This window comes from Sorex araneus, chromosome X, assembly GCF_027595985.1.
Source record: "Sorex araneus isolate mSorAra2 chromosome X, mSorAra2.pri, whole genome shotgun sequence".
Taxonomy (NCBI): domain Eukaryota; kingdom Metazoa; phylum Chordata; class Mammalia; order Eulipotyphla; family Soricidae; genus Sorex; species Sorex araneus.
The window spans coordinates 373,209,940-373,278,075 of record NC_073313.1 but is presented as its reverse complement, the minus strand read 5'-3'; the positions used below and the strand labels follow the sequence as shown (position 1 = coordinate 373,278,075).

Here is a 68,136-nt window from a genome sequence, read left to right as displayed (position 1 = left end):
AGTCAGATCAGGGAAGGGACTCGCGGCCCGCTGGGGGGCCGGACCCGGGGGACTCGGCCTGGGGCAGGGACAGGAGCGGGGCAGGTTGGAAAGAGGGTTGGGGCGAGTCAGCGGAGGGCACAGAGGGCTGACACCACGGGGCTGCCTCTGGCCCAGTGCAGACACTCGGCCCACAGTGCTCACACTCACATACACACAACACATGTACTCAGCACTCTCACACTTAACACTCAGTCACACTTCCACACACTCGTTCACTCTCAAACACACCCACTCATTCACTCATGCACACATTCACACATGCATTCATTCACACACACTCATACACACCCACACCCACTCTCACATACCCACTCACACATTCACTCATGCACACATTCACACATGCATTCATTCACACACACTCATACACACCCACACGCACTCTCACATACCCACTCACACATTCACTCATGCACACATTCACACATGCATTCATTCACACACACTCATACACACCCACACGCACTCTCACATACCCACTCACACATTCACTCATGTACACACTCACACATTCACTTGCACACACTCATGCATTCACACATTCACACACACATTCATTCACACACTCGTACACACCCACACCCACTCTCACATACCCACTCACACACTCATACACACGCTCACACATTCACTCACACACACTCATGCATTCACACATTCACACACACATTCATTCACACACTCGTACATACCCACACCCACTCTCACATACCCACTCACACATTCACTCATACACACGCTCACACATTCACTCGCACACACTCATGCATTCACACATTCATTCACACACTCACACATTCATTCACACACTCATACACACCCACACCCACTCTCACATACCCACTCACACATTCACTCATACACACGCTCACACAGTCACACACCCACTCACACACATTCACTCATGCACAAATTCACACATTCACTCACACACATACACTCATACACACTCATACCCACTTTCACACACACACTCTCACACACACACTCACGTCCCACCACCCTCTCGCCCGTGGAGGTGATGCCGGTGGCCCCCACGAGTGGCTTATCTGAGGTGGGGAGGAAAGACAGTCACTTTCTCCTGATCCGCTTTGCCACCCCAGACCCCGCTGGGAAGCCCAGGTCTGGTGAAGTCTGCGGTGAGCCCCTGAGGCACGGGTCTGAGCTCCCCCGCCCCCCCCAGCCCCACCGGGTGGCCGTCAGGCCACACCCGCTGTCCGCTTGGTCTCAGCACAGGTTTGATCCTCGTCGCCTGATTTCTCAGGGAGCCAGGACACAGGTTGCGAGAGGAACTGCTCTTCCAGGAGAGGCCAGCCCCAGGCCTGCCCCAGGGCCACCGGGATCTTGTCTCGCCTCACAGAAAAGATTTCAGGAGTAGACGAGCAGTGAGGCAGGTTTTATTTGGAGGTTTTTGAAGGTGAGGAGAGAGAGAGAGAGAGGGAGGGAGGGAGAGAAAGAGAGGAAGGAAGGGAGGGAGGGAGGGAGAGAGGGAGGGAGGGAGAGAGGGAAAGAGAAGGGGAGGGAGAGGGAGAGAGGGAGAAAGAGAGGAAGGAAGGGAGGGAGGGAGGGAGAGAGGGAGGGAGGGAGAGAGGGAAAGAGAAGGGGAGGGAGAGGGAGAGAGGGAGAAAGAGAGGAAGGAATGGAGGGAGGGAGGGAGAGAGGGAGGGACGGAGGGAGGGAGGGAGAGAGGGAGGGAGGGGGAGACTAACATGCTCAAGAGAGAGCATGGGCTTCTTCAGGGGCGAAGAGAGCCGAGTGGCTCCTGGACTGGCTTTTATATGGCATCTTCTCAGGTTGTCTTGGTCTGGAATGTTCTGGAGGCTTCTTCTTTTTTGCTTCTTGGGTCACACCCAGCGATGTTCAGGGGACACTCCTGGCTCTGCACCCAGGAATCACTCCTGGCGGTGCTCAGGGGACCCTATGGGATGCCGGGAACCGAACCCGGGTTGGCCGCGTGCAAGGCAAACGCCCTCCCCGCTGTGCTATCACTCCAGCCCCCTCTGGAGTCTTCTTTGGGCCGGAGGGCCAAGGTTAATGGGATTAAGGGGGGCTCCAGTCTCAGGTGCTGAAGGCCCTACGGGGTCCTGCTCTCGAGTGCCCGCAAGCTGGTCGGCCTTAGGACTTCCTTCCAGAAACATCGTCCGAGATGCCTCACAGCCGAGGGGCCGCGGGCGCTGACCCTCACCCAGAGCTAAACGGAATCCCCTCCCCACCAGGGACCAGACCGGGTGGAGGACTCGGGAGCAGCCCCGCCCCCAGGGTCACTGCCCTTGGCCAGATTAGGGCCTTGGGATCTCTGGACGCAGCAGCGCATAAGCGGCTCTTCGATCCTGGGAGCCTTCCTGGCGGTGGTGGCCGCTGCTCCCCCCACGCTCCCCCAGGTGAGGAGACGCCCTGGCGGCCGAGACAACGGGCCTGCGCGGACCCCAGTGCGTTCAGAGGCTGCAGGGCTGGAGGCACGGCGGAGGCGGCCCAGCCCACACTCCCAGGTGTGGCCCCGTGGCCTTCTAGAAGACTCGGCCACACCCTGGGGCTGCCCAGCTTGGAGGCCGAGCCCTCAGGCTCTGGCCGCTGCTCTCAGCACAAGACAGCCCTGAGGGACAGGGCCGGGGCGGCCACACCAGGGCGGGGGAGGCCACACCGGGCAGTGCTCAGGGCTGACTCCCAGCTCTGTGCTCAGGGCTGACTCCCGGCTCTGTGCTCAGGGCTGACTCCCGGCTCTGTGCTCAGGGCTGACTCCCGGCTCTGTGCTCAGGGCTGACTCCCAGCTCCGTGCTCAGGGCTGACTCCAGGCTCTGTGCTCAGGGCTGACTCTTGGAGGTATAGGGGGACCATCTGTGGTACTGGGGACGGAGAGGCAGCTGTGTGAAGTTGAGTCCCTCAGCCTCTCTTGCATTTTCTCTCTAGCCCCATCCACATTTCAGAGATGGGTGACTGGGGCCCCGGGGGCAACAAGACCAAGATGGTGGCCCAGGCCCCTGGGGTGGGTGACCGCTGGCGCAGGCCCGCTGTCTCTCTGGCCCCTGGTACCTGCCGTGTCTCTCTCTCTCTCTCTCTCTCTCTCTCTCTCTCTCTCTCTCTCTGTGGGCACTGGCACCAGGTGGCGCCACTGAGCAGCCCCTTTCCTTCGGGGCAGGTCGGGTCTGCTTGTGGGCCTGGGTGCTCTGTGGGCGCTGGTGACGCCAAGTCCCCCCTGGGCGGGGCCTCTCTCATGGGGTGCAGTGCCCACTGACAGCGTCCCCCAGGATGGCAGGCCCCGGGCGGGGAGCACAGGCGGGACAGCGCCCACCCCCGGCCCCTCGCCAGGCTTTGCCTAGGACCCCCCAGACCAGCAGGCCGGGGTCTTGCGGGGGGACTGTCCTGGAAAGAGGCCAGTGAGGAGTGGGCCCCAGCACCCTTGCCTGGAGTGCTCCGGGCTCAGTCCCGCTACTCCCGGGATGCGAGGGGCTCCACTGCCCAGGGGCTGGGGCCTGGAGGGCCACGTAGCCCGCAGCTGCCCCGCCCTGGGCCTAGTCCTCACTGCCCCCGGGTCACAGCAGTGACTCCTCCCCCCCTCCCCCCCACCGCCCGCCTCCGTCCCATAAAGCCGCTGGTCCCCAGGGTGGGCCCTGGGCCTGCGGAGCACGTTGTGGACCTGCCCAGTGGCCACCCGGGCTGTTCCCCAGACTCCCTGGCATTCAGCACAGAGCCGGTGTGGCGAGCTCCCGTGTGCTGCTGCTCCCTTCTCACGCGGGAGGGTCTGGCCGGCACTGCCAGGTCCGCACACATGGCTGCCCCCCGGAGCCCCCTCGGCCACGGACCTCCAGAGCCCAGTGAAAGACCCAGGGACCGGAGCAGTGCCAGCAAACCCAGCCTCAAGGGACCACGGGCTGTTCCTTCCCGCCCCCTGCCCTGGGGTCCCGCTGTCACACCCAGAACTGCCTCGGGGCCATTTGGGCGTCCACGGCCTTGACCCAGAGACGCTCAGGACCGGCGGCTGGCTGCAGAGATGCCTCCAGGCCCAGCTGAGCCGCGAAGCAGCCGCGCAGCACCTCACGCAGTTCCTGACAGGCACCACGAGATAAAAGACGCAGCATCTGCCTTGGGCAGGCCGGGGTGGAGGGGGGAAGGGTCTCGGGGTCTCGGCGTGGGGCCGGTGTGGCACCAACCATTGCGGGTGTGACCAGTCATCGTGAGCAACTTCACGGAGAGTAACATTTCTATAAAACCAGCATTGGTCGCTGTCAAGCAGCCCCAGGACTTTGCGTTTCCTTGCGGGCGTCTGGGTGGGCTCTCGGCTCCGACAGCCCCCAGGGTGCTGCACCCGGACCCTGGCCCGCAGGGCGGTGTGGGCAGCCTGAGGACCCACGCCCTGTGGCCGGGCTGCTGCCCCCCGCAGGGGTGGGCGGGCCTGAGCCCCCCGGAGGCGGAGAAGGGGTCGAGCCTGGGCTGCAGGCGGGGACGGAGAGCACTCCCTCGGGAGCACAGGCTTCCCTGGAGGGTCTGTGAGGCCTGGAGCGGGCAGCGGAGCCTAGAGCCGCCCTCCTGTCTCTCCACACTTCCTCCCTGCGCCAGAGGCCGGCACGCCGCCCCCCTGCAGCCCTCTCTGCGCCCAGGGGCCTCTCCATTGGCACCTCCTGCCCCAGGTTCTGAGGGTGCAGGGGTGCGGCCCTCCCCGGGGTGCCCTGGACACACAGCAAGGCCTCCCTGTCCCTCCCGCCCTGTCCTGCTGGGCCCCCGACCTCGCGTGCGGTCCTGCCGCGGGGACCGGGTGTCCGGGGCTGGGTTTCCAGACCAGCTCTGATGGGGACAGGCAGGACCTGGCGGGGCCACGGGGACTCCCGCCCCTCCCGGCCACTCGCAACAGCTGACCGCGGGCAGGAGTGGACGGGCGAGCCTGGGAGTTCATTCCGGCCGCACAGCCTCCGCCGGCAGCAGGCCCGCGTCCACCTCCCGTCCACGGCGGCTGGGCTGAAAGCTCAGGGTCCACACTCAGGAGCCTGCGACCCCCGCCCCAGGGCCGCACCAACCCGACCCCACACAACCCGGCCCAGACCCGAGATTCCTGAGGCCAGGTGGGGGGGTCCGCACCCCCCAGGCCCTCCCCATCCCCCAGCACTTCTGTCCATTCCCACACTCGGGCCCCGCCGGGTGCCACTGCCACCTGGAGGCCACCTCCTAAATTGCAGGCAAACCCTCCCCAGGCCCCGCCCCGCCGCGCTCCCCCTCCCCTCCCCCCAATCAGCACAGGTGTTCACACGGCCTGCACACAGGCCCAGGAGGCACTGCGGGGGCACAGCACACACACACACACACACACACACACACACACACAGGCATGCGTGCACACGTTCTTACCCAGGCACTCACCAGCCCACACACACACACACACACTCAAGCTCACACTCACACGCTCACACTCACACGCTCACACTCTGGCCCTCAGGACCCGCCTGTCCCCGAACCATCTGCACGTCCACTCTGAGCTGGGGCCACCAGACCATGGCCAGACCTGTACCCCGCGGGGGTGGGCGCAGTCCGCAGCGACCGGGGCCCCTCCCATCCAGGCCCCTCCTGGGGCCCACAGGCCTCCCCCCCCCCCCCCCCCCCCCCGCGGTCCAGAGAGGAGGATGGTCCGGGATTGCCCAGGACTCCCACCTGGGCACTCAGCCCCGGTGCCCGGAGGGGGAGCAGGGAGAGAGACAGGGAGAGAGAGACAGGGAGAGAGAGACAGGGAGAGAGAGACAGGGAGAGAGAGACAGGGGGAGAGGGAGAGAGAGACAGGGGGAGAACAGGGGGAGAGGGAGAGAGACACAGGTAGAGAGATACAGGGGGAGAGGGAGAGACATACAGGGAGAGAGATACAGGGAGAGACATACAGGGAGAGAGACAGGGGGAGAGGGAGAGAGAGACAGGGAGAGAGATACAGGGGGAGAGGGAGAGACATACAGGGAGAGAGATACAGGGAGAGACATACAGGGAGAGAGACAGGGGGAGAGGGAGAGAGAGACAGGGAGAGAGATACAGGGGGAGAGGGAGAGACATACAGGGAGAGAGATACAGGGAGAGACATACAGGGAGAGAGACAGGGGGAGAGGGAGAGAGAGACAGGGAGAGAGATACAGGGGGAGAGGGAGAGACATACAGGGAGAGAGATAAGGGGAGGAGAGAGATACAGGGAGAGGGATACAGGGATAAGGGGATACGGGGGAGAGATAAGGGGAGACTGGGAGGGGGATGAAGGGAGAGAGGGAGAGGCAAGGGGAGAGGAGAAAGGGGGAGATGGAGGGAGGGTAAGAGGGAGGGAGGGAAGGAGGGGCAGGAGGAGGCGGCGGCAGGGGAGGGCGGGAAGAGAGCTTGGCTGTCAGTGAGTCTGGAGCACTGAGGGGGGAGTCCAGGCAGGTGCGAGCAGGCCGAGGGCGCTGACCCGGGCCCAGGGGGGCTCCCCGAGGCGGGCAGGGACCCACTCCCGTGACGGGGGCCCCGCGCCCGGGACTGGCCCTGGGGTGGGGTGGGGCCGTGCGGGGCCGGGGGTCGCCCCGGCAGCGCTGCAGCACGTGGCCGGCCTGCGGCGCGGCGGCCCGACACGGGAGCCAAAAGGCGGGCGCGGGGCGCGGGCGGGCGCGGGCGGGCGTCGGGGGCTAAATAGTCGGGACACAAAAGAGGCGCGGGCGCCCAAAAGGTCGTGCTCCAGGTGAGGCTCGAACTCACAACCTCGGCATTGCTCTGCACGTACTGCCGTATAAGTACCGCGCGCTAACCGATTGCGCCACTGGAGCTCCGCTCAGCCGCTCTCGCGAGGCTCTATCAGGCTCACGCGGTCGGCGCGGGCCCGCCAAGGCGCATGCGCGCCGGGGCCGGCGGGGAGCATGCGCACTGGGCCCGGCGAGGAGAGCATGCGCACCGAGACCGGGCGTGGCGGGCCGGCGGGAGGCGCGGTTCGGGAGGGCAGTGCGTGGGCAGTGCCGGGCCAGGGCTGGGTCGGGACCTGAGAAGGAGGGGGGCGGCTCTTGTGCAGCGCTGCCGGAACCACAGCCCGATCCTGCAGTCCGAGGACGAGCGTCCAGCGCCGCAGGGGCGACCGGGGCGGGGCGAAGAGAGGCCGCCGGGGCCGGAGCTGGAGATTCGGGCGGGGCCGGGCCTGCGTCAGCGGGCGGGGCGCCCGGGACGCCCAGGCCCCGCCCCCGGGCCTCCGCCCCGCCCTCTGACGGCAGCACCGCCCGCTGACCCCTGCCCCGGCCCCGGCTCTCCGCCCGCCCACTCACACAGGCCTTTCTCCGGCTTTCTGCCCCGCCCACTGATGCCAGGCCCCGCCCCCTACTCGCCTCCCCACACACTCAACAGGCCCCGCCCTTCTCACTGACACAAACGCCCGTCCCCCGCTGTCCGCCCCGCCCCCTTTCACAGGCCCCGCCCCGACTTCCCACCCCGCCCACTTGCTCAGGCCCCGCCCTGATTTCCCGTCCCGCCCACTTACACAGGCTCCGTCCCCGACTTCCCTCCCCGCACTCTCGACAGGCCCCGCCCAGGCGCCCCGCCCACTCGCAAGGCTCCGCCCCCGCAGGGGCGCGCCGGGCGCTGGGCTGCTGCCCTGGCCCCGGCGTTGGCCCGTGCTGGCCGCCCGCACTCGGGGCCAGGGCACGGCTCCTCTGTGGCTGGTTCCTTCACGGTAGAGCTTCTGCCCATTTTTGCACAGCGAGAACACGGGCATTTTTCAGAGAAAAAGCTGGAAACGGCCTTTGGCTTAGGGAACTCCCTGAAGCACGCAGAGTCCACTTTGGCCGAGGGACGTGGACAGAGGGCGTCAGCCGGACACCCGTGGGGCGCCGCCGTCCCCAGTGGCCGAGAGAAGCCACCCCTGCGCTGCGGGCCCGGGGAGAGGGTCCGGCCGGCCGGCCCGGCCCTTCCCGGGCAGCTCCCGGGCTGCCCGCAGCACTTTCTGTTCCACGCGCGCTTCCTCTTGGGTGTGGTCGGGCTCTTGGGCTCGCTCCGGGGCCCCGGCAGTGCTCAGGGCGTGCCCCTGACCCTGGGGGCCCTCCGTGGTGTGGGGGATCGAGCCCTGGGTGGCCACACGCGAGGCCAGCGCCCAGTCCACCCTGGCTCTGCCCCTGAAGTAGGTTTCTCGGCCCTTCGCCGTCCGTCTGGCCTGGGAGGTGTGGCGGTGAGGTCGTGTTGGGGCGTGTGCCCTGATGCCCGGCGACATGAGTCTCCTCCCTGCCACCGCCAGGGGCACATTGCCCCCCTCCCGTCCACGGGGTCCCCAGGGAGAGTCTGGGGTGACGGTAGCTGCCCCAGCGAGAGGAGCCAGAGACAGAGGGATGGACACATGCCGGCCGTCTTGGCTGCGGGCTGTGGGGTGGGAGGGGCGCGGAGGAGACAGTCTGGGACTTCTCCAACGAGAGCCCCAAACCCAGTCACCCACGTGACAGAGATAGCGTGGCCCCACCAGCACCAGGACGCTGGAACCGAGACCCCACAGGCCTGGAGCAAAGGTACAGGGATGGGGGGGCGGTGGCCACAACCCGGCGGAGGTGGGAGACATGACAGGGACATGTCGGCACCTCGGTGACCTGTGCCTTGGCTTGTCTGATGGGGCGGGTGGGTGGGGGTGGGACAGTGCCCCAGGGTGGAACCCAGTGCCCCTGGGGCAGGGGCAGAAGAGCCAGAGTGGAGAAGAACAGAGAACAGAGGTGGGGTGACAGGGGGCCCCAGCCCAGCAGGGCAATACGTGGCCAGAGCTGGGAACCCCTAGAAAGAGGCCACGCCCTCACACAGGCGTGTGAGCCCCAAAGGCACATCCAGGTGGGACAGCAGCAGGGCAGGGGAGAGGCGGGCAGCGGTGAGTGTGACAGACAGCAGGGCAGAGCAGGGCAGGGGAGAGGCGGGCAGTGGTGAGTGTGACAGGTAGCAGGGCAGAGCAGGGCAGGGCAGGGGAGAGGCGGGCAGCGGTGAGTGTGACAGCAGCAGGGCAGAGGAGAGGCGGGCAGCGGTGAGTGTGACAGACAGCAGGGCAGAGCAGGGCAGGGGAGAGGCGGGCAGCAGTGAGTGTGATGGACAGCAGAGCAGAGCAGGGCAGGGGAGAGGCGGGCAGCGGTGAGTGTGACGGACAGCAGCAGGGCAGGGGAGAGGCGGGCAGCGGTGAGTGTGACAGACAGCAGCAGGGCAGGGGAGAGGCGGGCAGCAGCAGGGCAGGGGAGAGGCGGGCAGCGGTGAGTGTGACAGACAGCAGGGCAGAGCAGGGCAGGGGAGAGGCGGGCAGCAGTGAGTGTGACGGACAGCAGAGCAGAGCAGGGCAGGGGAGAGGCGGGCAGCGGTGAGTGTGACGGACAGCAGCAGGGCAGGGGAGAGGCGGGCAGCGGTGAGTGTGACGGACAGCAGCAGGGCAGGGGAGAGGCGGGCAGCAGCAGGGCAGGGGAGAGGCGGGCAGCGGTGAGTGTGACAGACAGCAGGGCAGGGGAGAGGCGGGCAGCGGTGAGTGTGACAGACAGCAGCAGGGCAGGGGAGAGGTGGGCAGTGGTGAGTGTGACGGACAGCAGCAGGGCAGGGGAGAGGCGGGCAGCGGTGAGTGTGACGGACAGCAGCAGGGCAGGGCGCAGTAGAGCAGACGCAGTGGCAGCCGTCGTCCCAGTGGGAGACCTTTTCTGGGCGCTCAGGTGCCACTGCCGCCTTCCAGGAGCTCAGAGGGACCCCGGGGGTCTCCAGGCCAGGGTCCCCTCACGTAGCCCTCCTGCAGCCCCTCCCGAGCACCAGCCCTGGGTCTCACCCCTGTTTGCCAGGAGCACCCCAGTGCAGACACGGGGTCGCTTTAGTGCGGCCCAGGTACCAGGCACACAGACTCTGGGGCCGAGCCTGGGGCCCTTCCACTCAGCCTCCAGGGACTCCGAGAATGGAGGGGGAGGGTGGCTCATGAGGAGTTGGGGAGGGGCTGGCCCTGCATGACCTCTGCCCCCACTCCATGTGCTCCTGAGGGCCTCCACGTGTGACCCCCGAGCACTGAGTTGGGAGTAGCCTGAGCACTGCTGGGTGTGGCCCAAAATCTAAACAGAAAATAAATCCCCAAACTTGAAAGAGATCTTGAGGCCAGAGCCCAGATTCCCAAACCGGCCGCCCGGCCGTGATTGGCCCTCCATTCCCACGAGCCATTTCTTCTGCCGTTCTTGCAAAACCTCTGAGGTTCAGGAAGTCAGAGAGAAGACAGAGAATGGGCAGGGGTGGGAGTGGACCACGGCCAGCAGCCGCCCAGACCCCACCCAGCTGCCGTGGCCGACCATGGGGCTGTTTGCTCCCCTCACAGCCCGGGCCTCTGAGGGCCCAGATGGAACCGAGAGAAAATGAGGTTCCTCGAATTCTGGTGCTGCAGAAAATTCTAGAAGAAGTGGCCAGCAGTGCGTCTGAGGTGTGGCGAGCGAGGGCAGGACGCGGGCTGGCTGTGCCCCAGTGGGATTCTCGGGCCCTCCGCTGGTGCTCCGGACCGGCCCCCTCCACGCTGTGGCACTGGCCGGCTGGTTCCCGTGTCCACGCTGGGACCTTCAGGGACAACCGGCTTCCATCCTGCCCCCTGCGGCGGGCGCCAGCTGAAGGTGGGTGTGTGGGGCCTGGGGGACAGGGTCTGGGGCTGCGGGGCCTAGGACAGGGGCCTGGGGGACAGGGTCTGGGGCTGTGGGGCCGAGGCCGGGGGCCAGGAAAGCCCAGGTCAAAGTCCCCGGGGCCACCTCGCCCCCAGCTCCCGCCCCAGTGTGGGGCAGCTCCGCCCGCCCGTGGCCCCAGGATGCTGATTAACCAGGCCTGGAGCAGACACTGTCTCCCTTCCAGGGCGAGCACCGGAGCCATGCAGCACCCCGTGCCGGTGAAGAGCTGGGTGGAGGCGAACCGCCACTTCTTCCTGCCTCCTGTCTGCAACAAGCTGCTGTGAGCCCAGCCCCGCACCCCGCACCCCGCACCCCTGCACCCCCTCCCCTGCACCCCCACCCCTGCACCCCCACCCCTGCGCCTCCTGCACGCAGCCCCCATCCCCGAGGGCTGCCTGCAGCAGGCGGCTGTGGTCATCCCGGGACTCCCCTGCCTGTGTTCCTCTTTCTGAGGCAGTCGTGACCGGCACTTCTGGGGGCGGGGGGCGCCGAGGCCACAGCAGATGGGGCCCCTTGGCCTGAGACTCAGCTCCGACCCCCGACTCTGGGAGGCTGCGGCAGGGGGCTCCGTGCCCCCGGGTTTCAGAGGAATCCGGGCAGGGCACTCCCCAGCCCTGACGCTGCTGGCGAAAGGCAGTGCAGAGGGGCCGTGCTCGCCCCAGCTACAGCCCCCCTGCCCCTGTGGGCCCTGCTCCCCCCACCGTGCTGGGCTGGGCTGCTGCTCCCCGGCCCCCGGCCCCCGCTGGGCTCACGCGCCCCTAAGCCCCCGCACCAGCCAGGTGTGCCTTCCTGCAGTCCTGGGGACCTTCACTCTGCTCCAGCACTCACTGGGGCCCGGCTTGTATGTCCCTCACCCCTGCAGCCGCCCAGGCCAGGGCCAGGCTTTAGGAAGTGACCCCCTGCCCCTGGGCCCTCACTAGGCCCCGCGGTGACCGGTGATGGGCCCGCGGCCAGCACTGCAGGGGGCCCTGCCACGCTGGACATTCTGTCCTCCTTCCGGTCCGGCAGGCAGCCCTTTGGCCATTCGATGAGGACATGGGCAGCTGCTCGGGAGCACCCGCCTGACCCTCCTGCCTGCTGCCCAGCCCCCGTGCCAGCCCCTGGGTTCCCCTTGCCACCTAGGAGCCGGGGAAATGCAAGCTGACCTGTAACGCCCCAGCTGAGAGGCGAGGGGCTGGGGGCCTGGCCGACTTGGGTCTCTGGGTTGTATCCAGTAGGGCCGAGGGGGACTCTGGCCCTGGCCCACCGCCGCTCACCACCCCAGGACCACTCCTGCCCCTCCCCGTGTGTCCCCTGGAAGCCCAGCTTGGGGCAGAGGCCACCTGACCTTTCGCCGCCCGCTCCCCAGGGACGGGCCCCGTGTCCCCCAGGACCTGGAGCCTGAGAGGGGGGGGCAGGCGAGGAACCCGTCCGCAGGTCCCTCACCCCGCCCCTGTCCCATCTGGCCAGCACCGAGCGTCTCGTCTCCCTGCAGGCACCAGGAGCAGCTCAAGGTCATGTTCGTGGGGGGCCCCAACACCAGGAAGGATTTCCACATCGAGGAGGGGGAGGAGGTGAGTGTGGGAACCCAGGAGAGATACACCGGGCACCTGGAGGAGGGGGGAGTGCAGGCACTGCCCTCCTGGAGCCCCCCACCCAGGGGGTCCGGGACAAGCCGAGGCTGGCACCTCTGACTGGGCTTGGGGGTAGAGGAAGGTGGTGCCCTGAATGAACTCTGAACCTTAAACTTTGAGCTCTGCCCCTGTTGAAGAAAATTAAAGGGGAAAGCCAGGCACCCTGCACCCCTGCACGCCTTCCTGCCCTGCCCTCCCCTCACCCCTGTGTGCCTTTCTGCCTTCCCCTCCCCACACCGCATTCTCCTGAGACCCACCGAGGCCCAGAGCTAGCGCAGACTTAAGGCTCCCTGGGCCAGCACCATATTTTGCCTGGCCCCTGGCCTCCCAGAAGGTTCCGCTCCGGGCCCCTGAGTCTCTGCACCCGCCTCAGGGGCCCGGCTGCCCTCTGCAGCCTGCATCAGCTCTTGGGGAGCCCTGGTGAGGTCCTCACTCCCTCCCTGGGCAGGGCTGTATTCAGGGGTTGGTGTCTGGGACACTCAGCCCGGGGGTCAGTAAGAGGGGCACTGCGCGGCCGTGGGGTTCCGCTCCCCTGGGCATCTGGAAGCCGTCCTGACCCAGATGTGCCCCCTCAGGAGGGATCTGCTGGGGTCAGGCTGCGGGTCAGGGCTGGGCTGGTGGCTCACTGCCCTGCACGGGAAGTCCTCTGGGCAGAGAGGCCCAGGACAAGCCCATGTCCAGCGCCCCCGGTGCCTGAGAGATGAGAGCCCTGCATGGAAGAGGCCCCTTCTCCCCTGACGTAGGGCCTCCCTCCCACGTGGGGGTGAGAGTTGCAGAGTCGCCCCAAGGGCCTGGTGGGGTTCCCCTTGCCTCCTGCCATCGCTTAGGGCCTCAGCAGTGGAGCAGACGCGACCCAGGCCCCTGTGTGCTCTGCAGCCGCCGCCCCATGGCCAGTGAGGGCCTCCCGCCACCTCCCATGGCCTTGGCAGAGACGGCAGTGGGGGTCAGTGTGGGTGAGCGTGGGTGAGACTTCCGGGGTCACAGCAGTCGGCACCCTGCACTCCGGGGCAGCGCCCTCCTTCCCAGCCCCCCAAGCTCCCATTCAGCCCCCCGACTCCTGGCCCTGAAGGCCCACCAGGAACGAAGTGTAGTGGCTGAGGGGGCCTCGGACCCTTTGGGGCTTCCAGGGCTCCTGCTGATCCCTCACTGAATTCTAACCCGAGGATTAGGTGGCTGCTGGTAAGGGCCACTTCCAAAGTGTGTCTAAGAAACTTAGTCTGAATTCCTAAAGAATTTAACACTTGGAACAAAAGAATGCTTTAAAGAGTGAAGCCCTCCATCTCCTAATATTTTATTTTTATTTACTCATTTTTTTTTTTTTTTGCTTTTTGGGCCACACCTGGCGATACACAGAGGTTACTCCTGGCTCTGCACTCAGGAACCACTCCTGGTGGTGCTCAGGGGACCCTATGGGATGCTGGGAATCGAACCCGGGTCGGCCGCATGCAAGGCAAACGCCCTACCCGCTGTGCTATCACTCCAGCCACTCCTAATATTTTAAAGAGTGAAGCATTCCATGACTATTAGCGCAGGCTAATCGGGGAGCACCAATGGAGGAGTGCAGGGAGGTAGGAGGAACTAGGATCGAAAGATCTAGAGCAGAAAATAGGCAAAAATCTCTTGTTAGCCTTTCTTCTGTTTATTGCTTGTTCAAATGATAATGTTTTAGGTAATTTGGATTCAATAAAATATGCTCTCATAATTTATTTCTCATCATTTCTAATTAACTTCTACTTACTGGTTTTTACAATAGTATAATAGTTTCACCTGACCCTTGCTCAGCCAGCAGAGTGCCGGGACCCTCCCCTGTCTCCCTAGCCCCTCATCAGCTCTGTGTTTCCACTGGGCAAATTCCTTGTTTTGTTTCTTTACACTCAATGTCTGAGTGAAACACTGTGACAAGCTTCAGGTGGCATGACTTCCCCAGTTCCATCCAAGTCGCAGCAAACTGCAAGATTTTATCTTTTTCTCATAGCTGAGTAGTATTCCATAGCACAGGTACCCCACACACATTTATCCACTCATCAGTGTTGGGCTCTGGGCTGCAGCGAACACAGGGGTGTCTAGTCCTTGTGGATGCGTGTTTTTGTGCCCTTTGACGTGCGATGTGCGGGTGTCTTCTCCCAATTAGTGGAGCATCTGTTTCTTTTGCAATGCAGAACCTTTTGGTTTGATACAATCTCTCTTGTTCATTTTTGCTTTTGTTCACTTTGCCGATGACGGTGTCTCCTGAAGACTGCTCTGAGGGCGAGAGCTCGGAGCCCTGCCCGTGTGTCTCTCCGTGTACCTCATAGACGCAGGTTTCTTACCCGGGTCTTCAACCCATTCCGAGTCGGCCTCCGTGCGGTGTGAAAAGGCTCTGGCTTCACGTGGTCGCCTGTGGCCGCTTGGTTTCCCCACCGCGTTGTACATCAGCCACAGCCCCAGGTTCCCAGCTCTCATTGGCCCAACAACAGTCTGGCTCTGGGCTCTCACTGGCCTCGTTGGAGGGTCCGTTCCCAGTCCCCCACTGGCCCGAGAGTCTGTCTCCAGGCTCTCATTGGCCCGAGGTTCTATGACTGGCCTCCCATTGGCCCGAAGGTCTGTTCCCAGGCTCCCATTGGTTTGAGGGTCTGTCTCTGGGCTTCCGTTTTGGGCTGAGGATCTGTTCCCAGCCTCCCATTGGCCCAAGGGTCTGTCTCTGGGCTCCCATTGGTCTGAGGATCTGTTCTTAGGTTCCCATTGGCCCGGGGATCTGTTCCCAGGCTCCCATTGGTCTGAAGTTCTGTGCCCAGGCTCCCATTGGTTCGAGGGTCTGTTTTCAGGCTCCCTTTGGTCTGAGGGTCTGTTCCAAGGCTCCCATTGGCTCGAGGGTCTGTTTCTGGGCTCTCATTGGTCCAAGAGTCTGTTTTCTCGCTACTGCTGCTCCCCTGGCCCCTCCTTGGAGCTCTGACCACCGGACCCTAAGGCCCACCTATGAACCAGACGCGATCCAGAGCGCTGCTGTCCCTGGACAGAGGCGGGGGCGTGGCCAGGGAGGAGCTGGCCGGCACGGCCCCAGGTTCCTTCTAAAGGGTCGCAGGGCTAGGCCCCGCCTGCAGGTGCCCCTGGCCTGCTCTGACCAGAGCCCTGACTTCACGGGACCGGCCTTATTAGTATCAGTCTTCCGCGGCCCGGGCCTGTCCCCAACTCCTCTGTAGCTCAGCGAGAAGGTGGGGATCACGCAGTGGGCACCCTCAGCGGCCCTGCCTGACCCCAGGCCCTTCCACCACCCTCCCTGGCGCAGACTCCCGTGGGGCTCAGTGCGGCCGGCCCAGCAGCACGCCGTGGGGGCCCCTCAGCACTCCCTGGTGGCCCGTGGTGTCCCCTCGCTGCTGTCTGTGGGGGCTCAGGAGGCCGGCCGGGCGGGGTGCTGGCAGGGGAGGGCGCTGCGCCCAGCTGTCCCTGTCCTGCAGGTGTTCTACCAGCTGCAGGGCCACATGGTTCTCAAGGTGCTGGAGCGGGGCCAACACCGGGACGTGGTCATCCGCCAGGGGGAGGTGAGGCTGGTGGGGGCGGGGAAGGGGCGTGGCGGGGTCAGGCGTCCTCCTTGCCACTGTGCCTGGGCAGAGGTGGGGCTGGGCTGAGCCCCGCGGCACCGTGTCCCCTGCCCCCGCAGATATTCCTGCTGCCCGCGGGGGTCCCCCACTCTCCGCAGAGGGCTGAGCCCCAAGGCACCGTGTCCCCTGCCCCCGCAGATATTCCTGCTGCCCGCGGGGGTCCCCCACTCTCCGCAGAGGTTTGCGGACACGGTGGGGCTGGTGATCGAGCGGCGGAGGCTGGAAACGGAGCTGGACGGGCTAAGGTGAGGGCCTGGGCCAGTAGGGTCCCAGGGAAGGGCCGGGTGCTGGGTGGGGGCACTGTGGGGGGCCTTGCCACGTCAGGGTGGGAGGTCCTTCCAAACCTCTTTTTTCTGCTCTGACTTGGGGAGTGCAGACGGAGGCATCCTGCCCCCTGCAAATGCAGCCAAAAGCACCCCCGGCTGGCTTCCCTCCGCCACTTGTGGGTGGGGCCTGGCAGCTGGGCACCCCAGTGGGGGGCCCCACCTTTCACCTCCTCACTGAGGCCAAGAAGGCCTGGCTGGGGCCCTCAGGTGGGGGGGTGGGGGGGAGCGGGAGAGGGGAGAGGCAGGTGAGGGCTGGGAGGTGTGGGGAGAGGCAGGTGGGGGCTGGGAGGTGCGGGAGGGGGGCAGGTGGGGGCTGGGGAGCCAGGGGCAGGGGGGAGCTCAGTGGTCTGGGGAGCAGGTGGGCAGCTGGGAGGTTCCAGGGGCGGGGGGGTGCTGGGAGGTGGGGGGGGGCGCAGGTGAGGGCTGGGAGGTGCGGGGGGGGGCAGGTGAGGGCTGGGAGGTGCGGGAGGGGGGCAGGTGGGGGCTGGGAGGTGCGGGGAGGGGCAGGTGGGGGCTGGGAGGTGCGGGGGAGCAGGTGGGGGCTCGGAGGTGTGGGAGGGGGGCAGGTGGGGGCTGGGAGGTTCGGGGAGGGGCAGGTGGGGGCTGGGAGGTGCGGGGGGGCAGGTGGGGGCTGGGGAGCCAGGGGCAGGGGGGAGCTCAGTGGTCTGGGGAGCAGGTGGGCAGCTGGGAGGCTCCAGGGGCAGGGAGGGGGCTGGGAGGTGCGTGGGGCCGTGTGGGAAGGTCCCAGCAGAAGCGTAACCTGGTCTGGCAGCCAGAGGACAAGTGCTGCCTCTGCTCGGCTGCTCGGGGTCAGGGCCCGGCTCTGTCCGAGGCGTGTCCACAGCCCCTGGATTCTTTCCCAGACAAGCAGCACTAGAAGGGGCGACTCAGCAGTCAGGAAGGGGAGAGCCTGGGGGTGTGGCGGACATTGCTGGAGCACGAGAAAGGCAGGGGGGGGGCAGAGGGGGCGGGCGCCAGCCCCCAGCGTCAGGCCAGCCTGGAGGACTCACCGCGTGCCTCTGTCCCAGGTACTACGTGGGTGACAGCACGGACGTCCTGTTTGAGAAGTGGTTCTACTGTGAGGACCTCGGCACCCAGCTGGTGCCCATCATCCAGGAGTGAGCAGAGCCCGGGGCTGTCCTGCCTCCCGGGCCCCAGAGGGGATGCGTGTGCGTGTGCGTGGTGTGCATGTGTTTGTGTGCATCTTGTGCATGTGTGTTGTATGCATGTGGGTTGAGGTTATGTGTGTGTTATGTTCATGTGTGTGCTGTGTTCTGTGTTCTTGTGTGTGCTTGTATGTTGTGTCCATGTATGTGCTGTGTGTTATGTGTGGCTGTGGTGTGTTGTGTGTATGTTGTGTGCACGAGTGCAGTGTACATGTGTGTTGTGTGCATACATGTTGCATGTTGTGTGCATGCATGCTGTGTGTTACATGTGTGCACACGTGTGCACTGTGTGCGCGTGCTCGCCTCTGTGCTCAGGTGCCCTGTCCTGTCCTGCAGGTTCTTCAGTTCGGAGCAGTACCGCACAGGGAAGCCCATCCCGGGTGAGGCCTCCCTCCCCCTTCCCAGGGCCGGGGGGCTGCTCCAGGGACTGCCCAGCACTGACCGTTCCCCCCTGCACCAGAGCGGCTTGGGCAGTGGGTGGCCAACAGGGCCCTGACACGGCCTGCGTGGTACAGCCCAGCTGCGCCCAGAGCCGCCCTTTGCCCTGAGTACACGCGCTGTCATGAAGCCCATGTCCCTGGAGGTCTGGCTGGACGAGCACCGCGGGCCGCTGCAGGCGGGCACGCCCCTCAGCCTGTTCGGGGACACCTATGAGACACAGGTGAGGCAGCCTGGGCAACAGCCACAGAAAAGGGAGCGGTGGCCACATGCGTGTGCAGGCACGGTCAGCATGTGTATGTTCACACATATGGGGAGAGCCGATCACACACGCGTATGCAGGCATGGTCAGCATGTGTATATTCACACATATGGGGAGAGCTGATCACACATGCGTGTGCAGGCATGGTCAGCATGTGTATATTCACACATATGGGGAGAGCTGATCACACACGCATGTGCAGGCATGGTCAGCATGTGCATGCTCACACATTCGGGGAGAGCTGATCACACATGCGTGTGCAGGCACGGTCAGCATGTGCATGCTCACACATTCGGGGAGAGCTGATCACGCGTGTGCAGGGGACAGCCCTCGACCGCCTCCTGCGGGTGTCTGGGACAAACACCGGCTGCCCCTGCAGGTGCTGGTCCTGGGACAAGGCCGTGGCGAGTGGCCCGGACGGGACGTGGACGTGTGGCTGTGGCAGCTGGCAAGTGGGGGTGGCCGGGGGTGGGCTGAGTGGGGGGCAGCAGGGACGGCGTCCTCAGGGCTCCGTGCTCCTCGCAGGAGGGCTCCTCCGTGGTGACCGTGGGGGGACAGCGCCTCGGGCTGGCCACGGACGACAGCCTCCTGGTGCCGGCCGGGACCACGTGAGTTCCCGGTGTCTGGGGGCGCCCCTTCGGGCTGGCACGGCGCGTGACCCCCTCTCGGCCCGCAGGTACTCCTGGGAGAGGGCGCGCGGCTCCCTGGCGCTCGCAGTGACGCAGGACCCAGCCAACAAGAAGCCCCTGGGGTGACCCGCCTGCCTGCCTGCCACGGGGCCCTTCTCTAAAGCCCCAGACGGCAGGCCATGACCCTGCCCCATCCCCTGCACCCTAAAGTGGCCACAATAAAGCTCCGGGTCCAGGGACAGGCGATGTGGCCCCTGCAAGTGTGAACACGGGTGAGTATGACTGCAGGTGTGTGCGTATGTGTGTGCGCATGTGTGTGCGTATGTGTGTGCATGTGTGTGCGTGTGCATACATGTGTGTGCGCATGTGTGTGCATGTGTGTGTGTGTGCATGTGTGCGTGCGTGAGTGCGTGTGTGTGCGTGTGTGCCTGCCGGCTGCTGAACAGTCACACCTCACCAGCAGGGATGTTTATTCTTGAACAGTTCTGAGTGCGGGAGATGTGAGGACGCACAGCCACCTTGGACGGGTGGTCCTGGGCGGGGGTGCGGGGGCTTGGCTGGCCCCAGCGCTGTCTGGGGACCCGTTGCTCATTCCCAGGGCCGTGGCTAGGTGGGTCAGGGGCTTGCTGGGGTGGGGGCGTCTGCCAGCGTGGTGCCCAGCAGTGCCCTCCGGAAGGTGGCTGCGGCGAGGCTGGCCTTCCGGAACCCCGGGCACCCGCGTGCCCGTACCGCAGGGGCTTCCACCCCAGGGAGAGCCCAGCACGAGGGAGGCGCGAGGACAAGCGTGTGTGAGCGCAGGGCGGAGGGTGGAAGTTTCCAGACCCGCCAAGCCTGGCAAAAGCCCGCAGCCGCGAGGCAAACGGAGGCGGTGCAGGTCCGGGGGTGCCAGAAGCCCCCGCCTCTGCCTCTGGCCCCCGCGCCCTGGGGCCCCTTTCTCCCCCGAGGGTGGCTGAGGCAGAGCCTGCGTCCCACTGAACAGGCCCCGCAGCCTCGCCACACAGCCGGACACAGGCCCGTCACCTCGAGGGACAGGCGAGAGGCGGGGGGGCTTTTCGGATGGGAGAGGGTGGGGGCAGTGCCAGCGCCCGCCCTGGGCCACGGCAGCACCACAGACGCAGTCAGGAGTCCCTGGAAGTGGCCCCAAGGGCCTCTGAGTCCCCAAAGAAGCCCCGAGTCACGTGGCTGGGCGAGAGCGGCCTCCCCTGCCCCTCAGACTCCCAGATCTGCCCCCAACAGCCAGACACACACACACACACACACCACACACACACACACACACACACACACACACACGCTTACTCTAACAGAACCAGGGGGAGAGATTCACGGAGACGCGGGGGTTGGGGGTGATTCTGGGGGAGTGGGCGGGGCGGGCGGGTCCCACAGACCCCACAGCACCTCCTCAGCTGGAGAGATGCTGGGGTCAGCCCCAGGCCCGGGGCCGGGCGTGGCCTCCAGCACTGAGGTTCCCCAGGGCCCTCCTGGAGGTGCCACCGGGCCGTCTCCACGTGCTCCTGAGAAGGCCTGGGCCAGGGCGTCTGCCACTGGGGGTGTGGGCATGGGGGTGGGCACAGGGGTCCTGGGCATGGGGTTTGGGCACAGGAGGGTCTGGGAACTGACCTCTGGGGGCTCCGAGTGGGGGTCCCCAACCACTCTGCTGTGTCACACTGTAGAGCTGCCCCAGGGACCAAGCCCCCCACCCCGTCTTGGAATCCCCCCGAGGCGGGACCCCGGGTGCCAGGAGATGCCGGGCCAGCAGCCTGTCTCTAGGTGGGGTCTGTTTTGAGGGGTGACTGTACCCCGACCCCACGAGCTGCCAGGGCCCAGTGGCGCCCACACCGCTGACCGGTGCCCGACTCTGCGCCCCCATGGCCTGACAGGAACCAGACTCATGTCACCCTCACGCAAGCCCCAGAGTGTCTCTGAGGGACTTTCAGGGGCAGCTGGTCACGGAGAAGGTGGCCGTGGAGGTCACGGGGCGTGGTCACGGGGAATGGACACGGGGAATGGACACGGAGAATGGACGGGGATGTGTTGCGAAGCACCAACATGGGCTGTGGTCGTGCAGTGCAGACACGTGGGAACAGATCAGGCCACGGTCACGGGAAACACGGGGAACGTGTCTGAAGCGCTCCCTGCGTCCCTGCCGAGCTCCCAGCCCGCGCCACGGCGTCCCGCCTCCCCGCTGCAACCGTCCGGACGTCCTCCCTGCCTCCCTCAGTGGAGCAGTCACTGGAGAAACTGAGGCCAGGAGGCTGGTGAGCCTGGAGAGCTTTATTCATCAGAGTGCCAGAGGTCAGCATCCGGGGGCGAGGTGGACGCTGCTGCCCACGGCGCCAGGCGCTGCATGTTTCCCAGTCCCCAGGAAGCAGCTCAGTCCACTGCTGACTCGTCACATGGCCGAGCCCCAGAGAAGCCCTTCGGGTGGGAGGGAGAGGCTCAGTCCCCAGCCCAGGCCCGGCCCGAGGTGCTTCCAAAACCCCAGCTCTCGAGCAGGTTAAAGAACGTGTCGGGAGAGAGGAGTGGGGGCCAATGCCACGCTCAGAGATCACGGAGCTGCGAGGAGCCCCAGGAGCACCGCTGACTCACCGGGCAGACCCAGCGTCTCCACAGGAGGACAGTGGGCATGAGCGTGTGTGCATCGGCCAGTGTGCAGTGCACTGAGTGCACCGGCCAGTGTGCAGTGAGAGCCTTAGCCAGTGTGCAGTGCATTGACTGCATCGGCCAGTGTGCAGTGAGCGCCTCAGCCAGTGTGCAGTGCGTTGAGTGCATCAGGGTGCAGTGCAGTAAGCGTACACAAGCCAGAGTGCAGTGCAGTGAGTGCATCAGCCAGTGTGCAGTGAGCGCCTCAGCCAGTATGCAGTGCAGTGAGAGCCTCAGCCAGTGTGCAGTGCGTTGAGTGCATCAGGGTGCAGTGCAGTAAGCGTACACAAGCCAGAGTGCAGTGCAGTGAGTGCATCAGCCAGTGTGCAGTGCAGTGAGTGCATCAGGGTGCAGTGCAGTAAGCATACACAAGCCACAGTGCAGTGCAGTGAGCGCACCAATGTGCAGTGCAGTGAGTGTGCATCAGCTAGAGTGCAGTGTGCTCTGCGTCTCCGAGTGTGTGCTAAGGCAAGTATGCGTGTGCTGAGCATGCCTCAGCCTGTGTGCAGCAGTCAGCACGCAGGGAGTGAGCAGCACAGGAAAGCACCACGGTGAGCACACAACATGGCAAGTGTGCCCCCAGGGGGCTTGTGCCACGCAGGGCAGCTCAGCGCGTGTGCGGAGAGAGCGCCCGCGTGTGCACGGGTGAGTGTGTTCCACAGTGGGCCTGCTTCGCCGCGGATGTGCCCTGCCGCGCGTGGGTGTGGTCTGGGGGACACACCCCTTCGGATCCCAGCAGGGCGCGGGGCAGAGCTCCCCTTCCTGCTTCGGGGGGCGCCAGCGGGAGAATCTGCCAGATCCGGGTGGGGCGTGGCCTGAGGAAGGGCGACCCCCGGGCACGTACCGTCCAGGCCGTTGTGGTGACTGTAGTTCCTTTTGCCCAGGATGCTGAGGGACGCGTGGCTCGGGGCGGGCAGCATGCGCTTGGTGCTCGGGCTCTTCAGGCTGGGTGCGGGCCGGATCACGGCTTTCCTTGAAGGGTGGATCTCTGAGGAGGGAGGGAGGTGCGGGGGTCAGGGCAGGGAGGCTCGGGCAGGAAGGCGCTGTCTCCCTGTAGCCCGACGGTGGGCCCCCGTGCCCGGCACCCTCCAGCTGCCTGCGCCCCCGCCGGTGGCTGCCCTCCTGCACCCAGCAGCTGGTGGGGCGACCCCCGTGTGCATCGAGGGCTTGGTGACCTCCTGGTCCCCGGCTGCGTCACTCAGGGACTTGTGCCCTCAGACAGGAGTGGGACGAGCTCGGCAGGGGAGGCCTGTGGCCAGCGCCCTGCAGCGGGGCGGTGAGGCTTCCAGAACCTTCCCTGAGCCCGGGCGGCTGCTCTCAGGATTCTGCAGGGGACACAGACAGTGTCACACACAGTGGAGGGCCATGTGGCACTTGGGGGCTTCAGAGCAGCACCCCCGCCCCAGGCAGGGCGCTAGGCCGGCCCTCCAGCTGCACGTGCCAGACCCGGGGCCGCAGCGAGAGGTCAGGCGCGACTCTGCCGCCCTCTCCTCACTGCAGAGGCGGGGGTGGGCGCCTGCTCCGGGGGCTTCTAGAACAAACACCGACACGGCCTGAGCACACGGCTGAGCCAGTCCAACCAGAACTGTCCCTTCAGGGGTAGGTCAAAGGTCAGTTCACTATCTTCTCTTCTGTTCTGGGGGCCCGGGGGCACCTTGGTGCAGAGCAGGCTCCGCCGCGTGCAGGGGGCAAACACCCGCTGGCGACTGCTCTGGCCCCTGACGTTTCACCTCATTTAAAAAGTCATGAAGGGGCCGGAGAGATCGTACAGCAGGGAAGGCATCTACATTGCATGCAGCCAGCCGGGGTTCGATCCCAGCACCCCAGAGGGTCCCCGAGCACCGCCAGGAGTGATCCCTGAGTGCAGAGCCAGAGGTAACCCCTAAGTACCGCTGGGTGTGGCCTCTCACCAGAACCCCCACCCCCTCAAAGTCACGGAATGTCCCAGTGCTCTGCTTGGGGAAGGCGGGTGGGTGGAAGAGGCCGACACCCAAGTATCAGGGGATTCCTGGGCCGGGGAGACCCTGCAGGGCTGGGGCATTCCCCTGCACGTGGCTGGCCTAAGGTTCATCCCCAGCACCCACTGGAAGTGAACCCTGAGCACAGAGTCAGGAGTTAGCTCTGAGCACTGCTGGGTGGGGCCCAGAAAACAACCAAAACCTTTTGTTCTCTAAGATTCCGAGGTTTTGTCCTTTATGATCTCGTGTACTTGTCCATTTCGCCAAGTAAGGGGACTCGTGTGCTGTGCGACAGAGCGGGCTGGGGGTGGGGGGGGTGCGTGCTGGATGTCTGCCGGAGAGCCAGGGCCGCAGACACCCACCTAGCGACCCGATGATGCAGGCCAGAGGCTTCCGCGTGCTCCGGCTTCTGGGCGGGCTCCCGGGGAGCACAGCGTGTCGGTCTGCGTCTGCGGGGAGAGCAGGAGAGGAGAGGACAGCAGTGAGGCCGCGGGCCAGCGCCTCGGCCCAGAGAGGCTCCCGAGACGCGGCTAAGGGCTGAGGGCTGAGGGGGTCCCTGCCGCACAGTGACAGGCCGGGGACACGCCCCACCACAGCCTTGAGCCTGCGTCCGCAGCACCACATCTGCCACAGAGTAAAGGGAGCAGGACCAAATGGTGGGGACCCTAGACAGACGGTGGGGGACCCAGACAGATGGCGGGGACCCCAGACGGATGGTGGAGAAACCCAGACGGATGGTGGAGAAACCCAGACGGATGGTGGGAGAACCCAGACGGATGGTGAAGCCAGGTGGATGGTGGGGTCCCCGGGGGGACGATGGGGGCCACAGGTGGACGGGGTCCCAGGAGATTGCTGGGACCTGACCCAGACGGAGTGGCCTTGTGGGGTGCCGAGAGCTCAGGGAACTGAGTCCCTCCCGGCATCGCCCCTCGCAGCCCGGAGTCCACCCTGTTCAGCCCCAGCCCCTGCCCTCCCAGCCCCCAGACCAGCTCGGAGGAGCAAGGGGCTCTGGGGTCACACTGGGGGCCTGACACCTCCTGCAGCAGGGACCCCCCGCCCCCGCCTCACGTGTGTCCCCGCTCGTGTCTGCCCACAGGCCCTGTCCTGAGGGCAGGGTCAGTCCGCCCGAAGCCACACGGGGGACCTGCCACTCAGCACAGGGGCGCGGACACGGCCCGCGGGCGCTGCCTGAGCGCACCCGGGAAAGGGGCAGGACGCAGCCACGGCGCCCTCAGTCCCGCGCGCGGGGTGTTTCCCGCACAACGGACCCGCGTGGGTGACAGCGCGACCGTGGCCTGCGGAGAGGGTGGCGGTTCGGTCGCCACCACCCCAAAAAGAAGCAGCTCAGGGGCAGGGAACTCGTGCCCGGGCCAGCCCGCAGCCCTGAGCAGGGGCCGCGCAAACGGGAAGGAGGGGGCGGGGCCAGTGCGGGAAGGGTGGGGCCCTGGGGGGGGCAGGGCTCGTGGGGCGGGGCCAGTGCAGGGGTGGGGTCAGTCTGGAGAGGGGTGGGGCCACTGCGGTGAGGGGTGAGGCCAGTGCGCAGAGGGGCGGGGCCAGGCAGGGAGGGCCCAGCGCAGAGGGGCGGGACCAGTGCAGCCAGGGGCGGGGCCATGGCATAGGGGCGGGGCCAAGGCAGGGAGGAGGTCAGTGCGCAGAGGGGGCGGAGCCAGTGCAGAGGGGGCTGGGCCAGTGCAGCCAGGGGCGGGACCATGGCATACAGGCGGGGCCAGGGCAGGGAGGTCAGTACGCAGAGGGGGCGGGGCCAGCGCAGGGGGCGGGGCCATGCAGGGGGCGGGCCGTGACGGGAGGGGTGAGCCCGCGCTGTCCCAGGCTGCGGGGAGCCACAGTGGACAAGCAGCCCTGGGGGCCCTTGGGCAGCGCGCGGGGCTGTCCTGTGTGCTGCGTCCACAGAAGGACCAGGTGCTGGGGGAACCCGAGGGGCAGGGCTGAGGGCCATGAAGGAGCCCTGCAGCGGGGGCGGGGGGCCAGGGCCGCACTCACGCCACGAGGCAGCGCGCACGTGCGGGGCCGGGAGATGAGCGCCCGCATCTGCCCCGCACCCCACCCCTGCGCGTCTCTCCCGTGGCGCCAGCGCTGCTCGGAAGGCAGGACTCGGGCCAGGGAGGGAGGCAGTGGGGAGGCACTTGCTTGGGCCAACCCGGATTCTGTCCCCGGCATCTAGGGGGTCTCCCAAACCCCACCAGGAGTGATCCCTGAGCACAGAGCCAGGAGTCAGCCCTGAGCACCAGCCATAGGGTCCAAAAGACCAACAAATGAATACAATTAAATAGAAATAAATAAACAGTTTCAGTTCCTTAAAGGGGAAGCGGGCGCCTGCTGACAGCCTGAACGCTCACACCCACACGAAGACCGAGTTGGCAAGTGCCCGCGGCCCGGGCGGCCTCTCCCGCTCTGGCCCTGCAGGTCTAGCAACTTCTGCTCTCAAGAAGCTTCTGGCTGCAAGGGTTAAAGCCTCCTCTCGCTCACAGGCAGGGCCACGAGCCACTTGCAGTCGCCACCAGGAGACGTGGGCACACCCCCGTCCCGGGGCCCCAGCACAGGCCCTGCGGGAGGAAGGTGCCAGGCTCCAGGGCCCAGGCCAGAGCTCACCCATGGGCGAGGCACGCACCCCCACAGTGCAGAGAGGGGCGGGGCCAGGGCAGGCAGGGCCGGGGCAGGCAGGGGCGGGGCCAGGCAGGGGCAGGCGTGACGGGAGGGGTGAGCTCACGTCTCTGGGCCTCAGGTCCAACAGGGAGAAACCTGAAGGTGAGTGTTGTGTGCGAGAGCAGCAGGGGCGATGTCCACGGTGGGCCCAGGACTAACGGCAGAGCGCAGAGACGCGGACCCCACCCCTGCGTCCCCACAGGACTCACCGCACTGCAGACTCCTGCAGACGCCGGGGCAGAGGTGTGAGGACAGGAGGCCACACACGCGTCTGCTCCGTGCAGAGGGGAAAGGCTGTCACCAGGTCCCCGACAGCGCCCCCCGCCCCCGCCCGCACCCCTCCCCGGCCCTACCCAGGGTGGCATGAGACAATGGCAGCAGACAGATGATGGTGAAAGAAAAGCAACAACTAAAACACAAAGAAACCAAAACCCAAATGAAAGGCTGTACACACAGAACTCGTGTTTATTGGATGGGGTGGCGGGCTAGGAAGAGAGAAGCGGCTTACACTCCGCACGCACGGCGGCCGAGTCGATGGGCACGAAGGGCCTCCGCGCCGCGCGCCGCAGCCCCAGGGAGCTCCCGCACACGCGCCGCGCCAGCTTGGTGAAGTCGGTGGTGTGCAGGAAGAAGGCGGGCCGCGTCTTCACCGCAGACATGGGGCTGCCCGCGTTCCGCACCGGCACCCCCTGTGTGGCCTGGCGAGAGAGGTGGCCTCGGGCACGGGGGTCCTGCGGAACAAGGCAGGGCAGTGAGACCCACACGGGGACAGGGACACGGAGCCACCTCGCCCGCGGGGACAGGGACATGGAGCCACCTCGCCCGCGGGGACAGGGACACGGAGCCACCTCGCCCGCGGGGACAGGGACACGGAGCCACCTCGCCCGCGGGGACAGGGACACGGAGCCACCTCGCCCCCGGGGACAGGGACACGGAGCCACCTCGCCCGCGGGGACAGGGACACGGAGCCACCTCGCCCCCGGGGACAGGGACACGGAGCCACCTCGCCCGCGGGGACAGGGACACGGAGCCACCTCGCCCGCGGGGACAGGGACACGGTGCCACCTCGCCCGCGGGGACAGGGACACGGTGCCACCTCGCCCGCGGGGACAGGGACAAGGTGCCACCTCGCCCGCGGGGACAGGGACACGGAGCCACCTCGCCCCCGGGGACAGGGACACGGTGCCACCTCGCCCGCGGGGACAGGGACACGGAGCCACCTCGCCCCCGGGGACAGGGACACGGAGCCACCTCGCCCGCGGGGACAGGGACACGGAGCCACCTCGCCCGCGGGGACAGGGACACGGAGCCACCTCGCCCGCGGGGACAGGAAGAAGGGTATGAGGTGTCACTCCCTCCACGGGGAGGCAGGGACACACAAGTGGGAGTCCCCTCCCTGCTGGGGCTCCTGTACTCTGCCTCTCAGTCTATCCGGACACGTCCCACCAGCCCACGGTCAGGGCAGACCCAACACGGCCCCAGGCTCCAGACACCCCATGTGTCCCTCTGGCTCTGTGGGTCCATCCGGCTTTAGGGGCAGCATGTGGCTGGCCAGAGCGAGGCCCTGAGTGGGACCGGCCCCAGGGCACAGACTCGCTGCCCCGCCACCCCGCCTGGGGCCCTGGGGGCCGGCTGGCGCCATCGTGACCCAGTACCACCCTGACGCCATCACCTACAACCCAACTGAAAACCAACACAGGCCTTGGCGGAAGGGCACTCGGGTGCCTGCGTACCTCGGCGGGGCTGGAGGAGAGCTTGTCCTCGTCACTGCGCGTGGGCATCTTCAGGCCCCCGTACTTCTTCCAGTAGAGCCAGCAGGCGGCGCACAGGCGGCACTGCATGCTGGGCGGGCCCCACGAGTACCACTGCGGGGACTGCGTGGCTGCAGGGCAGGGCGCACGCTGCTCTGTCCGCTCCGACCCCAGCCCACGCACGGTCCCCGCTGCAGCCGACACTGCCCGTGCGGCCACCACCCCACCCGGGGCGCCCCGCCCCCACGGCCCAAACACAGGGAGGACGCACCGAAGCAGCTCTCACACGCCCGGCCGGGCAGCGGGCTCTGGGGCTGGCCCGCGGGGCCCGAGGCTCCGTTGAGGGCGCTGGTTTTGCTGCTGCTGCTGGGGATCTGGTTCGGGTTCGGTTTGCTGCTTTCAACGAGACAGACAGTGATGCAACGGGGGGTGGGGGGCGCGGGGAGAAGCCCCCGACTCGGCCCACCAGGGGCACGAGGGAGGCAGCAGAGAGCAGACGGGTCCCGGGGGATGCCCCGCCTCCAGTCCCAGCAACAGCCAGAACAGGCCCCCAGTGCTGCTGGGCGCAGGGGTCACCGTCTGCTGGCTGTGCCCGGGCTGCGGGTGGGCACAGCTTCCACGCCCTCAGCCTGAGCACCCCAGTAGCTCCCACCTCCTGTGGGCTGGCCCCAGTGACCTCAGCTGGACCTCAGCAGTGGCACAGTACTGGACAGTCCCTCGGCCCCTCGAGCCCCCCTGACCCCACCCGGCCCCTCCAGCCCCTCTGACCCCACCCGGCCCCTCCAGCCCCTCTGACCCACCCGGCCCCTCCAGGCCCCTGGTCCCCAGAGCAGTGGCTGTCCTCTCCATCCCGCTCTTCCCGGCACCCAGCCTCAGCACTGGGGCCTGAGGGCACACGGGGTTCCCAGCGGCTCCCACACTCATGACCGGGGCACCCCTGGGCCCCGTCCCTCCTGTCCTGCCAGCTTGGCCTGAGGCGTGGGCCGTGACCCCTCTCAGGCCCGCGGCTGAAGGTGCCTGCTCCGGCTCCTTCTGCTCCCATCCTGGGGGACCGAGCGTGGCCCCCGTGCAAGGGCGGGCACAGACCTGCTCCCCGGCCGGCCTGGCCTCAGCCTCTGTCCGGCTGTGACTGGCCTGAGAGGTCTCGGCCACCCGGGACTCCGGCCCGGCTCCGGCGCGGCCCCGCAAGCCCTCCCAGCCTTCACGGCTCCGCCCGGCCCGGCCCCTCACGCGGGGCTCCCTGGCGGGCACAGCGACATCTCCGGGCAGTGCCCTTGCAGCCAGCCCAGACGCCCGGTGGCCTGCAGGTCGCAGCCCCACCTTTCCGGAACATGCCATCTCATCCCCACCCCCGTGGGGTCCCAGGCTCCCGGGCTGAGCGCCGAGGCTGCGGCGTGACTTACTAGGTCGGGATGTACACCTGCTTCAGCTTGCTCTCGGCTTCGGCCGCCTTCAGGCGCTTCTGAGGTGAGAGACAGGGAGACGGTCACAGACAAGGCCCAGGAGAGGACAGCGCTGGGCCGAGGGACAGCACAGGGCAGGGGGCCCCACACAGACTCCCTCAGCCACGAGGGGAACGAGGCGCTGCCGCCGAGGGCTGGCCACGGGAGCTCAGTGTCGCTGCAGCCAGGAGGCGGGGCGCCCCGGCCGGTGAGCCAGGCAGAGCCGGGGCCGTCCAGCTCCCTCGGCTTCTGGGAGAGAACGCGGTGTTGGTCTGGGGACAGACACCCAGGCACGGGGCTAGTGAGCACTGACTGCGAGAGCGTGTCAGTCACGGACAGTGGGGACACTGACACCAGCAAGGAGCCTTGGGGAGGGAGGGGAGGGACGGGAGGGCAGGAGTCCTGGCCCCCAACCTTAGGCCTGACCTCAGGGGACTGTTGCAGGCCCCCGACCTCAGGCTGACTGTCCAACCTCCTACCTCAGGTCTGAGTGTGCTGACCCCTGACTTCAGGTCTGATTGTCCGGACCCGATTTTGCCCTGACTGTCCTGCCCTCTGACCTCAGGAATGACTGGGGCAGTCCTGTGACCTTTGTGACCTGTGGGTCACTGTGAGTCATCATCGTGCCCCGCTGTGGGACACCGGCCCTTTTCACAAGCCAGGAACGCTCACCACTTGCGACCTCGTTCTGCACAGACCCTGGTATATGTGTGGGCGTGTGTGTGTGTGTGTGCGCGTGCATCTGTTTGCTTATGTGCATGAGTATGTTTGCACATGTGTGCATGAGTGTGTGCATCATGTGTGCATGAGTGTGCATGTGTCTGTGTATGCGTGAGTGCGTGTGTGCATGTGTGCGTGCATCTGTTTGCTTATGTGCATGAGTGTGTGCACATGTGCATCATGTGTATGCGTGAGTACGTGTGTGTGTGTGTGTGTGTGTGTGCATCCGTGTGTGGACAGGACACACCTGTCAGGCCCAGGCTGACTGGAGCCCTGTCTCCTTCCTGGAAGGCTGCCCGGGGGGGTGGGTGAAGAGACAGGACCCTGAGGAAATCCCAGCCAGGCAGCCGGGGGCCGTTGGGTCGCTCTGACTGGAGGTGCGGGAAGCAGGGCCTGCGTGCAGAGCACACGCCAGCCTGACCCACTGCCCGCGCGTGAGGCTGCCGGCCCGGGTCTACTGTCAGGTCTCACCGGCGCCGGGCCCCTCCCTGCTCCCCCTCGGCAGGATCAGACTCTTGGGCGACCAGGGGGCTCAGAGGGCTTCGGCTCGTGCCCTGTGCAGAGCCGGAAGGGAAGAGGGGAGCTCCCAAGAGGGCCTGGGGCCTGGGGCCTCTCCAGGAAATTCTTGGGCAGAGGGGCCAGCTCCGGAGCCGCCCGGGCCCTGCCCGTGCCTGGGGCTGTAGCCGGCTTCACCCTGCACGGCCCTGCAGCCCTGGGGGGTCTCGGCACGGGAACTGCTGTCCCGCAGGCCCGCGGCACCCGGAGCCCGGCCCACCTGCTGCACGTATCTGTCCGTGGTCTTCCACATGTAGTAGTACTCGATGATGCTCGTCAGCGACTTCCAGGGCAGCTGGGAGAGAGCAGAGGAGCCAACAACGCGTCTACCGAGTCCGTCCAGAAGGTGCAGGCCGAGCCCAACCGACACCCCGGCCCGGCCCCGCATGCCGGGACACCTCGCCCGGCCTGGCCTCGCACACGGGACACCCCCAGCCCGGCCCACACAAGCACCCCAGCCCCACCCCATATACTGTGGACACCTGCCCCAGCCTGGCCCCACGGCATGGACACCTGCCCCAGCTCAACCTACATGCTGTGGACACCTCCCCCAGCCCGGCCCGCAGGCTGTGGGGCCTATCCCCACCGCACCCCTGCACCAGGGGCGCCTGTCCCCACCACACAGGCCCCATCTGTGTGGGCACATGGTCAGCAGCACGGCCTGGCATGACCCCGCCCACGCCCAGCGCGTCCAGAGCCATACACACGCCCGGGGGCCCTGGCCAGAGTCCTGGCAGGAAGAATCCGGGTCCCAGCGCCTTCGTCCTCCCCACAGGCCACAGCTCTGCACCATTCTGGCCTGCACGGGGTAGGCCCACCCGGGAGCCGGCACCCCAACCCCACAGCGTGCCCTGCCCCATGGGTGGAGCCTCACAGCCTCTCCCTCCCGTGGGGCCCAGGCACGGGGGCACCCAGAGAAGCGCGTGGCGGAAGCTCGTGGGTGAAAAGCAAGTAAGCCCAAGAGCCACGTACGAGACACGGTCTCACGAGAGAGCTGGGGGAGAGGCAGAGCCAGTGAAACAAGGACCGGAACACCAACGCGGGCCCAGAAAACCACCCACCACCTAGGGGAGGACAGAGAGTCAGGAAGAAAGGGCCGCAGTGGGCGCAAGGACACGCGGGAGAGGCCAGGAGAGAGGCGCAGCCCGCCAAGCGCCCACCCCTTTCCAGAGACAAGGAGAACCAGTGGGCAGAGCCGGGCGGGGCGGAGGGAGGGAGGAGACCCCCACAGCCTCGGAGCGCCGGGACTTACAGCTGAGTTTGCCCTGGGCGCTGCCCGGGTGCGAGGATGAGCCCAGACCACACAGAGATGGGGCTGCTGCCGCCGGCACGTGGGGCCTGTCCCCGAGACAGTGCGACAGACGCCCACGTTTCCGACGGCAGGACCAGGACACGTTCCTGGGGATGGGCCAGGACAAACCGGGGAAAGGCGACAGGCTGTGGCGCCCGTGGAGCCTCAGGCAACGGTAGACGCTCGCCGTCACCTCCCCGGGCCCCAACCGTGTGGCACCCAGGCACTGCCGTCCCGGGCTCCGTCCACTCACAAAGTCCTGGCGAATGTCGTTGAAGTCCTTGCCGTACTTCTCCAGGGCCTCCTCGAACAGGCTGGCCTCCGAGGCTGACCACTCCTCCATCTCGTCTCGGCACAGCACGGGGCCGCCCAGGGGCACCAGGACGCTGATGGCGCTGCTGAGGTCGCAGCCGTGCCGGTACAGAGTGTCCATGGCGTGGAACTGCGGGGACACGCAGGCAGAGCTGGCGGGAGGCGGCAGAGGCCCGCCGGGCCCACCACGGCGTCCTCCCTTAAGTACCACACCGAGAAGCCACAACAGGCAACTCCCTCCACGCTCCACGCAGCGTCTGGAGCTGCTAGAAATCACGGCGGGCAGAGCGACAGGACAGCGGGCAGAGCGACAGGACAGCGGCCAGAGCGACAGGACAGCGGCCAGAGCGCCGCCTTGCACCTGCCGGCCAGCCTGACACCGGCATCCCTCATGGTCCCCCGAGCACCACTGGAGCCAGCCCTGAGCGCAGGTGGGGTGGTCCAAAAGCAGAAGGAAGAGAGGGAGGGACGGAGGGAGGGAGGGAGCGAGCGAGCAAAAGGCAAAAGCAAATGCAAACATGGATGTGGACCTTCTGCAGGTGTGTGTTTGTGAATGGGGCCAGCGACTGGCCACAAAGACTTTCTAGCCACAAGGTCAGGCCGGGAAGCGGAGGCCCGCACACTGGGACAGTGGCTTCTGGAGGCCCTGGGAGGGCTCCTGGCCCGGGGATGGGCAGGATAGTGGCGGCCTCCGGGTCCAGGTAGACTCTTGGGCCAGCTACACCCTCACTGCGGCCACAGGGCAGCTAGAGGGACCAAGCGACCATGAGAAGTACTTTGCCTCAGCTTCCCGCCACAGGAGACTGGGGTCCTGCACCCTGCCGGGGGGTCTCTCTCCAGACTGGGGTCCTGCACCCTGCCGGGGGTCTCTCTCCAGACTGGGGTCCTGCACCCTGCCTGGGGTCTCTCTCCAGACTGGGGTCCTGCACCCTGCCGGGGGTCTCTCTCCAGACTGGGGTCCTGCACCCTGCCTGGGGTCTCTCTCCAGACTGGGGTCCTGCACCCTGCCTGGGGTCTCTCTCCAGACTGGGGCCCTGCACCCTGCCGGGGGTCTCTCTCCAGACTGGGGTCCTGCACCCTGCCTGGGGTCTCTCTCCAGACTGGGGTCCTGCACCCTGCCTGGGGTCTCTCTCCAGACTGGGGTCCTGCACCCTGCCGGGTGGTCTCTCTCCAGACTGGGGTCCTGCACCCTGCCGGGGGTCTCTCTCCAGACTGGGGTCCTGCACCCTGCCTGGGGTCTCTCTCCAGACTGGGGTCCTGCACCCTGCCTGGGGGTCTCTCTCCAGACTGGGGTCCTGCACCCTGCCTGGGGGTCTCTCTCCAGACTGGGGTCCTGCACCCTGCCTGGGGGTCTCTCTCCAGACTGGGGTCCTGCACTCGGCCTGGGGGTCTCTCTCCAGACTGGGGTCCTGCACCCTGCCTGGGGTCTCTCTCCAGACTGGGGTCCTGCACCCTGCCTGGGGGTCTCTCTCCAGACTGGGGTCCTGCACCCTGCCTGGGGGTCTCTCTCCAGACTGGGGTCCTGCACCCTGCCTGGGGGTCTCTCTCCAGACTGGAGCCCTGCACCCTGCCGGGGGGTCTCTCTCCAGACTGGAGCCCTGCACCCTGCCTGGGGGTCTCTCTCCAGACTAGGGTCCTGCACCCTGCCTGGGGGTCTCTCTCCAGACTAGGGTCCTGCACCCTGCCTGGGGGTCTCTCTCCAGACTGGAGCCCTGCACCCTGCCTGGGGGTCTCTCTCCAGACTGGGGCCCTGCACCCTGCCGGGGGGTCTCTCTCCAGACTGGGGTCCTGCACCCTGCCTGGGGTCTCTCTCCAGACTGGGGTCCTGCACCCTGCCGGGGGGTCTCTCTCCAGACTGGGGTCCTGCACCCTGCCTGGGGTCTCTCTCCAGACTGGGGTCCTGCACCCTGCCTGGGGGTCTCTCTCCAGACTGGGGTCCTGCACCCTGCCTGGGGGTCTCTCTCCAGACTGGGGTCCTGCACCCTGCCTGGGGTCTCTCTCCAGACTGGGGTCCTGCACCCTGCCTGGGTCTCTCTCCAGACTGGGGCCCTGCACCCTGCCGGGGGGTCTCTCTCCAGACTGGGGTCCTGCACCCTGCCTGGGGTCTCTCTCCAGACTGGAGCCCTGCACCCTGCCTGGGGGTCTCTCTCCAGACTGGGGTCCTGCACCCTGCCTGGGGGGTCTCTCTCCAGACTGGGGTCCTGCACCCTGCCTGGGGTCTCTCTCCAGACTGGAGCCCTGCACCCTGCCTGGGGGTCTCTCTCCAGACTGGGGTCCTACACCCTGCCTGGGGGTCTCTCTCCAGACTGGGGTCCTGCACCCTGCCTGGGGGGTCTCTCTCCAGACTGGGGTCCTGCACCCTGCCTGGGGTCTCTCTCCAGACTGGAGCCCTGCACCCTGCCTGGGGGTCTCTCTCCAGACTGGGGTCCTGCACCCTGCCTGGGGGTCTCTCTCCAGACTGGGGTCCTGCACCCTGCCTGGGGGTCTCTCTCCAGACTGGGGTCCTACACCCTGCCTGGGGGTCTCTCTCCAGACTGGGGTCCTACACCCTGCCTGGGGGTCTCTCTCCAGACTGGGGTCCTACACCCTGCCGGGGGGTCTCTCTCCAGACTGGAGCCCTGCACCCTGCCGGGGGGTCTCTCTCCAGACTGGGGCCCTGCACCCTGCCGGGGGGTCTCTCTCCAGACTGGGGTCCTGCACCCTGCCGGGGGGGTCTCTCTCCAGACTGGGGTCCTGCACCCTGCCGGGGGGGTCTCTCTCCAGACTGGGGCCCTGCACCCTGCCGGGGGGTCTCTCTCCAGACTGGGGTCCTGCACCCTGCCGGGGGGGTCTCTCTCCAGACTGGGGTCCTGCACCCTGCCTGGGGGGTCTCTCTCCAGACTGGGGTCCTGCACCCTGCCGGGGGGGTCTCTCTCCAGACCGGGGTCCTGCACCCTGCCGGGGGGTCTCTCTCCAGACTGGGGTCCTGCACCCTGCCGGGGGTCTCTCTCCAGACTGGGGTCCTGCACCCTGCCTGGGGGTCTCTCTCCAGACTGGGGTCCTGCACCCTGCCTGGGGTCTCTCTCCAGACTGGGGTCCTGCACCCTGCCTGGGGGTCTCTCTCCAGACTGGGGTCCTGCACCCTGCCTGGGGGTCTCTCTCCAGACTGGGGTCCTGCACCCTGCCTGGGGTCTCTCTCCAGACTGGGGTCCTGCACCCTGCCGGGTGGTCTCTCTCCAGACTGGGGTCCTGCACTCGGCCTGGGGGTCTCTCTCCAGACTGGGGTCCTGCACCCTGCCGGGGGGTCTCTCTCCAGACTGGGGTCCTGCACCCTGCCGGGGGGTCTCTCTCTAGACTGGGGTCCTGCACCCTGCCTGGGGGTCTCTCTCCAGACTGGGGTCCTGCACCCTGCCTGGGGGGTCTCTCTCCAGACTGGGGTCCTGCACCCTGCCTGGGGGTCTTTCTCCAGACTTGGGTCCTGCACCCTGCCTGGGGTCTCTCTCCAGACTGGGGTCCTGCACCCTGCCTGGGGGTCTCTCTCCAGACTGGGGTCCTGCACCCTGCCTGGGGTCTCTCTCCAGACTGGGGTCCTGCACCCTGCCTGGGGTCTCTCTCCAGACTGGGGTCCTGCACCCTGCCTGGGGTCTCTCTCCAGACTGGAGCCCTGCACCCTGCCTGGGGGTCTCTCTCCAGACTGGGGTCCTGCACCCTGCCTGGGGGTCTCTCTCCAGACTGGAGCCCTGCACCCTGCCTGGGGGTCTCTCTCCAGACTGGAGCCCTGCACCCTGCCTGGGGGTCTCTCTCCAGGGGCTCAGAGCATGCATCGTCCGGAGCAGAGCAGGGAGTGACCCCAGAGCACCAGGGGGCGTGGCCGGTAGCAAAGGCACGGTGGGGCTGTGCCACAGCCACCGGCTGGCCCTGCCGGGGGCCGTGCCCGGACACAGCGGTGACCCAGCTCCCGGACCGGCACTGCCGCTGGGCTGCGCAGCCTCCGAGCGGCACGGGGACGACTCACTCCTGAGGAGGCGCAGGAGGGAGGAGGCGGGGGCGGAAGCCGGCTCCAGCCGCGAGGGGCCCTCGGGGGCCGGGTGAACAGCTGGCTGATTACCAGCTCTTACCCACCCCCGGTGCCCGGCCCAGACGAGACCCAGCGGTGCTCAAGATTCATAATTCCATGGAGCACCTGAGGCCGAGCGCCCTGGATGCAGTCATTCTGATAATTAACAGGTGCTCTGAAGACGAGAGTTGGGGAAGGAAATGAGTTTTCCTCAGCCGGCACCACCCCCACCGTGCAACGCCCTAACGGATGAGGCAAACGCTTCTCCTACAGGCGCTGGGAGGGATGCGGGGGAGGGGCGCCGGGCCTGTGCCCCGGCTCAGGGCAGCCTCCACGCGTGGACACGGCTGGAGCAGCAGGGCTGAGGCCCGAGCACCCTGGGGCAAGCTGGCGAGACCCGGGACAGAGGACTGGGAGGCCCCGTCCAGGCGGCGGCCAGGGGTCGCAGGAGAGACTGTGCCCCACAGTAGCGGGCACTCACACGAACCTCCTTCCTGGAGCAAAACCGTAAGGCCAACTAGGGAATAGTCAGAACCGAACGCAATGAAGACCTACGCGGCAAGCTCCGAGACCCAGCCACGGAGATGAAGACGGAGGAGCGTTAGCCCTTAAGTATCGTCAGGAGAAAAGGGCCGAGGGTTAGTCCCGAGACAGCAGCACGGGAACGGCAGAACGAACGGCAGACGGGAGAGAAGAGCGAAGAGCAAATGACAGAGAACGGCCACACAAGGAAGGGAAGCAGCCTGGCCACCCCTCCTCGGCCAGGAAGCCCCGCACTGCTGAGAGCGGCCCCGAGCACCGAGCAGGGAGTAGCCACGAGCACAGCAGGCTGTGGGGCAAAAGGAACGGGAGCTCTGGCCAAACCCTCCGGGACGGAAAGCCCTGGGCAGGCGGGACGCAGCTCTGCTGGCTACTGCGGGCTGGGGAGGCCCGGCCAGGCCTAGCACGGGGGACGGTCCAGCCACGGTCCAGCCTGCAGGCCCACCAGGGCCCCCTTGGCCCTGAGCACGCTGGCAAGAGGAGGGGCCGGGCGGCACTGAAGGACATTTCCGGGGACCAGCGGAGCAGAGCCTTCTGTCCCCAGCCCTCAGCAATGACAGGACCCCCAGCTGTCCAGGGAAGGACGAGACTCTGAGGCACGTTAGTGTTATCCCAAAGGCCAAGAAAAGATGTTTTAGAAATCATGACCCCAAGGCTTCGCTCTCTTACAGGGGTCAAGTCAAAACTCCTCCCCATTGGCCTCAAACGAAGATGTGACAGTTTCCCCGAAGCCCAAATCCAGTCACAAATCTCAACTTTTGTTGTTGTTTGGGGCCACACCCAGCAGTGCTCTGTGCTCAGGAATCACTCCTGGGGGTGCTTGGGGGACCATATGGGTGCTGGGATCGAACCCGGCCAGCTGTGAGCAAGGCCAGCACCCGTCCTGCTGTGCTCTCCAGTTCCCACAGCCACTTCCTGATGTTTCATACAGTGAAAAATTAAAAACTACAACATTAAAATGCAGACACGTTGGCTGGAACAGTAGTAGGACAGCGGGCAGGGCGCGTGACTTACACACGGCCAAGCTGGGTTCAACCCCGGCACCCCGTCTGGTCCCCTGGGCGCCCCAGGAGTGATCCCTGAGTGCAGAGCAGGAGTCAGCCCTGAGCACCGCTGGGTGTGACCCAAAACAAACAGAAAACACAGGCACAGAGCTTGGCTGCACGTACAGACGCTCGGAAAACCCTGACTCAACCTTACATGTAAAGACAGGTAGAGTGGTGACACGCAGACCAACACACCTCCTCCTGGGACGACCCGTGGCCCTGCCACGCGGGCACAGGGCAGAGGTACCATGGAGGGAAGGGCTCCCGTGAGGCGCCTCTGGAAGAGGCCGGGAGGCAGGCTCGGGGTCCGGCTCCCGGTCCTCCACCCCATGGCATGTCCACGCGGCAAGCGCTCACTCAGAGGACAGGCGGGTCCGGCCGGCAAGGGCCTGCAGCGACGACTGAGGGGCACAGTGGCCGCAGCCACGTCTGCTGTGGTGGGCAGGGCCCCTGCATCTGTCCACAGAGGCACTGACCAGCTCTGTCCCCTGCATCTGTCCCTCTCTCCATGAAGGCACTGACCGGCTCTGTCCCCTCTGTCTGTCCCTCTCTCCCCGGAGGCACTGACCGGCTCTATCCCGTGTCCCTCTCTCCCCCGAGGCACGGACTGTGGTCCCGTCTCTGAGGGACAGACCAGCTCCATCCCCTTGCTGCAGCGACCCAGCCAGATGTCACTGGCAGCACGTGAGGACAGGAGCAGGAGGCCGGAGGCCACGCAGGCTGGGACGCGTCAGGTGCTGGAGGGACACGGTCACTCCTGGGGCGCAGTGAGGCGCGTGGCCGCAGGGCTGCACCGGCTGCTCTGAGCGTGTGGTGCTGCAGGCCTGTCCAGCCTGGCTCAGGCCAGCAGGCCACCGAGGGCAGACGGGGGCGGAGGGGGACGGCCCAGCCCAGCCCGGGTCCTGCTTGGTCCCAGCAGCACAGCCGTATGGAGTCGCCCAGCCTCAAGCCAGCGCCTGCTGACCTGGTCACTCGCGAGCTGAGACCCTCCTCCCAGCACGGCAGGAGAGACGGAGGCGCCGTGGTTGTGGGGGCCTGAGGACACGGAGCCCAGAGATGGCCACCCAGTGGCCCCGACTGCAGCCTGAGGCTGGCCTCACCCCTGCCCCCCTGCTCCGTAACAGGCCCTCAGCTCTCAGCCCGGGCACAGTGCCCACGGGGCTGGGGTGCGGCTGCACGAGCAGTCAGTGCCCTGACGGGCTGCACCAGCCGTGGTGCCAGGGCTGTGGGCACAGGGAGAAAGGCTGTCGGGGCCTGTGGCCGTGTCCTGTCCCGGGCACAACCCCAGGCCAAATCCAGGAACTTCAATTCAGTGGAATGTTCTCAGCACTGGAGTCTAAATGGCACAGAGTCTGCAGAGAGACAGAGACACACGGACACAGACGCACACACACACACACACACACACACACAGTCAGAGACACAGACACACAGGCACACAGACACACAGGCAGACACACAAACACAGACACACAGGCACAGACACACAGACACACAGGCACACAGACACACAGACACACAGACACACAGGCAGACAGGCAGACAGACACACAGGCAGACAGACACACAAACACAGACACACAGGCACAGACACACAGACACATAGACACACAGGCAGACACACAGACACAGACACACAGGCAGACAGACACATAGACACACAGGCAGACACACAGGCAGACACACAGACACAGACACACAGGCAGACAGACACACAGACACAGACACACAGCCAGACACACAGATAGACAGGCACACACAGACCCACAGACAGGCACACAGACATACAGACACACAGGCACAGACACACAGACACACAGGCAGAGACACAGACACACAGACACAGGGACACAGACACACACGCACACAGACACAGACACACAGACACACAGACCCACAGACAGGCACACAGACACACAGACACGGACACACAGGCACACAGACACACAGACACACAGGCAGACAGATAGACAGGCACACACAGACCCACAGACAGGCACACAGACATACAGACAGGCACACGGACACACAAGACAGCAGACAGAGACACAGACACACACACACAGGCAGAGACACAGACAGACACAGGCAGGGCAGAGGGTCCGTGGGAGCCGAAAGGGGCGAGGGGGGGTCTACCCAGAATCAAGGCAGGCGTTTGCTTGTCGTGGGGATCGGGGTGGGACCTGGCTCCCTCAGGTTACACGTGAGGCGTGGACACAAACAAGGCTGCACTTATCTTAGTTTCACATTGGGGACCCCGCCCAGTGGCGCGCAGGGGCTACTCCTGGCTCTGTGCTCAGAAGCGGCTCCTGGCAGTGTCTGGACACACACGGTCCCGGGGCGCTCAGCCCCCCGAGCTACCTCTCTGGCCGCATAAATAAAATTCTGAACTGTAAGACAGTAACGCAAGGTCAGAGGACAAACCTAAACTGCGAAGGACTCCCCAGCAGCGACAGACAGGAATGTCGGAACAGGCCCCCGGGACGACGGAGCCGAGTGGCAGGGATGGTTCCGGGAGTGAAACCCCCCCAGGCCCGCTTGGCAGGGGCCACCCTGCCCCAGGCACCGCCTCGAGCGCCCACACACGGTGCCCAGAGGAGCAAGTGCTGGAATGTGCTCGGTGTGGAGGTCACCAGCACCCAGAGCTCCAGGGACAGAGCAGGTGTGAGGCCCTCTCAGAACATTCCGGATGCCACGAAGGCGCGAGCCGGGGCAGGCAAGGCCGAACAGGGAACCTGCTTCTCCAGTGGAGGCCGTGGGGACAATGCCGGCCTGGAGGGCTGAGTCCCCGCCCACCCCATAGCCAGCCTCTCCCGCCTCAGCAGGGGCTCCGAGTCGGTCTCTCCCTGTTGTTATGGTTCCTAGTGTGCAAAAGTGCCTGGAAAAATTCCCCAAGTGAAGATCGATCCAGGTTCTTCTCCGGGCACAGGGGAACGAAACTGCTGGGAGGAAGCAGTCACCCCTCACAGCTGGGTTCAAGACATGCACGCGCTGGCTTCAGAGCTGGCAGAGAATCCTTCTGAGCAGAAGAAGAGGCGTGGAGAGAAGGTTCCAGAAACCGGCGAGGGGAAACCTATCACCAGTGTCCTACAAGCCTGCGCCCCAGAACCAGAACACGCCCCCCAAGCTCTCGGCTGGGAGTGGCGAGAGCTTGAACGCCCTACGCTTTCAGATAAGCCAAGACGGTTCTCAGCGCACCACGCGTGGCCCTGGGCTGCTCCCACACTCCCCAGCACCGGGCGGAACATGCGTGCTCATGGCAAAGCATAGCACACGGGACAGGGAGGGGCGCGGGGCTTGGGCCGGGTCCTTCCTGTGGAAGCAGATGACACGAGTGCCCTAAGCCCTGCTCCCCCGTTGGAGGTTGGCAGGCACCAACCCTGAGCTCCAGCCAGCAGAGGCCGGGGTGGGGTCACTCAGAGCACGGAGGGCACGGACAGAGACACTAGGACCAGCAGGAATGTCCTCACAGGGAGCGGAGGGTCAGGGTGCAGCACCGGATTCCCAGATGCCCACGACCACCCGTGACCAGCTCACACAGACACAACACCAGGCCAGCCCTGTCAGACCCGCCACCCCTGTGAGACCCACACAGACACAGGACAGGCCACCCCTGTCAGACCCACACAGACACAAGGACAGGCCACCCCTGTCAGACTCACAGACACAAGGACAGGCCACCCCTGTGAGACCCAGACAGACACAGGACAGGCCACCCCTGTGAGACCCAGACAGACACAGGACAGGCCACCCCTGTCAGACCCACACAGACACAAGGACAGGCCACCCCTGTCAGACCCACACAGACACAAGGACAGGCCACCCCTGTCAGACTCACAGACACAAGGACAGGCCACCCCTGTCAGACCCACACAGACACAAGGACAGGCCACCCCTGTCAGACTCACAGACACAGGACAGGCCACCCCTGTCACTCTCACAGACACAAGGACAGGCCACCCCTGTCAGACTCACAGACACAGGACAGGCCACCCCTGTCAGACTCACAGACACAAGGACAGGCCACCCCTGTCAGACTCACAGACACAAGGACAGGCCACCCCTGTGAGACCCACACAGACACAAGGACAGGCCACCCCTGTCAGACTCACAGACACAAGGACAGGCCACACTGAGAGACCCACACAGACACAAGGACAGGCCACCCCTGTTAGACTCACAGACACAGGACAAGCTACCCCTGTCAGACTCACAGACACAGGACAGGCCACCCCTGTCAGACTCACAGACACAAGGACAGGCCACCCCTGTCAGACTCACAGACACAAGGACAGGCCACCCCTGTCAGACTCACAGATACAGGACAGGCCACCCCTGTCAGACTCACAGACACAAGGACAGGCCACCCCTGTCAGACCCACACAGACACAGGACAGGCCACCCCTGTCAGACTCACAGACACAAGGACAGGCCACCCCTGTCAGACTCACAGACACAGGACAGGCCACCCCTGTCAGACTCACAGACACAAGGACAGGCCACCCCTGAGAGACCCACACAGACACAAGGACAGGCCACCCCTCTCAGACCCACACAAGGACAGGCCACCCCTGTCAGACTCACAGACACAAGGACATGCCACCCCTGTCAGACCCACACAGACACAAGGACAGGCCACCCCTGTCAGACCCACACAAGGACAGGCCACCCCTGTCAGACTCACAGACACAAGGACAGGCCACCCCTTTCAGACCCACACAGACACAAGGACAGGCCACCCCTGTCAGACCCAGGACAGGCCACCCCTGAGAGACCCACACAGACACGGGCTGGCGGTGCCAGCGTCAGGCCGCAGTGGGTAGGGTGCGAGGCTCCGGGCCAGCGGTCTCACCAGCGTGATGTCCCTCGACGCGGCGGCGGCGCTCATGTGCAGGCTGGGCTGGCGCACAGAACTGCTGCAGTCCAGGGCACGGGCGAAGGTGCCCACGGCTCTGCGGGAGGAGGGGACAGGCCTGTCAGGGCAGCGGGGGGCCCTGGGAACATCCAGCTCCTCAGCGACTCGCCACACCCCAGGCCCCGTCTCCACGAGCGTGCTGGGCTTGACAGTGCCTCTGTCTACACCAACAAGTGGCACCTCCCTGAGACCCCGCCTGCCCCGCACTCACCGGGCCACCACGAGGAACTGGTCGATCTGCCGGTCAGTGAGTGGACTGTTGGGGTCCCACACTTTCACCTCCAGCTTGGACTGCTCCCTCTCGTCCGACTCTCCTGGGGACACAGGACACGCCTGTCAGAGCAGCACCCGAGGCCGCGTGCCGACAGTCGCTTGGGGGACGGGCCCTGGGGTGAGGAATATGCGGAAACACGCGGAGTGGCCCGGCCCTCTGGGGACTGTCCAGGCACTGTCCACCTAGGGCCATGCGGGACAGCAGCAACAGGCAGCGCGCGCCACAGGGAAGGACGGGTGGGCGCAGCTGACCAGAGGGGTCAGGCCTAGGGACAGCCCGCACCCGTGGACTCGGGCCAGACAGCGTGTCCCACCGCGGACCCAGACGTAGCCGGGCTCCGTGTGCGTGTAGGGCGAGGGCACGGAGGGGGGACTGGAAGGCAGGGCAGGACGTCCCCAGGCTGCCCCTTGTTGCTCCCCCTGGGAAGGGCCATAGGGAGTGGGCAGAAGGCCCCGGAGACCAGGAGGGACCCCGCCCCACCCCCACCACTCGCGGGGAAGGGACAGGAGGGGAGGGGCTGTGCCCCACCAGGGCGCTGAGGGTTCGGCTTCCCCTCCCCCCGCGCTGCCGCAGTGGGGGCCTGGGGCTCCCTCACCCCTGCCTGTGGGGGCCTGGAGCTCCCTCACCCCCGCCTGTGGGGCTCACCAGGGCTCCCTCACCCCCCCCTGTGGGGACCCGGGGCTCCCTCACCCCTGCCTGTGGGGCTCACCGGGGCTCCCTCTCCCCCGCCTGTGGAGTCTGTCAGGGCTCACTCAGGAGTCTCAGTACTCCCACCTCCGGCTGCAGTGCTCCCGACTCACACACAGCTGTCCAGTGACTGTCCAGTGACGGGCCATGCCCGGGACCACACAGCTGTGGGAGCTGGGCCGGGACTCACACCTCACGCTCAGACAGCGGCTGTCCCCTGAGCCTTCCCTGGGGCCATATCTGACGGCGCTCAGGAGCGGCCAGACGGCACTCGGGGAAGGAACCGTGTCTGCTGCGTGCTGGGCAGGCGCCTCGCACCCCCTCCGCCCCGAGGTTCTGAGGGGTCCGAGTGTGACTTACGACACAGCGGGCGAAGGCCCTGCACAGGCCACGGGCCTCTGGCCCAAGAACAATTCGGACCCCCCGGTCCCCAGGGAACGGCCTGCAGGAGACCAGGCCCGGCGACTGCCCGGCAGGGCCCGGTGACATGGCCGCCCACCCACCTTCTGACAGCATCTCCGGGATGTCGGCCTGGTAGCGGGGCCCCACGCGCACCTCCCCCTTGTCCGCCAGCAGGGTCTTCACCGACGGGTCGTACACCAGCGAGTAGAAGAAGGCGTCCTGGGGGAGAGGGCGGCTGAGGCCGGCGCCCGGCGGGGCTGACGCCTGCATCGGGGCGGTGGGGCCCGCGAGTGGGACGTTCACTCCCGCCACTGCAGAGCCCAGCCCACCGCGGCGCAGCCGCCGGGTTCTGGGCCAACTCCCGGCTCTGTGCTCGGGGCTGACTCCCGGCTGTGCTCAGGGCTAAATGGCTCTGTGCTCAGGGTCACTCCTGGCTCTGTGCTCGGGGCTGACTCCCAGCTCTGTGCTTAGGGTCACTCCCGGCTCTGTGTTCAGGGCTGAATGGCTCTGTGCTCAGGGTCACTCCTGGCTCTGTGCTCGGGGCTGACTCCCGGCTCTGTGCTCAGGGGCTGACTCCCGGCTCTGTGCTCGGGGCTCACTCCTGACTCAGTGCTCAGGGCTCATTCCTGTCTCTGTGCTCAGGGTCACTCCTGGCTCCATGCTCAGGGCTCACTCCCGACCCAGTGCTCGGGGCTGACTCCTGGCTCTGTGCTCGGGACTCACTCCCGGCCTGGTGCTCGGGACTCACTCCCGGCTCGGTGCTCAGGGTCACTCCGGCTCGGTGCTCGGGGCTCACGTGTGGTGCTGGGGGGGACCCGCGGCCACAGGCCACAGCCCGGCCCGTCCTGGAGGCCGCGTCCCCGCCTGGCCCGGCCCGACCGTCCTGCGGAGGCGGGCGGTACCTCTCTGTCCAGGTAGGCGAGCACCGACTCCGTCTCGTTGAGGAGCGCCACGCTGCACTTCCCCCTGCGAGGAGAGCGGCACGTGAGCCGGGAGCGCGCCCGAGGGGCGGGGCGACGGGGCAGGGCGTGCCAGGGGCGTGGCATAGGGTGCGTGGCCAGGGAGAGGCTAAGGAACATGGTACGGGCATGGCGGCCAGGGGGCGGGGCGACGGGGCAGGGCGTGGCAGGGACGTGCAGCCAGGGGCGGGGCCACAGGGCGGGAAGTTCCAGGGGCGTGGCAGAGAGGGCGTGACCAGGGGGCGGGGTGTGGCAGGGGCGGGGCTAACGGGGTGGGGCGTGCCCGGGGGCGGGGCATCCAGAAGCTGGTCGACTGGAGGGTCAGGCTGGTCACAGGGCGAATGACAGGAGCGGCGGGGCGACCAGGGAGAAGGGCGGCCAGGAGGGGCAGGGCGTGGGCAAGGCGTTCTGGGAAGGACAGGGCGTTCGGGAGGGGCGGGAGTGGGCAGGGCATCTGGGAGGGCATCAGGGAAGGGCGGGCATTCTGGGGGCGGGGCGTTTAGGGGTGCATGGGCGGGCGTTCTGGGAGGGGAGTGGGCGGGGCGTTGGTGGGGCGTTCCGGAGGGGGCGTGGCCGGGGCGTTCCGGAGGGGGCGTGGCCGTCCAGGACAGGTGGCACCTGAACGGCTTCCTGGCCTCCTGCAGGCCACATGGTCCCTGAAGGCTGTTGGGTCAAGAAGCCAAAGGAGGAGGCAGGAGCTGGTGCAACAAAGGGCATCCATCACCGCCCTGGGCCAGGCTGGGCTCGCCTACCTGGGCGCCACACTCCCATGCCCACCTGGAACCACGGCAGGCAGACTTTCCCCTCCTCGAGGAGTGGCCCCAGACCTGTCTGCTGGGCCCATCTGGGCGGCACGCGCGCTGGAGACACCCTCTGGGCCAGCCCCATCCCCTGCGTCTTGCTCCTCCATCCCTGGGTGCGGGCAAGGGCCCGGGCTGGTCTCTGGGCACCTTGGTTTCATCACCTGCGGGCCCAGAGCCCACACATGCACCAAGGAGCAAAGGCAGCCAAGGAGAAATCCAGGAGGCTCTATCTGGACAGCTACAGACCCTGAACCAAGCCCACCCACCCTCTGAAAGGATGACACAGGATCAGCACCCAGAACAGGAGCCACCGGGAGGCACGGTGCAGGCACACCATCAGCACCCAGGGGGCACCAGGAGGCACCCCACAGTCACATCACTGAGGTCCCAGCCTGCAGCGCCGAGCTCTGGGGCCCAGGGCCTCAGGCCTGGTGACTGAGCGAGTCGGGCCTCAGCCTCCATGTGCCCAGGCAGCGGGGCAGCCCCAGCCCCACAGGGCAGAGAACTGGGGACCAGCAGAGGCCAGCTGAGGGCCTGGGCAGAGACACAGAGCGCCCACCTACAGGTGCAAGCTAGGCTTAGGGCCGAGCGCAGCCAACACGCCAACTGAGACCCCGGAGCTCTGCTACGGGAGTGCCCGCAACCCCACAAACTGGGACCTGCGAGCACCACCGGGCCCACCACAAACTCTGGGGTCTGTGAGCACCCCACCCAAGGGTGCCCCAGGGAGCCCCGCCACCAGCTGTGAAAACCCACTACAACAACCGTAACAGAAAGCCGGGGGCAGGGAAGGATTTTTCAACAAAATGGTTTTCATTTATGGAGTCAGGAAGACAGCACCAGGGGCTCTGCATGGGCGCCAGATGTCTCCCTGGCACCACAAGGGCACCTGGGCACAGAGCGAGGAGTCTCTGCATCACGGACCTCGCGTCCCACATCACAGCACCTGGGGGCCTGCATCGACACACTTGGGGTCTTTTTTTTTTTTTGCTTTTTGGGTCACACCTGGCGATGCACAGGGGTTACTCCTGGCTCTGCACTCAGGAATCACCCCTGGCGGTGCTCAGGGGACCATATGGGATGCTGGGAATCGAACCCGGGTCGGCCGCGCGCAAGGTAAACGCCCTCCCCGCTGTGCTATTGCTCCAGCCCCCCGACTTGGGGTCTTGAGTCACGGTGGCAGCAGCTGCAGTGACTCAGGGTCCAGCAGTGCCATGTGGGCAGCTCGGTCTGGCTCACATCTGGGCAGCTGTCCTGTGCTGGCCACTGTGCTGGCCCCCCAACACGCGCAAGCCTCCCGGGGACTGACCTCAGCACAGGGCTGCAAGCAGCGGCCGTCCCACCTAGCTGCCTGTGCCCGCCGCCCAGAGCCCGGCTGAAGGGCACCTGCCAGGCTTCTTCCGGTCCCAGCTGCATGGCCAGGCGCTGACCCCAGCCCGGAGGGCTCAGGAGCACCCCTGGCTGCAGGCCGGGCAGAGCTGACCCCAGGAGAAGTGGGGTTCAGCCCAGCCCTGCACCCACAGGCAAAAACCATAAAGGCCCTAATGTGCTTCTCCTGTTTCTAACTGCCCCCCTGGTCAGCTCCGGGGTGACCAGTCAAGCCCCAGAGGATCCCCCCTCCTTCCCTAGTGCTTGGCCTCCCCGCTCTGGGGAAGAGGGGCTGGCTGCCCTCGGCCCTGACACCGTCTGTCGGCAGAGCCGGAGCCCATCGACAGGCCTCAAGTGTGTGTTCTGGACATTCTCAAAGCCGCCAGTCCGGTTCCTCAGAGCCCTTGGCCCTGGTGAGAGTCCAGGTGGCCACTGGCTTCTCGGGCTGCCGGGGCCTACAGGGAGATGCGGGCCCCTCTGGGTCTCAACTCTGCAGTGCCGGCCACTGCTTTCACCGCTGTGCTGAGTTAAAGCCCCCATCTGCGTGGCAGGCAGTCCTGCTCTGACTCCCCTTTCTGGCAAAGGACAGACACACTTGCAGCACCACCCCGCTGTGTCCTCACGATTCCTGGAAGCAATGCAGCGGTGGCCCCAGGCGACCGCGGGGGCGGGACCCTGGGTCTGCCGGGATTTCTCGCCCCAGAGATCAGAGCCCGTCTCTAAGATGCCAACTCTGTGCTGGGCTCTCTGGGGGACACCTGGGGGGTACGTGTGTCTGCTCTGAAACAGTGTGGAGTGGGTCACTGAAGGAGCGTGTGCGTGTGCGTGGGTGCAGAGCGTGCTGTGTGCATGCATCTATTGGTGGGAGCACGCAGGTGTGTGAGGTGCGGGCATGTGAACGTATGCGTGTGTGTTTGCGTGTGCATGTGTGCAAGAGCATGCTGTGTGCATATATGTGCTGGGTGCATGCATATGGGTGTGTGCATGTGTGCACGAGCGTGCTTTGTGCATACATGTGCTGGTGCACACACGAGTGTATGCATGTGTGTGTAAGGAGCATATGAGAGCGGGGCAAGTCTGTGAGCCCATCTGAGCCCGAGAGGCAGGTTCAGATCTGACACCAGCTGTTTCTGGGACACACGGTTCACAGGACAGTCTCCACGAGGCAGTGCTCCCTGGCCCCACCACCGCTGACGTGCCCACCCTGGGAGGGGGCGGCCCCGCTGACACCAAGGTGCCACCAAGGAAGGGCTCGAGCTTCTGCCCAGCCGGGCACACAGCAGGGGGCGGCCCAGAGCCTGGGTGGTGCAGATCCCTACGGGCGGGGCTTTGGGACCCCACAGAGACCATCACCGCCCACCGTGCAGAGTGAGGGGGCCACGCAGACCCTCGCCCCTACCTGATGTGTGTGGCAGGCAGAGACTCATACTGGCGCGACAAGAAGAGCTCCCGGTGTCTCAGCTGATGCTTCTGTTTCTCTGTCAGGTCGGCCTCGACCACCGTCTCCGACTCCTCCTCCATCTCCTCTGCACAGACAGGCGTGAAGGGCGGTCAGTGCAGGCTGCGTGCAGGCGTGCACGGCACCCCCTCTGAGCCCAGCTGGGACCACGCGTGCGCCGGCCGTGTGGCTCCAGGCACGTGACAAGCAAAGCCCCTGTGGGATGCTATGGGACCCTCTGAGAGCCCCATGTGGGATCCCCATGAAACCCAGTGGGGGCCTGTGGCACCCCCACGGGAGCCCCGTATTGACCCTGTGACCCTATGTGAGCCCTGTGTGGGACCTGTGGAAGGCCCTGTGGGAGCCCCGTGAGATCCTTACAGACCCCTGTGGGAGCCTCTAGGAGCCTGTGGCAGCCTCTGTGGGCCTCTTGGGAGCCTGTGAGAGCCTGTGAGAGCCTGTGAAGGACTGTGGGAGCCTGTGAGAGCCTGTGGGAGCCCCTGTGGGAACCTGTGGGAGCCTGTGAGAGCCTGTGAGAGCCTGTGAAGGACTGTGGGAGCCTGTGAGAGCCTGTGGGAGCCCCTGTGGGAGCCTGTGGGAGCCCCTGTGGTAGCTTGTGGGAGCCTGTGAGAGCCTGTGGGAGGCTGTGGGAGCCCCTGTGGGAGCCTGTGGGAGCCTGTGGGAGTCTGTGGGAGCCTGTGGGACCCTGTGGGAGCCTGTGGGCACCTGTAGGGGTCCCTGTGGGATCCTGTGGGACCCATGGGGCCCCAGAGCCCAGCAGGAGCAGCAGCTTCTAGAAGGTTCTCCATGGCACCTCAAGCTCACTTGGTCTGACAAAGGCGCATTTCTAGGGAGGGGCCATAGCCAGGACAAAGGTCCCCTTCGAAAGAGGGGCCACATCCTGGTGTCCCGGCAGGCAGCCCCGTCTTCCCAAAGCCCCTGCCCAGCAGAAACCTCCCTCGGGGAAAACCAACGACACATTTGCACCGTGGGAACAAAGAGAAGTTTCCACGCGAGATGCCCCTCATATGCCCATCAGAAAGAAGTGTGTGCCCTGCTCTACTCAGTGTGGCCCGAATATCTCCAGCTCGCACAGAGGGAACGTCTGAATGGTCTGATTACCCCCTGCACAAATAAACATCCACAACTGCTTTCTAAACATCAAGATGTACAATAAATAAAATTGATTTAAAAAACAAAGTGGAGGCTGGAGCAAGAGCACAGCGGGGAGGGCGTCTGCCTTGCACACAGCCAACGCAGGTCCAATCCCTGGCATCCATACAGTCCCCCGAGCACCACCAGGAGTAACCCCTGAGCATCGCCAAAAGTGACCCAAAAAACCGCTTGGGGGCACTGGAACTGGGCAGTTCCAGCCCGCCCCTGACCCCGGAACTCACGCCTTTAACGCCCCCCCCGCCGGCGCCCTCTTGCCACACTCAGCAGTGAAGAATCCGGGCCGGGGGCACCGCAAGCCGGAGAGTGCTCCCGACCCCAGGCCGGGCCGACAACACCGGGTGCCCCAGACGGAGAAGGGGCAGAGCCCTGGAATCCCGGCAACACTGAGCTTCTGCTAACGTGGCTCCGGTATGTGGGGACCGGGACTGTTTCTCCTTTCCTGATACACAAAGAAACACTCAGGAACGGGCCCCCCCGCCCCTGAGCGACCGTGACCCCAGAGCACACAGACTGCCGGCAGATGTACTCCTGGACAGTGCTCCAAGCTACAGCCCTGTGCCGCCCGGGAGGGGGAGGGTTTGTCCCTCGGCCTTTTCCCCTTTGCGGCAGCATGGCGACCGCCACCTTTCAAGGCCAACTGGACAGACAGGTAGGAGCTGGCAGTGATGGGGCACGCGGGGAATCTCGAGATGGGGGGGCAGAACCAGCCCCGCCCCCGGCCCACGAGCCCGAGCAGCCACCCACAAACGGCTCCTCCTCTCCTAACAGCCACGATCCCAGAGGCACAAAACCAATCTCGGAACGCAGTGGCCGCTGGCAGAAATGCCTCTGGACTTAGTTACTAAAATGCCAGAACTCCAAAACCGCGCGTCCGCTGTCGTGGCCGTGCGACATCTTACGCTCTTCACTATCAGCAACAGAAAACAAATGATCTAATGATGCCTTTTCGCAGCTCTGATTGTTGGGGGAAAATTCCAAATAATAATAGTGAGTTTCCTGTCGGAAACTGAATGTAATCAAAATAAAGAGAGTAAAGTGAAAATCATCTGCCACACAGGCAGGGTGGGGGGTGGGATGGGGGTATACGGGGGTTCACGGTGGTGGAACAAGTGCCCTGGTGAAGGGATGGGTGCTTGATCACTGTACGACTGAGACTTAAACCTGAGAGCTTTGTAACTGTTCTCACGGTGATTCAATTAAAAAAAAAGTGACCCAAAAAGCAAAAGAGAGAGAGAGAGAGAGAGAGAGAGAGAGAGAGAGAGAGAGAGAGAGAGAGAGAGAGAGAGAGAGAGAGAGAGAAACGCCCCCTCCCCATACACATCTGCTGCGTTGTCCCATCTCTGGAGACGGGGGTGCAGGGTGACTCCCTTCACACCCACACAAAGGGGAAAAAGTTTCAGCCCCAGAAAGTTTTAGAAGGTGGAAAACAGAAGTTTATTTAAAAAAACACACACCCCCCAAACCAAAATATCTCCAACCAAACATGCGTCATGGGGCTGGAGAGAGAGCACAGGGCGGGAGGCGCTTGCCTTGCACGTGGCTGCCCTGATCCCGGCAGCCACACAGTCCCCTCAGCTCACTCGGGGACGCTCCTTAGCACAGAACCGGGAGTAGCCCTGAGCACTGCCAGGAGTGGCCAAAACAACAACAACAAGACGCAATTGTAGGGAGAGAAGGGAGTGAGAACTCCCGATCTTACAGAGAGCTAGCAGTCTCTGAGGGGACCCACTGAGGGGACCCACGGACGGAGTTCACTGAGGCAGCTCCACTGAGACTCCATTGAGGGGAAACTCAAGAAGAAGGGCCTTCTGAGGAGAGCCACTGAGGGGGGTCCGCTGGGTCCACTGAGGGGAGCTACTGAGGGGGGTCCACTGAGTCCACTGAGGGGAGCCACTGAGGGGGGTCCACTGAGTCCACTGAGGGGAGCCACTGAGGGGGGTCCACTGAGTCCACTGAGGGGAGCCACTGAGGGGGGTCCACTGAGTCCACTGAGGGGAGCCACTGAGGGGGCCCACTGGGTCCACTGAGTCCACTGAGGGGAGCCACTGAGGGGGGTCCACTGAGTCCACTGAGGGGAGCCACTGAGGGGGCCCACTGGGTCCACTGAGTCCACTGAGGGGAGCCACTGAGGGGGGTCCACTGGGTCCACTGAGGGAGCCTCTGAGGGGGGTCCACTGGGTCCACTGAGGGGAGCCACTGAGGGGGGTCCACTGGGTCCACTGAGGGGAGCCACTGAGGGGAGTCCACTGGGTCCACTGAGGGTGCCACTGAGGGGGGCCCACTGGGTCCACTGAGGGGAGCCACTGAGGGGGGTCCACTGGGTCCACTGAGGGAGCTACTGAGGGGGGCCCACTGGTCCACTGAGGGGAGCCACTGAGGGGGGTCCACTGGGTCCACTGAGGGGAGCCACTGAGGGGGACCCACTGGGTCCACTGAGGAGAGCCTCTGAGGGGGGTCCACTGAGGGGAGCCTCTGAGGGAGGGTCCACTGGGTCCACTGAGGGGGGCCACTGAGGGTAGCCACTGAGGGGGGTCCACTGAGTCCGCTGAGGGGAAGCCCACCGAGGCACAGGCGCTCCTGGAGAAAGGGGGTCTACACAGCAGTGACGGGGACACTGAGCAACAGTGTCTGTGGCTCGGCCGCGCCATGCCTGGGTCTGGCGGGCTGATTCGGGTGCCCACGCTGCACAGCGCTTCCCCGTCACAGGAGGCGATGCACGGCTGACTCCTCGCCTCCGTGAAACTCAGAGAAGCACGTGCACAAGAGCCGGGTCCGGCCCAGCAGAACTCAGGAGTGAAGACCTGGAGAGGCAGGTAGGAGTTTCCAGAGACCAGACGCTGACAGGGACGGCAGCAGCAACCTCGGGCCACTTCCAGCTCTGCCCTCGGCCCATGCGGGACCCCTGTGTGGGGCCCCACCCTCCAGGGTAGCCCAGGCTGGGGGGTGTCTCCTCACCTGGCCCCCGGGACCCTCATGCACAGCCCAGGGTGTTCCCAGACTCGGAGATTCACACACGCAACGAGACTCAAGACCCAACCTGGCCCAACTCCAGGGTCCACACCCCACCCTCGGCCCCCACCACACCCCAGTCCCCACGCCACTGGCCGAGGGCCCCCAGCACAGAGCTGAAAGCAGACTAGAGGCACTGCGGGTGTGGCCCAACAAACAGACCCCAAAGACATATACTTATAGATATGATTAGAAAGCAGCTTCTCAATGCAGAGGCAAGAGCTACTTACCCAGGTACAAATTAGCCCAGAAGGAGGCGGCTCCTACCCGAGCTTCCACTAAAGGGAAGCTGCAAACTCAAGTCTTGTCCTGAGATTCAGCATCACACACAGAAGCACAAGGACACGCAAGGGAAGACGGGAGGGCCGGAGAGAGCCCAGCGGGGAGGACGCTGGCCTTGCACGCGGCAGCCCGGCTCCGGCCCCAGCACTGCCCAGAACCAAGAGAGAAAAGCCAACAAACGAAGCCTTTCACCCGCTCAGAACCGTCAGCCTCAGCCTGGCCGGCGTGGTCCTCCAGCGCCAGAGCACGGCCATCCCTCGGGAGTTCCAGCAGCGAGGGCCGTGAACCAGTGCCACGGCCAGAGCGGGGTGCCACGGCCAGAGGGGGCGGCCACGGCCCAAGAGGGAGCCGTGAACTAATGCCATGCCCAGAGCGGGGGTGACCTCGGCCCGAGAGGGAGCTGTGACGGCTGCACTCACTCCTGCCCGCGGGAACGGAACGCTCAAGGGTCAGCCTCTTCCCGGGACACGGGAGGAGGCAGGAGAAAGGTGCGGACGCGCATTCTCCACTCCGATCACGTCTGCGCTCGATGCCGGGAGAGACCCAAAGACCAGCCCCCGAGAAGCCAGAGCTTTCGGGGGGCAGCAGGGAGGCCCCGGGCACTCGCCAGGCGCCTTCTCAGTTCTGGAAGAAGCGCTCTCAGGGGCTGGAGCGATAGCACAGCGGGGAGGGCGTTTGCCCTGCACACGGCCGACCCGGGTTTGATTCCCGGCATGCCATGTGGTCCCCTGAGCCCCGCCGGGGTAATTCCTGGGTGCAGAGCCAGGAGTGACCCCCGCGCATCGCCGGGTGTGACCCAAAACGCCCTCCCCCAAAAGAAGCGCTGTGAGAACGAGTGGCTGCTCCGGAGGACACGGGGGAGCTAGGGAAGGGGAACGGAGGGTCTGCACGGCGATGCGAGCCTCACCCACACACCCCACCCCTGCCGCGTCCCCTGGCAGCCACCAGCCCAGGCCCAGCCTGGCGGGGACAGACTGGGGGCTGACACAGTGGCTGATAGTGATGCAAGGGCTTGTGGTGGTTGGTGGTGGTGGTGGTCGTGGCGGGATGGTGGCGGTGGCTGAGGGTAGTTCTGGTTTGTGGGGGCAGCTGACGGTGCTGGCAGATGGTGGTGGGTGTGGCTGCTGATGGTGGTGGCTGATGGTGCTGAGGGATGGTGGTGGTGGTCATGGTTGGTGGCAGTGGAGGGTGGTGGGTGGTGGCGGACAGAAATGAGTTCCGGGAAGGACTCGTGAGCACTGTCTGCAGGGAATCAGTGAGCAGTTATCTTATCCTACTTCCAGCCTAGTGGGGGCTGGGCACTGGGTCCGTCAGCGAAGGGGTGCCTGGGAGATGGTTCTCAGCCCGAGAGCTGGAGCGGAACCGCACAGGGAGCACAGCACATCACACCTGTACTGCCCCATCACACCTGTACTGACCTATCACACCTGTACTGACCCATCATACCTGTACTGACCTATCACACCTGTACTGCCCCATCACACCTGTACTGCCCCATCACACCTGTACTGACCCATCATACCTGTACTGCCCCATCACACCTGTACTGACCTATCACACCTGTACTGCCCCATCACACCTGTACTGCCCCATCACACCTGTACTGACCTATCACACCTGTACTGACCCATCATACCTGTACTGACCTATCACACCTGTAACTGCCCCTTCACACCTGTAACTGCCCCATTCACACCTGTAACTGCCCCATCACACCTGTACTGACCCATCACACCTGTACTGACCTATCATACCTGTACTACCCCATCACATCTGTACTGACTTACCATACCTGTACTGTCCCATCACACCTGTAACTGCCCCATCACACCTGTACTGACCCATCACACCTGTACTGACCTATCATACCTGTACTGACCCATCACACCTGTACTGACCTATCACACCTGTACTGCCCCATCACACCTGTACTGACCCATCACACCTGTACTGACCCATCACACCTGTACTGTCCCATCACACCTGTAACTGCCCCATCACACCTGTACTGACCCATCACACCTGTACTGCCCCATCACACCTGTACTGCCCCATCACACCTATACTGCCCCATCACACCTGTATTAACCCATCACACCTGTAACTGCCCCATCGCAGCGGTACTGCCCCATCGCGCCTATACTGATCCCACCCAAGTCCTACCTGTGTGGCCCCTGTGTCTGGTGCCCTTTGCGGGGGCATTCCCTGGGTGTCACCATATGCAGCCTCAGTGTGGGCGCCAATGTCCACCACACACTGGTCCACGTGCAAGGCAGCAGGCTGGAGTGGGCTGGAGTCCGTGAGCAGGGGTGAGGGGATGAGGGGGAACTGGAAGGCACCCAGGGCCGGGGTTCCAGTCTGGTTCTAGAGCATTCCATGTGGGAAGACATGCTGAGTGAGGTCCGCAGACCCATCCTCCCCTCCTCCCTCCGCCAGAGGCTACATGGAAATGAGGGCAGGGTGGAGGGGAGGCCGCCAAGGGCCCAGCTCGCGGCTCACAGCTCGGATCTCGTCAGCCGAGGTTCCTCAGGAGCTACCCCTGCAAAACGCATTTTCATCCAACAACCCTGAGGCCACAAAACCAGGCCCACCTGGCTCCAACCCAGAGCTGTGCAGAGCGAGACGGGGCTGGAGCGAGCAGCCAGTACGGGTTCAACCCTGCACTGGGCCTGGTCTCCCTAGCCCAGCAGCAGAGATCGCTGAGCACGGAGCCAGGAGTCAGCCCTGGGCCCGGCGAGAACTGAGCCGGGGCGGGGCCAGGATGGAGTCATGGGCGGGACCGGAGGCGGAGTCAGGACTGGCCTGGAGGGCAGGGCGGAGCCGGGGCAGAGTGGGGTCGGAGCCAGGAGGGAGCCAGGGGCAGGGGCGGGGCCAGGAGGGAGCCAGAGGCAGGGGCGGGGCGGGGCCAGGAGGGAGCCAGGGGCAGGGCCAGGAGGGAGCCAGGGGCAGGGGCGGGGCGGGGCCAGGAGGGAGCCAGCGGCAGGGGCAGGGGCGGCCAGGAGGGAGCCAGGGCCAGGGGCGGGGCCAGGGGCAGGGGCGGGGCCAGGAGGGAGCCAGGGGCAGGGCCAGGATGGAGCCAGGGGCAGGGCCAGGAGGGAGCCAGGGGCAGGGCCAGGAGGGAGCCAGGGGCAGGGGCAGGGCGGGGCCAGGAGGGAGCCAGCGGCAGGGGCAGGGGCGGCCAGGAGGGAGCCAGGGCCAGGGGCGGGGCCAGGGGCAGGGGCGGGGCCAGGAGGGAGCCAGGGGCAGGGGCGGGGCGGGGCCAGGAGGGAGCCAGGGGCGGGGCGGGGGCGGGGCCAGAGCGGAGCTGGGCGGGGCCCGGGGTGCACCTGCCTCCTCCGCAGCCCTGCGCGCCTGGCCGGCCCCACACTCCATCGCAGAATCACTCACACCCACATCTTGTCCCCCGTGAGGCTCCGAGTACCTGGGCCACGTCGTCCACCCTGTCCCGCGGTCTCGCACCCGCCCCAGCCCCGGGCTCTGGCCGTCCTCACTGCCGGCCCGCGCCCGACCTGCTCAGATGTCTGGTGAGTGAGGCCCGGGTACCGCGGCCCCAGCCCCGCGTCCACACTGAATCAGGGCGGAGCATGCGCCGCTGAGGGGCCGTTCTCGGGCGCCTGGCCGCTTCCGGTCCACGGGGCAGCAAAGGCCCAGCACGGAGTTTCCGCCGTGAGACACACTCGGTGGAAGTGCAGGTCACAGTGTCCCCCCAGTCTGGGGCCGCAGACTCCCCTTCTCAGCAAGCACAGCACCCAGCACCCCAGAAACCCTCTTCTTGGGCTGACAACTGAGGGTACAGCCGACTTGCTGTGCCCCGGGCAGAGGCGGACGCGGGGTCCCGGGAGGTGTGTGGCCGCCAGCATCAGCAGCCACCCGGCCCCACGCAGCCCCGATGCCAATCACGACTGCCCACAGGGTCGGGGTGCAGCCACCTCCCACCATAGCCCTGCCCCCGGGTGCCCCCACCACATCCGATGGGGGCGGTGTCAGGGTGGGGCCCCGCGAGGGCCCCCCAGGTGCCAGGGCAGAGCGGGGCAGCTGGGCCAGGTCTCAGGTCGGCTTCCCGTCAGCTGGGAGCTGCTGAGGCGGGAGGGCAGTGGGGTCCTCTGCCCCCGGAGGCTCAGGACAAGCCCCCAGCACCCGCACACGCAGCCTGAGCCCAAGGTCTGGCTGCAAATCCCACTTCAGCGCCCAGACCCTCAGGCTCCGAGCACTCGCCCCTGCCAGCGACTGGGCCCCAGAGCACGCGAGAGCGAACGTGGCCCCAGGCGGAGGTCAGCCAGGGCGTGCGGGAGGGCAGGGCCGCCCTGCTCCCATCCTGCCACGGTCCAGGCGAGGTGCTCAGTCTCCCCACCTCCCCCGAGCCCTGTGTCCCCCACGGTCCTCTCACCACACAGGGCGGAGACTCAGGCAGGACTCCGAGGACCCCCCACCGCCCCCTAGACCACGGCCCAGCACCCACGAGAGGCTCGTGGAGCAAAGCCCAGGCCCAGCAGGGGGCGCCTGCGACCCTGGGGTTCCGGGGTCCCCCTCAGGGCCAGCTGCGTCAGTCACTCAGGGGACAAGCTCTGATACGTCGGACGGAGCAGAGGCGTCTGGAGGCAGCCCCTGAGGCGGGCAAGGAAACACCTCCCAGAGGGACGCAGGGCTCAGACAGGGGACAGGAAGTGACAAGGCGGGACGAGCAGGCCTGGCTCGCCGCAGGGCCTCACTGTGCAGGGCCGTGACCGCCAACGCCGTGTGCAGTCCTGGGGCACTAGGAGGAAATGGGGTCCCGGGGGCTGAGAGAGGGCAGGCGAGGATCCTGGGTCCTATCTGGTGGTTCTTCAGTGGCCCAGATTATCTCAAGGAAAGATGTTAACACAAAGTCAAAATCAGAGACGGAGAGAGAGCACCGCGGGTTGGGCCCTGGCCTTGCCGGCGGCAGACCCGGGTTTGATCCCCGGCACCCATCTGGCCCCGAACCCCGCCGGGAGTGATTCCTGAGTGCAGAGCCAGGAGTCAGCCCTGAGCACCACCAAAACAAATAAACAGAACCAATCCCTGGCCCGGAGGCCCTTCCCTGGAACCCGCCCCAGACCGACTCTGGGACGAGGGGTGCCAGGCGGGCCAGAGCCCCCCGACAGGCCGCAGACGCAGGACAGGGCCAGGCGCCTGGGGAGGGCGGGAGAGCGGGCAGCTCGGGCTGGGAGCAGGATGGGGACAGCATCCGCGTGGGGGCAGTGGGTGGGACGCAGGCTGAGTGCGAGGACGCAGGGGCGGGGCTGCCCCTCGGCCAACAGAAGGGCCGAGGCCCTGGGGCTGGCTGCCCAGCCACACAGCGGTGCTCCAGTGGACACTGGCTGAGTGGCCTGCACGAGGGCCTGCGACGCGTCCGGAGCTCGGCAGACGGTGCGGGGGGCAGGAGCGCTGGCCCCACCCCACCCCCTCCTCACTCCCTGGACACGGGCGCCCAGGCAGCCGGCCGGGAGGAGCCGTGACGCGCCCGGACTCCGGGTGGCCAGCGTGATGTCGGGGGTCGGGAGGCGGCAGGGACTGGGACGGGGGCGAGAGCCCACGGGCAGCGGGCAGCGGCCGAGACACGCCACCCTGGAGACACGCACCACACGAGCCCCCCGGAGGGCGGCCCAGGGGCACAGTCTCCTGTCACGGCCACGCGCGGGGCCACAGGCTGACAGGGGCCGCAGGACAGAGCTGCGGCCAGGGGCGAGCAGGCCCCGCCCAGCCCAGAGTGGCCGGCTGTGTGACAGGCTGACAGACGCTGCCCGTCTCAACCGTGGGGCCGGCCCGGGCCACGCCCCCACCGGCCTCACCCACGCCAAGCCACGTGCCCAGCGCTGGCCTGGCCGGCAGACAGAGGGCAGCAGAGCTGGTCCCAGCAGCTCTCAGCACCCAGCGAGAGAAGCAGCGGGGAGGTCCCGGGAAGGGGTCTTGCACTGGCCCCCCCGCCCCCTGCCTGCACCTCAGCACTGTCCTGACCGCCCCCAGCCGAGGGGCACACGGCCGAGCAGATGGGGAGCAGGCCCCGGCCTCCTGCACGCGGGCACATAGTCCCCTCGCCACGACACATAGGGCACACGCCATTTCATGCATGGGGCATGTATGCTCTGGGGCAGAGCCAGGCTGGCACCATGCATGGGCACGTGTGATCTGAGAGGAGCGGGTGCGATAGCTCTCTCAGAAACAGACGTGGAAACACGCAGGCGGTGTGGGGTGTGAGGGGCCAGAGCCTCACCTGGAGCCTGCAGGTAAGGAAGCACCAGGTGAGGACACAGGCGGGGACACAGGTGAGGGGGCACAGGTGAGGGGGCACGGGCGAGGCACAGGTGAGGGGGTGCAGGTGAGGGCACAGGTGAGGATACAGGTGAGGGGGCACAGGTGAGAGGACAGGTGAGGGTGCACAGGGGAGGGGGCACGTGTGAGGGGGCGCAGGTGAGGGCACAGGTGAAGGGACAGGTGAGGGGGCGTAGGTGAGGGCGCAGGTGAGGGGGCACGGGTGAGGAGCAGGTGAGGAGGAGCCGGGTGTGGGGGCACAGGCAGGCGCGAGAAGCAAGGACTCTTCCGTGAGGAGCAGCTCCTGACTCTTCCCCAGGACCCCCTCAGCCCCGAAGTCCTGACCCCAAACAGCCCCAACAGCCCGATGCCCCGCTCTGCTCACCACAGCAGAGTAAGACTGGAACCCAGGCCCGGGGTCAGAGGAGACAGCGCTTCCTGGGGGTGCGGGCCGGGGTCAAACCTGGGCCTCTCACGGCAGAGCTCAGACCAGCGCCCAGCCCGTGACGGAGACGCTTCACGCTGAAGACGGGGACAGGGAGTAAAGCCCAAAGGCTCTTGCATCTCTTTGCTAACACAACGCGCTCACAGGGGCTGGTGGCAGCTGAGACACGGGGCCAGTGGGGGCGGGGGGACAGCAGCGGGGAAGGCGCCTGCCTTGCACGGGAGGGACAGGCGTTGGGGAGCCCCTGGTCTAGGGGGAGTGCCAGGGGTGTGGTTCCCAAGCAGTGCCAGGAGTGATCCCTGAACACTGCTGGATGTGGCCCCAAAACCAAATAAAAAAATGAATGAAATAAGATAGTGGACTAGTATGCGTGTCATTTACTTTCTGGGCCACACCCGCAGTGCTCAGGGCCGCGTGGTCTCTGCCCCACGGTGCTGGGGCTGGAGAGCACCAACAGGCTGAGCCTGGGCCCGTCCCTGTGCCCCTGGCCCCGAGCACAGCTGAGAGCAGCTCCCGCCCCATTGAGCAGAGAACGGGGTGTCACCTCATGCACGAGAGGCAGAGGGGCCCGAGGGTGCCACACAGACCCCGTGACCGTGCCAGGCCACGTCACGAATACTTCCTGCACCAAACGAATGCAGAGGAAGTTAACGGAAGCACCGGCCCATCTGCCCAGTGGGCCCGGGCGGCGCTGGGTGGGCGCTGCACACGGGCACGTGGGCGGGACCCCGTGACCACAGCCCAGCCCTGTGCAGCTTCCTGGCGGCGGCTGCAGGCCCACGAGGGGCGGCCCGGCCTCACGCAGGAGATGAGATACTTTCAAAGGAAGCATGTGCGGGTCGGAGCCCCGGTGCAGGGGGGAAGAACGCTTGCAAAGGCCGACCCGGGTTCAACCCCAGCACTCCACAGGGTTCCCTGAGCACCGCTGGGGTGTGGCCCCAAAGCTAAATAAAACAAATTCATAAAATAAAAATACTGCCCAGCTTTTAGTTTTTGTTCTGTGTTTGTTTTGGGGCCACACTCAGTGAGTGCTCAGGGGTTACTCCTGGCTCTGTGCTCACAAATCACTCCTGGCAGGCCTGGGACCCTATGAGGTTCTGGGTATCGAATCCAGGTCAGCTGCATGCCTGGCAAATGCCCTCCCCACTGAACTCTGGTTATTTTATTTTATTTTATTTATTGTTTTTTGCTTTATGGGTCACACCCTGAGATGCACAGGGGTGACTCCTGGCTCTGCACTCAGGAATTACTCCTGGCAGTGCTCGGGGGACCACATAAGATGCCGGGAATCGAACCCGGGTCGGCCGTGTGCAAGGCAAAGACCCTCCCCGCTGTGCTATTGCTCCAGCCCCACTGTGGCTATTTTAGAAGGAAAAGTCCTCCCCAGCGCCAGGACCTCAAGGGGCCCTCGTCCCAGCCCCCCGTGCCCTGTCCAGCCTGGGCAGGACCCCCACCTCGGAGTCCTGGCAGCTCTATGACGAGGCACAGCCCGCAGAGCACCCCCAAACTATGCACACGGCTCCCTAGCTCCACCCCGTCTCACACCCGCCTCAGAGGGCTGGAGGCAGCGAGAGCACTGTCCCCCGAGCAGTCCCCCGCCGGGGGGGGGGGGTGGGCACCGCAGGCTTAACCACGAGCTCTGAATCCCAGAAAAAGAGAAAGGACTTACTAGCATGCTTGTCTGCAAGCATTATAAGCGTGTTGGAAATATCGCGTCGTCTATAAAAGCACACTACTTTGGCCTCCACGTTGCCCGCTGCAGTCTAAGAGATAAGAAAAGGCAGAGTCATCTCACTGCGCATGGTTGGCACCACCGCCACACCCTCACACACCCTCGCCAGCTCGCAGGGCGCCGCCGGGGCCCGCAGGGGCCGCTCCACACGGCACCCCCCGCCCGGGGCACTGGCGCCGAGGGCAGCGCGGCCTGTCCTCTCCCGGGCCCCACGCCGGGCTGCCGGTGCCCTCGGCTCACCGGGCAGGGCAGAGGGGCGAGACGGGGCGTGCTCTCCGCAGCTGGGGGTCTGCACCCACGGGGGCACCCGTGCCAAGCCCTCAGCTCCCAACACGCCAAGTGCGGCCTTGGTGGCCCGGTGCTGACACGCGTGCTCAGAAATGCTGGGTCGCGGCACGGGGCTGGGCTCCCGGCCCTGAGAGCAGCCCCGGGCCCAGCCCCCGAGAGGAAGCTCACGCGCCACAGGGCGCCTGCCTCAAGCCCAACACGGCACGTGGCCGCCCGAGCACTGCCAGGAGTGAGCCCCGAGCACAGGCAGGCAGGCAGGCAGGCAGAGAGGAGGAGGAAAAGAGAAAGAAAAACAACAAAAGGCCAGAGCGCCCCTGGGCCAGGAAGATGGCAGGGACAGGAGGCGGCCTCCGAGCACCGCCAGGTGCGGCTGCCCCAAAGCTAGAACAGAACAGACCCGCAGAGCTAACGGTGAAGTGCAGAATGCTCCGACACTCCCGACAAACTGCAGGAAAGTTACAGAGCTGGGGCTGGAGCGACAGCACAGCGGGGAGGGCGTTTGCCTTGCACGCGGCCAACCCGGGTTCGATTCCCAGCATCTCATAGGATCCCCCGAGCACCGCCAGGAGTAACTCCTGAGTGCAGAGCCAGGAGTGACCCCTGTGCATCGCCGGGTGTGAGCCCCCCAAAAAAGTTATCAGAGTCTCTGGGCTTGGGGGGGGAGGTAGTAGTCCTGCAGAGGGGACGGGGGCATCATTTGCTTTGCACATGGCTGACCCGGGCTCAGCGCCCAAGTCCTGACAGCAGCAGAGCCGGGGGAGGAGGGGAGGAAGGAGGGCGGAAGAGGGAAAGGAAAAGGGAAAATGCTGCCTCTCTAAGCTGCCAGTCCGTCCGTCCAACCGAGGGCTTGTCTCAGGCTGTCCCCGCACTGCAGGGCCGGGCCTCGTCCCCGTGTCCCCGCACTGCAGGGCCAGGCCTCGTCCCTGAGTCCCCGTGTCCCCGCACTGCAGGGCCGGGCCTCGTCCCCGCGTCCCCGCACTGCAGGGCCAGGCCTCATCCCCGCGTCCCCCCACTGCAGGGCCAGGCCTCGTCCCCGCGTCCCCGCACTGCAGGGCCGGGCCTCGTCCCCGTGTCCCTGCACTGCAGGGCCGGGCCTCGTCCCCACATCCCCGCATCCCCATGTCCCCGCACTGCAGGGCTGGGCCTCATCCCCGCGTCCCCGCACTGCAGGGCCAGGCCTCGTCCCCGCGTCCCCGCACTGCAGGGCCGGGCCTCGTCCCCGTGTCCCCATGTCCCCGCACTGCAGGGCCAGGCCTTGTCCCTGAGTCCCCGTGTCCCCGCACTGCAGGGCCAGGCCTCGTCCCTGTGTCCCCGCACTGCAGGGCCGGGCCTCGTCCCCGTGTCCCCACACTACAGGGCCAGGCCTCGTCTCCGTGTCCCCGCACTGCAGGGCCGGGCCTCGTCCCCGCATCCCCACACTGCAGGGCCGGGCCTCGTCCCCGCGTCCCCGCACTACAGGGCCAGGCCTCGTCTCCGTGTCCCCGCACTGCAGGGCCGGGCCTCGTCCCCGCATCCCCACACTGCAGGGCCGGGCCTCGTCCCCGCGTCCCCGCGTCCCCGCACTGCAGGGCCAAAGCAGGGTCCTCGAGGGCGGAGAGAACTCAGCGGAAGAATCTGATGCGCACCAAATCCTGGCTCGAGCCCCAGTACCACCTCCAAGGGGGCTTCAGGTGTGCAGAGAGGAAGGCCCTGGGACCGTACAGCCCGAGCACCACCAGAAGCAAACCCAGCACACGGCCCCGAGCACTGAATCCCAAGCACCACCAAAGCAAACCCAGAGCTGATCCCTGAGTACCAAGCCCCAAGCACCACCAAGACAAACCCAGCACTGAGCTCCAAGTACTGAGCCCTAAGTACCACCAAGACAAACCCAGCATTGAGCCCCAAGTACCGAGCCCTGAGCATCACCAGAGGCAAACCAAAGCACTGGGCCCTGAGCATTAAGCACCAAGCACTGCCAGGTTTGGCCGAAGAACAAAAACCAAACTTCCAGGGTGGAGAATCAGCTCAGCAACAGAAGGCGGCGTGCACTCGTGAGCGCCTGGGTTCCCGCTGGCAGAGCCAGGCCGGCGCCCGAGCACTGCCACCCGAGCACTGCCGCCAGGCCCAGGGAAGGGCCCCCGGGCCACACCCGCTAAGTCGCTCTGCTTCTTACTTACAGTCTCTCTCCTCAGGCCCACAACATCCCCGCTGCCCGCCGACAGCTCCAGGGTGGGAGCCCGTCACACGCCAACACACATGCACACGTGTGCACGCACACACAGCAACATCCATGTGCGGCTCACGCTCACTCACACCGCCTGAAACAGGACAAAGGGTGACCCTCCGTGTCCTGCATCAAGGGCCCCGACACAGCCACAGGAGGAACCTTCTGGAAGGTGCTGCAGCGCCAGCGTAGACCGGGAGAGGGGAGGCCCCGCAGAGCCCGACAGGCACGTGGCCAGCCCCCAGCTGTCAGGCACAGGGCCCCGGGCGGCTTGGCCCTCGCCCCGGCCCCTGTAAGGGTCAGCGGCCCTTCCGGGCAGACTCGGGGAGAGGAAAGCAGGGAGGCGACGCCGCCGGCCAGGGCTGCCAGCGGATGCTCCGTACCGAGAGGCTCGGGGAGAGGCTCGAGCCCCTGCACAGGCGCGGGGCAGCAGGACCGCGGCCTCAGAGACAGGCCGGGCCCACCCTGGGGCGTCTGTGTGCTTCGGAGCAGGGAGCAGGGTGGCCTGTGAGACTGGGCACTGGCTGTCCAGGAGGTGCTTTCACCCAGGGGTCTCGTAAAAGGGATGTTCCAGGGCCCAGGGGCCAGACCAGGGTGAAGGCGCCCACACGGCCCGCCTGGTCCCATCCTCTGAGTGCCAGGAGTCACGCCTGAGCCAAGCCAGGAAAAGTCCTGAGGATCCTCACACAACACGCAGGTACATATATGTTCACATGCACGCTCAGACATGTACACATGTGTACAGTCATGTGTGCACATGTTCCTACATGCACCTCCAGCCACATAAATGTACTCACCTTTATACTTACACATGCGCACATCACACAAATGCCTTCGTGCACACATATAAACACATGTGTACACATCAGTCACACACTCACACATGCTCATGATGCACACGTGTGCACATGTGTGCACATACGAACGCATATACACTGACACACATATCCCCCATGTACACACATGGCGCACACGTACGCTCTCACACATGCCCCTGCCCCTGCACACGTACACACACTTCCCCCAGAGGCCTACATTCTCCATCACACATCACCGCCCCGGACAGCCCGGCAGTGCCCACAGCCCGTGTCTCTGCGGGTGGTCCCCGGCTGCCAGACGCCCCCCAGGCTCAGTGCTGGCGAGGGCTGCAGGGGCAGGGCCACTGCCCGGGGCCCAGAGCCCACCCCGGTCACATCCAGCCGTGCTGGGCATTGAACTGGAGTCACGCCCCCGACCCTGATGCCTCGCAGGCCCGAGACACCAGGACTCTGGGGGGACGCCAGCAGCCCGCAGGGGGTTCTGCCGCCCAGGTCCCCACAAGCTGCCGCTGAGCCCACCGGGCCCAGGATTCTGCCCCGTGGCTCCAGGCGGGCCGCCGGGCTCCTGCCAACTGTCCCACTGCCACCAGGCTCAACCGGAGTGTCCAGGGCTGACCAGGCCTCATGGACAGAGCCACGCGCCAACGGCACCATGCAGTTCGCCCGGCCAGGATGAGGCCGTCTCCCCTCACCGCCGGGCTTCCTCCTCAGGCAGGAAGAGGAAACACTTGGCTCAGAAAAGGAAGAGAGGAAGGGCCGCGAGCACGGCACCCTGGCCAGGCACCGCGGCCAGCGGCCACTCGCCCCGGGAGGCTCAGCATGCCCGTTCAGAGCAGCGGCCAGGCACCGATGCGGTGCTCAGGGTCAGCGCCCAGCTCGAGGGGCCACAGCCCTCGACCTGGACCCCCGGGGCCCGCAGCCCACCCTGCCCTGGGGTCCCGCAGCCCACCCTCCCCGGGGCCTCCGCCCAACCCCGTACCTTGCTCAGCTCCTCGATGCGGCGGATGAGGTAGGGGTTGCTGGAGGAATTCTCGAAGTACACGTAGTCTGCGGTCAAAGGGAGGGGCTCTTAACCCTCGCACCCCAAAGCAGCCCCTGAGCCCCTGGCACTCCCCCTAGACCAGGGGCTCCCCAACGCCTGTCCCTCGCGTCCTTCCTCCCGAAGGGGCCAGGACACGGCAGTCGGCAGGCCGGCCAGGACCCAGTGCCCAGCGCGGCCGCCCGGAGACAGGGAGCGGGGCCAGGCTACCCCTCAACTGGGCAGGAGAGAAGGGACAGACGGGCAGGGCATGGGGCTGGGGGCTGGGGGCATGGGGCGGGGGACACGGACAGGGGCCAGGGGACGGGGCTGGGGACAAGGACAGGGGCTGGGGGCCAGGGCCAGAGAGGGGGGCTGGGGGCAGGGGACAGGGGACAGAGGCAGGGACAGGGGCTGGGGGACAGGGGACAGGGGGCAGGGCCAGGGACGGGGGCTGGGGAGCAGGGGACATGGGCTGGGGACAGGGACAGGGACAGGGGACAGGGTAGGGACAGGAGACAGGCAGGGACGGGGGCTGGGGGGCAGCGGACAGGGGGCAGAGGCAGGGACGGGGGACAGGGGACATGGGCTGGGGGACAGGGACAGGGGACAGAGGCAGGGACAGGGGTTGGGGGACAGGGGACATGGGGAAGGGCCAGGGCCAGGGACGGGGCTGGGGGACAGGGACAGGGCCTGGGGTCAGGGACAGGGGACAGAGGCGGGGACAGGGGCTGGGGGACAGGGGACAGGGGGCAGGGGGCAGGGCCAGGGACGGGGGCTGGGGAGCAGGGGACATGGGCTGGGGGCAGGGACAGGGGATAGAGGCGGGGACAGGGGCTGGGGAGCAGGGGACATGGGCTGGGGCAGGGACAGGGACAGGGACAGGGCAGGGACAGGAGACAGGCAGGGACGGGGGCTGGGGGGCAGCGGACAGGGGGCAGAGGCAGGAACGGGGGACAGGGGACATGGGCTGGGGGACAGGGGACGGGGCAGGGACAGGAGACAGGCAGGGACGGCGGACAGAGGCAGGGTCGGGGCTGGGCGCAGGGGACAGGGACGGGGCCCGGCCGGGCTGGGCGCAGGGACGGGGCTGGGCGCAGGCGCTGGGCCCGGGCCGGGGGCTGGGCCGGGCGGGCGGGCTCGCCCCTTCCCCGCCCCTTCTGCCGGGTCCCCCTGCCCGCCGGGCCGCTGACCTGTCCCCTCCGCGCGGCCTGTCCCCGCCGAGGGTCCGGCGGGCGGGCCGGGCCGGGCGGGTTCGGGCCCGGCGGTGCCGCAGGCCCGGGAGGCGCCCCCCGCCCGCCCCCGCCCGGCCCGGCCCTGCCCGCGGCCCCCGGCCCGGCCCGCCCGCCCGGCGCCTCCTACCTCCGACCCGGTACATGTTGGCCGCCATGTCCGCGGGAGGAGGAGGAGGAGGAGGAGGAGGAGGAGGAGGAGGAGGAGGCAGGTGCAGGGGCGGGGCGGGCGGGCGGGGACAGCGGAAGGGACGCGGCGCTGCGGGCGGCCGGGCTGCGCGGGGCGCGCGGGCGGGGCTGGGCCGGGGGCGGGTCCGCGGGCTGGGGCGGCCCGGGGGTCTCCTGGGACGGTGGTCGGGGCTTTGCTGAGGGAGGGTCCGGGCCAGGCGGTGCCGGGCCGGGGTCAGGGGCAGGCGGTGCCGGGCCAGGGTCCGGGGGAGTCTTTACTGGGACGGGGTCCCGGGGAGTCTTTGCTGGGCCGGGGTCCGGGCCAGGCGGTGCCGGGCCGGGGTTCCGGGGGAGTCTTTGCTGGGCCGGGGTCCGGGACAGGCGGTGCCGGGCCGGGGTCCTGGGAAGGGGAGTCTTTGCTGGGATGGGGTCCGGGGCAGGCGGTGCCGGGCCGGGTCCGGGGGCCTTTGCGGGACTGGGAACCTGGGGAGTCCACACTCGCCCTGGGAATGTTTGCATATACACAGACACATGTATTATTGCACACGTGCATACATATACACATACACATGTGTGCACATGCATACTAGGCAGAGACTCATACATGCACAGAATTACATACATATACACTCAATGCACATGTACACACATATGTACTCTCATATACATGCACACACAGTATACACATATTGAATACATACATACACATGCTCACAAACATACACACCCACATATTTACATACACACATATATACACCTACACACATACATACACACACTCTCACATATGTACATACTCACACTCAGTACACACACATACGTGCATACTCACACACTCAGACACACACATACATACACACAGACATACGTACATACTCACACTCAGACACATACATACACACACTCACACATATGTACATACTCACACACTCAGACACACACATACACACACAGACATACGTACATACTCACACACTCAGACACATACACATACACACACTCACACATATGTACATACACACTCAGA

At 66.0% G+C, this 68,136-nt stretch overlaps 2 protein-coding genes and 1 non-coding gene across 6 annotated transcripts; 1 reads left to right on the top strand and 2 right to left on the bottom strand.

The window, feature by feature from the left end:
- Positions 1-6,707: 6,707 nt before the first annotated feature.
- On the bottom strand, positions 6,708-6,800 carry TRNAI-UAU (transfer RNA isoleucine (anticodon UAU)). The gene is given in 2 exon segments: positions 6,708-6,743; positions 6,763-6,800. It is a non-coding gene; the product is annotated as a tRNA-Ile (tRNA).
- Positions 6,801-10,432: 3,632 nt separating this feature from the next.
- HAAO (3-hydroxyanthranilate 3,4-dioxygenase) lies at positions 10,433-18,865 on the top strand. Of its 2 annotated transcripts, none has more exons than XM_004616045.2 (11): positions 10,433-10,601; positions 10,840-10,929; positions 12,124-12,202; positions 15,697-15,780; positions 15,979-16,085; positions 17,195-17,284; positions 17,669-17,712; positions 17,848-17,993; positions 18,412-18,480; positions 18,558-18,640; positions 18,709-18,865. In XM_004616045.2, exons 2-11 carry the CDS (start codon positions 10,850-10,852, stop codon positions 18,785-18,787), a joined length of 861 nt encoding a protein of 286 aa, XP_004616102.2. In that variant the 5' UTR covers positions 10,433-10,601; positions 10,840-10,849; the 3' UTR covers positions 18,788-18,865. The 2 variants fall into 2 exon arrangements, with proteins under 2 accessions (XP_004616102.2, XP_054977927.1); XM_055121952.1 differs by having other exon boundaries at positions 10,834-10,929.
- A 2,048-nt stretch (positions 18,866-20,913) lies between these two features.
- On the bottom strand, positions 20,914-67,168 carry MTA3 (metastasis associated 1 family member 3). 3 transcript variants are annotated; one of them, XM_055122777.1, is made up of 17 exons: positions 67,072-67,168; positions 65,671-65,738; positions 61,317-61,410; positions 48,427-48,553; positions 44,800-44,863; positions 43,999-44,116; positions 42,746-42,848; positions 42,472-42,571; positions 31,939-32,127; positions 30,615-30,689; positions 29,081-29,139; positions 27,949-28,073; positions 27,660-27,808; positions 26,435-26,657; positions 23,625-23,711; positions 22,149-22,292; positions 20,914-21,079 (listed from the first exon to the last, which is right to left on the bottom strand). In XM_055122777.1, exons 1-17 carry the CDS (start codon positions 67,097-67,099, stop codon positions 21,054-21,056), a joined length of 1,779 nt encoding a protein of 592 aa, XP_054978752.1. In that variant the 5' UTR covers positions 67,100-67,168; the 3' UTR covers positions 20,914-21,053. The 3 variants fall into 3 exon arrangements, with proteins under 3 accessions (XP_054978752.1, XP_054978753.1, XP_012789839.2); XM_055122778.1 differs by lacking the exon at positions 67,072-67,168 and adding an exon at positions 66,903-66,968; XM_012934385.2 differs by having other exon boundaries at positions 20,915-21,079; positions 27,949-28,070.
- Positions 67,169-68,136: the final 968 nt, after the last annotated feature.

Bases quoted from the DNA above. Each gene is read 5' to 3' on its own strand.
- HAAO (XM_004616045.2), top strand. From the start codon at position 10,850: ATGCAGCACCCCGTGCCGGTGAAGAGCTGGGTGGAGGCGAACCGCCAC. The intron at 12,203-15,696 runs GTGAGTGTGGGA...CCTGTCCTGCAG, and splicing joins ACATCGAGGAGGGGGAGGAG to GTGTTCTACCAGCTGCAGGG. The intron at 18,641-18,708 runs GTGAGTTCCCGG...CTCGGCCCGCAG, and splicing joins CTGGTGCCGGCCGGGACCAC to GTACTCCTGGGAGAGGGCGC.
- MTA3 (XM_055122777.1), bottom strand. From the start codon at position 67,099: ATGGCGGCCAACATGTACCGGGTCGGAG. The intron at 48,554-61,316 runs GTAAGTCCTTTC...CTGTCTGTGCAG, and splicing joins GCTTGCAGACAAGCATGCTA to AGGAGATGGAGGAGGAGTCG. The intron at 42,849-43,998 runs GTGGGTGGGCGG...CTGTGTCCCCAG, and splicing joins CCCGGAGATGCTGTCAGAAG to GAGAGTCGGACGAGAGGGAG.